Source organism: Leptosomus discolor, chromosome 12 (assembly GCF_034619465.1).
Source record: "Leptosomus discolor isolate bLepDis1 chromosome 12, bLepDis1.hap2, whole genome shotgun sequence".
NCBI lineage: Eukaryota > Metazoa > Chordata > Aves > Leptosomiformes > Leptosomidae > Leptosomus > Leptosomus discolor.
Window position 1 is genome coordinate 2,659,058 of NC_141402.1, and position 70,425 is coordinate 2,729,482.

The following is a 70,425-nucleotide window of genomic DNA, read 5'->3' on the forward strand; positions in this document are numbered from 1 at the left end:
TTTCCATGGCTAAATAATGACTGAAATGGCCATTCATTCTACAACACCCACAGGATGGTGAGAAGAAAATACTGAGACTGCGGACTATCGTATTGTTCATAACCGGCACGGCAATATTAGGGGAGTTATCCCACCTTGGAAATATTTTTCCTCTGCCCAGGCCACTGGCTATGTAATTATTATATTTCCTATTATGCAAAATGACCCGAATTTCTTTAGACTATTCCCTGAAAAACAGCCATTAGTAAAACACTTCCTAGACTGAAACTATAAATTTAAAGTCCAAAACCCCCTAAATTTATAAAATAATCAGTTCAATATAGGCAATATTATTTTAACAGTCTGGAGATTCTGCTGGTGTTATCTTAAAAAAAAATCATAATTCAGCCTTTCCCCAAACATAAATTTAAAGGAAGCTTAAAGTACGTCATGTCTGCCGTACGCTACCGTGGGGAAGACCACTAGGTTTTGGAGTCAGCCTTGTGTTCACCTGCTGTGAACGGCCTCCGGTTGGTCACAGGCTCTAAGCCTACGTTACAAACTCGAGCTGGCTCAGAGGTGGAAGGAGAAACGATGCCTGATCAGTGCAGCGGTGTTGGCCAAGCCTCCTCACACGGAACAATTCTCCCTTGCAAAATTGCACTTTTGCCAACAGAGCGTGTTTCAGCTGAGGAAGGCTGCAAGAAACTCCTCCAAAAGATGGTTCAGGTTTAAGCTATGGCTACAAAATCAGTATTTTGCTGGTATGGTGTAACGGCGCAGGCCTAAATATTCCCCGTTTAGGTCTGTCCCAAATTCCCTATTCGGCAAGTAGTAAAGGAAATAGGAAATCAGGCATCAGGAAGGCAGTGAAGAAATCTCTGAGTCCAAAGGGGAATCTCCCAAAGCAGCGATCCTTCCAGTCAACAGCGATGTTGGGGATCTTCCCGCCCTGCCACAGCACCCACAGCCCTCTCAGGCTGCGGAATAACCCAGCTGCAGGGGAGCGGGGGGAGAAATTGTGCAATAAGCTCAATCGGCGCTGAAATGAGGAAGGAAATAATGTGTTAAATGATTTAATTTTCTAAGTTCGCTTTGTTCCTTACAGATAGACCTAGAATCGGAGCTGATTACAGTGCCTTGTTTTGATTAACGGAGAGAGATCTAAGACGGAGACGTTTCTCTCAGTTTCAAAGAGTTTCCACATCTTGTATTTCATTTTCATAGTGGGGTCAGGAATTCAAAGGACAGTTATCTTTCATTCTTTATAGCTAAAAAATTATTCTCCACGATGCTAGTTTAATGCTAGTCAACTCCGCTGACCTTACATTTCCTATACTTCAGTGGAATTACTCCAGATTTACACCACTGAAAGTAGGTACACTTTATCTGATGCTAAATGAATTTACAAGTAGTCTGTACGCGCTTGTTCCACTTCTTGGGGAGTTAGATGGAATTTATAGGTGATCAACTATTTTAGTTGTGTTTCAGCTCTACTTATTCCCTCAGTCAGGTTTGCCGTGTAATGCAGCCAGAATTTGGAAGTTAATGGGCCAAGTGCAGTCTCAGATGCACCCTGGGATGCTCTTGAGATCTGGTGCCCCCCCAGACCATCACGCCTTCTGCCAGTGCCTGACAAATCTGAGCACCTCTGTGCTGCCGCAGGAGATTAAAGCAACATTTCTTTTGTACTACCCAGTAATCTTTATGCTTGGCGGTAAAGTTAATGTACGGGATTGTCATTCAACTCATTTCACACCGGCTGCCAAAGAGCCTTCGGAGCACAATGAGGTTCTGTTGCTACCAGCTTAGAGCAGATCTGAGTCAGCAATCTAGGGGTAAAAGCGTCGCACACCCCTCCGTTCCTCGGTTTCAGAGGATGTGCAGCGCAGACAGCGATCGCTGGAGAGCCAACGCAATCACCACCGCTTCTAAATGCATCATTAAGAAGAATCTAGGATTCCTGATGCTCGGCCCTGTCATAACTACTAGAAAGCACCTCCACCCCTCGAAGTCTCTAATTCTCAGAAACTGCAACTCTCTTGAGGCTTGTTGAAAGGGGAAATGGGGGAGAAATGTGTATTAGACAGCTCTGTTCTTTCGAGAGTGTGTTCCTTTTAATAAGGGATGAAGACAGGCTCACAGAGCCTGTTAGTTGTTCCACATACACATTCACTGGGAAGGAGAATTAGTTTCTGGCCAGCACACAGCCGCTGGGTAATACAAAGGAAAGACTCCTTTAATCTTCTGCAGCAGTATAGCAGTGTCCAGGCTTGTCAGAAGCTGCAGAAGGAGTGACGGCCTTGCTGCTGACAGCCTTCTAATTGGGTAGTAGGAAGCAGCACTAAAGGATGTGTTTGTGCCAGCAAGTGAGGTTTGACATCAAGAGAGATCTGTTGAGGGGGAGTACAGTGGTACCACAGTGCTGGATGCTGTCCGAGCCTAGCAGGGCTTGGGTTTCACTGCCAGCAGAGCTTGATAATGCTGAGGTTACCTTAGCTAGTGGAAAGCTACAGCAGAGAAGACATTGTTTGACTGGAACCAGAAGCAATCGTAACGAATGGCCTGGATGCTCTGCCAAAAAGAGGTGTCTGTGTCCTGGCAGTGGGACTTGAGCTCACAAATTGCCTAGAAGAATGGAGACACAAGAGCTGCAAGCACTGGAAGGTATACACCCACCATGGGTTTGTCCACTGGTCATCCAGTTCTCTCGCTCCGTACCACATAACCACCAGCACTCCCAGTGCTACCTCCTGCATTGCTGGGGTCCAGTAGCCTAGAACCACCAGGACCTCCTGTGTCATAGAGTCATAGAATCATTAAGGTTGGAAAAGACCTCTAAGATCATCAAGTCCAACCGTCAACCCAACACCACCATGCCCACCATGCCCGTGTCGGACCCTGCTTCTCCAAAGACACTACGAAGCAGCGGCAGAGCTGGCAGAAACTTCACACTCCAAAACGCAAGCAACTTCCTAATACTGCCTTCACTTAAATATTAACAGGAGATGTTGTATAATTCCACCCTGAGACCTTGATGGAAGTCGTCTGGGTGAACAAGTCAGTCGTGGCCAGTTGACACGTATGTGACACAAGTTACTGCACCTACGTGTACCTGTGCTTAGTTAACTCCAGAACTAAGTCAATGGGGAATTGAAACCACAGTTTAATCTGAAAACACTCAGGCCCTGAGGTTGTGGAATTAAATGCCTGCTCTAAATATAAATAAAGGCTGAAGAACTCACTGCCTAAAATATCTGGAGAGAGAGCTGTAGCACAGGCAGGAGGAGAGAGGCACCCGGCCTCGCGTGGAGGCTCTGGCTGGAGCAGAAAATGGAGGCGAGCATACCCAGACTTCTTCAGGCTTTGCTGCTGTTCCTGCTGACCAGGAAGAGAAGCTGCAGCTTCGTGATGATAGTTTGAGCAGGTGACATCGGAGTCTGGAAGTCCCGAAAAGGGCTAAGAGACTAGAAGGGAGAGCTCCAGGGAAGGGTGCACGCCAGGCCAAGATGTCTATTGTTCTTCTGGGTATATTTCCAAAGTGAGAGCGGCCCCGGCTGTGCTCCCAGTGGCACCAAGTCCGTACAGAGCTTCTGTCAGTAACAGCGGAGAAAGAAAAATCAGCAACGGATGGTGGTGACCAGATGGGGTGGGAAAGTACTGAATGCTCTTCCAGTGAGCCTCTCAGCGTCCCAGCTCTCCTCCTTCGGCATGCACCTGACTTCTCCACGTCCTGCCAGAGCAAGGCGATGGCACTGCTGGTAGCTGTGGAGGTGCTCCAGAGATAAGCCGGGTGCCTCAGAGCCAGAGATGGTGCAGAGAGCAAGGAGGCAGGACAACGGGCAGCTGCCAGCAGCAGATTCCCCCACGAGGCACACGCTGCAACCCAATGAAGGTGAAAGGATTGCACCAGGATAACCACAGCCTCATGGACGAGGTCACAAAGGGCTGTAAAGGCTAAATATTTTAAAAGGTGTCAGGACTGACGAATACTCCAACAAACAGAAGAGTTTGATAGGGCCACCATGAAGAGGAGATGTGGTGACAGCGTGGAACGACACCAGTTGTGCTGCAACCAACGCTGTGTCTCATTTACATGATGCTTCCCCGCAGACTTGTGCGCTTGGAGAGGAAGCCAGACAATCCATAGCCGCAGCATTTGGCGGTAGCTAATAATTTGGTCAATGGTGGCGTGCAGCACGTTTCACTAACCTCTGTGGTAACTGGAAATTTACCCATCCAATTTTCTCCTCTACCCCAGACACAAAGATCACTCCAATTATTTTTCAGACAGAAATAAGGCTGATGTTTACCTTTATCTCCCTGGTAACCCTCTTCTCATGACTACATTATGCGACGTAATTGTAAAGCCACCTCAGCTCACTGGGGTTGTTATTAAATGCACTCTGCTGCTTTTTTTCCCCAAGGTCAACGTTAGTAATTAGGTGGCTGGTATGCCTGTGTCAGAGCCTTGTTATGTAGAATAAAAAGAGACAATTTAAAGGATGCATCAGATGTTCCCAAGTGAGGAAACGTCTGCGGAGCATTAGAAGATCTGCTGAAGGTGGGCCAGTGAAGTAGGGTGAATTAGGGCATGGGAAGTGGTCCAGCACGCTGATCTATGGTTGAAGCTTGGACAGACTCGCAGTGTGAAGGACATCAGATGAATTTCTATAGGGAATGTGAGAAAGGGAGCGATGAGATTCGAAGCTGAGCTGCAGCTTCTGAAATGCAGAAGCGAATGTGGCTCCTCTACGCTGCCGTTTTAGCTTGAGCTGGTGTAACCACACTGAATTGAGCTGTCTGGGGTTTTTCCTGGCCTTTTTTTCCCAAAGGTCCGTGGTATGTGCACACGACAGGCCATGTGTTATCTGGGGTATGCACGTGCATTGGGATGGGACAGCCACTCAGCAGGAGGCCTCGCTGTTCCCATGGCCAGTCAACAGCACATCCAGCAACGCCAGACAAACGTGGCGATGTGGCTGGTTGAAGTCCAGAGGCTGGAAAAGCAGGACACGGCCAGGAAAAGAGAAACGGAGGCACAAAGTCTTGCCTAAGTGAGTTCTCTGCTTGGTGGCAAAGTGGGAAGCAGAACTCATCTCTCCTATCCACTGCCTGCTTGCTGCCCGTTAGATGACCCTGTCTTTGGTGGCACCAGGATGGTCGCTGTGAAGTAGGTGATGCCAGACTTCCTCATCAGAGCTACCTCCTGTGACATTTCATTTGGGAAGCTTGCTTTACCGTGGTGTCAAAGCCCCAGAAGCAGAAATAACAACATCACGTAGGGGACAAGAGGACTGATGTATTCCTGGAATGATGTTAGGCTTTCTGGTAATACTGCCAGCTCGTGCCGAGCTGCTTCTACAGCTACCTGGTGACTCTCTCAGATGACAGCACGAAACAGTGGGTTGGCTCGAGCCAGTGGTGGTCTTGAAAAGCTACTTTTGTTTGGGAAACAGCTCGGAAGGCAGCAAAAGACGAAACTACATGACATGCAAGTCTGTATGGGTCTCTGTGTGTTTCCAAATACATGGGCACACACACAAATGTGTCATCACATACCCATTACATATGCACACATGTACAGATGTGGTTATATAAATACAGAAACATATAAATATATATATACATGTGTGGGGATGTATATGTAAACAGGGGAGCCTGAGCAACAGTTTCTGGTTGGTCTATGACTCCCTCTGAAATGTTCCCTGAGGGAATTGCTTTCCCAATCACCGGTTATTTCCTAAACTAAAAGTATTGGTGGGTCCAACTCAAAGCCCATTTCAGTTCAGATGTGTCTCTCCTCTGACGTGTATGGGTTGGGATGAGACACTCAATACCAGAATAAAAACTATCCTCAGCTCCCTACTGGGGTCATTCCCGTGCATAAGCATAGGAGAGAGTATTTACCGTGGAAAAAAGTGAAATTACATGAAAGGACTATACTGTAGAGCAGTAGCCTTATGAAAACCATGACAGGGTAATTGGATCTGGCTTGTGTGCAAGGCAGTGAGGGCTCGATGGGAGCAAGAGAAATCAATAAAAGAAGAAAGAGGAAATGGGGAGGGGGAAGCTTTCACATTTTTGCAGTGAAATATCCCTTCACCTGACTGCCTGTAACTTCTCATCATCCATGGTGTGCCCTGCTGTCAAAGATTTCTCTCAACTATGAACGCAGAGTTGGGTTGTTTGGGGTTTTTTCATCTTTGTTGCTTGTTGAAGAAAATAAGGCAAAACAAAACAAAACTTTGTAACTCCTCAAACTTCTTTAGGCACCAAACTTCTTCTCTAATGCCTGGATCACACGATCCCAGGGCAAGCGTCACCCTGGGTGTGGTTTTTATGGTTCTGGTTTGTTTTCTTCCAGTTCAAAGGCAAGGTTAACCTCCAAAAAGAGAAGTGCGTCCTTGGTCAGGAGTCTCTAAGTCCTCTGAATCACACTGTACCAAAAGCCTGCAAAGCACGTTCAAGTTAGTGCATGTGGTCATCCCTCAAGGAAAACTCCTTATCCCATCTGTCCTCAGGGAGGTGAGAAAATGTGCTAGCGAGGAGAGTGACATGGCATCTTCGATATGAAAAAAAACCAAAGCCAAACCAGCACTTGCAGAGGCTGCACAGACCAGACCAGAAATTGCTGGTTAAAAACGTGATTTCCAGATCCATTAAAAAGTAATAAATACATATTCTTTTTCTTGGAATTATGTGGTGCCTTTCATGCCTTTAATATAACATCCTGGCGATACGAGTAACTATTGATGCGGCACTGATTCGCCAGTGGCAGAGTCAAATGTCCTCAGCAGTAGCTGGTTTATATTCCTCCTCAAGTATTCTGCGTTCTTTGACAGAGACCAAGGTCCCAACTCGTTCTGCAGTGTCAAAGCTGCATTCAAAACCACCCAAACCAACTCCAACCTTCCCCTTCTTTAGAGTGCCGTCCGAAGGGCTGGTGAGCCCAAGCTCTGGCCCAGCATGCGGTGGGAAGGGGGAAGATTCTTCCGTTTTGCAAAGAGGCAAACTGAGGCACGGAGCGGCGCAGTGATTACGCTAACACCAAACAGCGAGTCAGCGGCAGAACACGGCCCTCATTACAGAAATCCTCATTCCTCTTTGCCACCTCTCGTGTTCATCATTCACCTTCCGTCATGGTCTTGACGTTTCTATCCCACAGAAAGCGTTAACAGAAAATCTAGGGCACCGTCGCTGAGATTTAATTCTTGTATCTATGCGGAGACTTCAATCTTCATAAACTGCATTTTAGGCAACCAGCATTTCTGACTATTAAGGGCAGCAAAGTTAATCTTACTGCACCCAGACTTCTCTAAATGAGGGTGACCTGAAATAGTTCAATAGTGTCCACAAGCTCTGGGGGAATAAAGCTAGGATATACTAAAGAAATAAAGGTAGGAGCAACGAGACTGAATGGGGATGATGATGATGCTGATCCTGCTGATCCTGTGGCCTTCCAAAAGCAGGCTGAAAACACTCACCGAGTCCAAGAGAGGATGGTTCTTTGGAAACAGCCACGTTAAGCTGTTTCTTTAGACGACACCACCCATAGAAACAATGTAGTTTTACACCAAATGTTCTTATTGAGAAATACCTAGAAAAGTCCAGCCGACTTATTCATGGCAGGTTATCACAAGGCTGAATGCTAAACGCGGTTACTAACAGCGGATTTGATCTCAGCCATGCTCCAAGAATTAGTCTATAGTGTGATCTTTATTAATAAAAGTTAATTGAAACCAAAACTCATCCCTCAGGATTTCCCATCAATGAACACATAAAAAAAGCTGCACTAAAAAGCCCTGGAAAATACAGCTCCACAGAGAAAGGCACAATGGAAAGAAAAGCTCTCGCTAAAAATAGTGCTAGTCTTTTTGTCCCTGCGCAGGAAATGTCGGCACCACCAACTCCAGCGCTGAATAATGCTTTGTCTTTGGGAACGTTGTTCAGCGGGAGGCAAAAGTAAATCAACAGCCAATTCTGCTGAGGGAAATGAACATTTGCAGATGGGAAAATTGAGGCAAAGAGGATGAAGGGACTTGCCCAAAATGAAGAAAAGAAGTCCCTCTTGGTTACTGGTCATCTGTTCTGGTGGGGCACAAGAGGCCTCAGCTGGAAATGCCAAGTTTCACGGCCCAGAGGGAGAGTTTATTATATGTAAACCCAACAAAGGAAAATTGAATTGTCCCAGAAAGGTCTGTGTCTTTGTTTCTCGAAGATGTCAGAAGATGGTTAGGACGCTGAGGACCTTTTTCGGGGCTTTTCATTGCGAATTCAGTGGGAACTGGCACTAAATGCCAGCACAGAAATGTGAAGAAAAGGTGCTTCCAGAAATGCCATTGGGGCAACCCCCCAGCAGCTTGGTAGACACCCACCAGGCCAGGACACTGCTGCTTGGCAGCTTCTGCTGACCTTCTGCCACACTAGCTCCTGCAAAGCTGTGCTTTGGTTTGGTTTGAAACCCAACCTGACGCACCGGGTTGCCTGGTGGCTTTGCTGGGCGATTTGTTCAAGATGTCCTGACAATTTTAAGCCTCACGCCGCATTTTCTGATTACTCTTTGTCTCAGCAGATCGCATTTGAGCACTGTCCCATCAAGCACGGTGGAGCAACACACTTAGTATGTTGCGTACCAGCAAATTAACTGGGGTTTTTTTTTCACTTTTCTTAGCTCACGACTTTGCCTAGCATCTCTCCTTCGTAGGACAGAGAGAAAACAAGAACTAATCTTGCGGGTTTCATTACAATCATTTTAGATGAGGAGCCAGGGGGTGTCTGCAGGACCATGGAGTGATCCCAGCATCATCACAAGTGCTGTGCTTAAAGCTCTGACTTTTTTCTAGGACAGTTTGTTCTGGATCTGACTGAAACGGATGACAATAAAACTCGTACAAATTGTCCTCCTCAGCTTCTTTATCGCACGCTGTTCCACTGGTTTTATGCAGAAAAGCTTTCTGCAGGTTAAGGGATTGATCGTGCAAAGCAGAGAGCGTTCGTGGTCTGTCCAGCAACGCATGTACTCAACTATGAGCATGAGAAATATTTCGTTAGCTTCGGGGAGGTTATCTGCTAGACCTGAGGTAGTCTGGCCGAAGCAAGGAATACAGGCGTTGCAAAAGGTTAAGATTTGCGTTTTCCAGTCATCACTGTGTGTTATAAGTCTTCATTTTTACGTTGTTTTTCTAAGGAACCAAATCATTCCTTACGTGCCAATATTGATGTTTTGGTCCCTCACCAAAACGTTTGAACCAGCTGATCTCTTTTAGGTAGACAAAGATCATCAAGATATTAATTTCCTGTGATTTTTGGAAAAATAAATAGAAGGGAGGCAGCATGCCAGTATGGCTGCAGTGTATGCACACCTGTGCCACCTGAAACCAGAACATTTACCTGGCATTGTGGAAACGGTCACATCACTCCTTCAGGAGCTGTTCAGAGTATGAATGCTCCAATTGTCAGGGAAATTTTGACACTTATACTTTATTTAATATCGAGACATGGGGCCAGGAGAAACCCAGCTCATTTTTTAACATGTTTGAAGTCCTTATGCATGTTTTTGATCCACCTTCAAATTCAATTCCTGATTATTTTAAACCAACATAATAAAGTTCCTAGCAGATTTTTTTTTTTTTTTGGGGGGGGGGGGGGGGGTTTGTCTTGCAGTAGTTTAATTATTCAGCCTTCTGGAGAGGTTTACATCTTACTTTTCTGATCACAGTGTAAATACCTCGGAAATTAAATAGTCGTCATATAATTCAGTCCTGACTGCAAAAACCTAAAAGAAGAGTCTTTTCCTTTAACAGCAATAAGAGTGACTGTCACGCTGTAATAGCTTAAAATACATCGGAGATCATGTTTTTAAAGAATAAGAAAGATGTGTTCTAATGACCAGAGATGGCTTTAAAGTATTGCGAGAGCTCGGTTCAAAGCCCCTTGAAATGAATAACAGTCCTTCTGCTGACATTACTAATCTTTGAATCGGGCTCATTAATGTACTGCAGATATTATATCCCTAGCTGCCAAAAAGCTGAAAAAATTAGAATGTCGTCATAAAAATAGACATCAAATACATTTCTCTTCTGGGAATTAATACAGCAGTGAAGCACTTCGACGGCTATTCACTAGTGCTTTCTTACAGATATTTTCTTACTGTTTTTAAAGGAATTAACAGGGCAAGCAGTTAATCTCATCCAGAACTTTGCCTCCAGCAACGGCCAGTATCCAATGCCACAGAGACTGGGAAATGCTGGAATTGCTGTGATAGTTTTCGCTCTGGCACTGTAAATCAGTCCTTTCCGGGATGTGCTGTGCTGGTGGAGAGGAGGAAGGGTGGGAGGGGAAAGAGGGAGATTCAGGCAAGACTTTCCCATCTTTAGCTTCTCTGTGATTAATTACAGATCGATACTTCGTGCTCTCCGGCTTTTATAGCTCATTAACATCAAACGGTGTCAAGATATAAATTCGGTATATTGCTTGCCAGGAGCGAGGCGATGGCTAGAAGCAGACTCGTCAGTGTTCACCAGGGGATATAAACGAGACACAATTTAGTTGACCAGTTTGAATCCTTGGTAGAAAAATGACACCCAGGTTCTTCACCCGCGGATCTCAAAGCACCGTATGAAAAATATGTGCGGGCATGTGCCTATATATATGTAAGAGAAGGAGAGGGAGAGGAGGGAGACGCCGACTGTCGCTTTGGTCCTGTGTGGAGCTGCGAAGAAGCCAGCAACACGCAACCAGGCACTTATTTTTTCCCAGCCCTCGGGATCATTTTCAGGATGAGCCCCTCCCTGCCCGCGGGAAAGCGTCGCTAAATGCCCTCGTAAGGTGAAACCCCCCCGCCAGCTCCCAGCCCCGGCTCTGGGCAGCCCCAGCTCTGTCCCTTTAAGGAACCCAGCGAGTCGTGATGCTGCTGTTTGCGCCGCTAAATCCCCAGGAGTCCGGCTCAGAAACGGGCAGCTGTCTCTTTAAGTGTGATTTCCTTCTATTGTATTTGAATCGTGATCAGGAAAAAGGAAATGAAACCAGAGCCCCGGGGCTGAGCCCCGCGGTAATAATAACAATCCCCACCGCGCCGCGATGCTGATCTCCCCCGCCGCAGCGCATCCACCCGGCTCCGGAGCATGTTCGGAGCTGCCCGGGCACAAAGCCTGAGCGGAGCCCGGCGAGCCGCGGGCTGAGGCGGCGGTGGCGGCCGAGGCAGCCGCTTCCCGCCCTCCGGAGCCGCAGCCGGAGCCGGAGCCGCAGCCGGAGCCGGAGCCGCAGCCGCGGCGGCGGGAGCTGCCCCGCAGGAGGAGCGCGGCGGGGATGGGAGGTCAGAGCCGGCGGGCGGCCCCGCGCAGCCGGAGCCCCGGCGGGAGAGCGGCGGCGGCCCCAGCCCCTATTTCTCTCTCTCTCTCTCTCTCTCTTTGGTGTTGCAGGAGGAAATCCTGTGACTGTCATTGGGGGGCGGAGGGGGAACTCGGCTGGTGACAAGGCTTCGAGAGCAGACAGCCTCGGCGGGGGCAGCGGGGGCAGAGCCCACCACCGGCACGCTACAAAGGAACCATCCCTGCCAATGTCATCGGCCATCGAGAGGAAAAGCCTCGATCCTTCCGAGTAAGTGGCTGTTTTTTCTTGCACCCCCCCCTACCCCACACCTCGCCACCTCTCTCTCCCCGTCAGCCTTTTGGTGGCCGCTCATCACCCCCCCCCCCCCCCGGAGCCACTTGACCGCCGGCATTGTGTGCCCCGCAGCCCCCTTCCCTGCGGCGGGGATTGGGGGGGGGGGGGGGTCCTCGGCAGCAGCCCCCGCCGCTCCTTCCCCCTCCCCGCCCCGCCCGGCCAAGCCTCACCGGGGACAGCGGGCACCGAGCACCGGCAGCCCCAGCCCCGAGGGGGCCGCTAGCGGTGGGGGGTTGGTTGATGAGGGCTCCCCAAGTTGTGGGACGGAGCAGCCTCCCGGCGCGGAGAGGAGACAACCCCCCCCCCCGCCGCCGCCCTCCCCGGGCAGGGCATTTTCCAGACACTCATCCCACCCCGGGGTGCTGGGAAGGGCTCAAGGAGAGGGAGAGCATTAGAGTTTCCAAATCTGAAGGTGTTTTTCATGGGAAGGGACTCTCTCTGCCCCATCTTTGATCTGCTTCTGGGGAAAGGTCAGAGCTGTTATCTGGGGGTGCCCAACTTCCACATTTTCGTCATGCAACTTTCAAGAGCTTCTATAAACTGCTTGGGTGGGGGCAGGGTGTCCTGCAAAGGGCACGTAGAAAGGCTTGGTCAATGGGATGTAGAAGGTGAGAGAAGTTCCCTCCGTGGGTTTCCCACTCAGGGAAGGGACCTGCTGTCGTGTCCTGATCCCGGCTGTGCTCCGCAGCCCTCCCGGCCCTCCGGCACACACGGGCAGCCACCGGCGAGAGGCGCGGTAACTCAGCGTAAAGCCAGAGTCATCTCAGCCCTGTACATGCTAATAACTGCAGATACGCTGGTCCAGAATCGTGATAAGAGAGAAGAAAAAAAAATTATAAAATCTCCATTTTCAGATAATGCTTAACACATTGCTCTCAGTAAACTTGAGTCATTAGGGACTTGTTTCCTGTGAGACACTAAAAATGCCATTGCTTGAAGCCTGGAGTGAACACATGGGAACTGTTTCTTTTGTGGATGAAATCAATGCATTCCACGTTGCATCTGATGTTTTATATGTTACATTTTTTCTTGTTTTACACCGTTTTTTGAGAAATGTCAATCCAAGCTCCTGGGTGTACGATGTTCAGGTTTCAAAGTTTTAGTAATTTTTATTTATTTACCCACCTCGTGTTCTAGTGACTTAAGCGCTGGCTTAGAAATCTATAGACATCAAAAAGCTAATGCATAAACCAGCAGTTTTGTTCTGCGTAAACATCCGCCAGGCTTTTCCGGAATTTAGGGCTTTCAGAGAAACCTGGCTTGTGATTCCCGAACACCCGTATCGTGAAATATTTTGGGGTACATCTGAAGTTTCAAATAATGGATAATAAAGGATAATAATATGCATTTCCTTCAACTAGAAGGCTCTCAGAACTTGTCAGAGTGGAGTCCACACGTCAGGAAAGGGAGTATGGGGTCCAAAAGAATAAACCTGGAAAAACTAAGGCCTAATGTTCCCCATGATTTGAACAAAAACTCACGGGATGGAGAGCTGGTAGGAGAGGGATGTTATGACGCAACTCGCAGGGCACAGCAGTTTCAGCTCAGAAGAGTGAAAACCAGAACAGAATGTGTCAGATAATATCTTGGGGCTCAGCTTCCTTACGGATAAACTGCAAGGGCAGTTTCTCAGCGCAGTTCTTGGCCAGCGGTCGTTTCTTCCTGCTGAAGAAAGTAATTTTTGCCCAGAAAACCGCTGACCCAGTAAATAAGCAGGAGTAATATAATTTTTTTCCTGTTGCCTGCTGGAAACTGGGAGCAGCCCGATCCTTCGCTGTCAGTGCAGGTCTCCTCTGCCCCCACCAGCCTAAGGGAGGACAGACCAGCGCCAGAAACAAAGCGCTGGGGGCCTCTGGGTTAGAGCGAGAACCCAGAAGCGTATGAAACCCCGGGGGGCTGCGCTCTAACAGGTGTGGAGCACCTCGGTCACCATCCTGCGAAGCAGAAAAGCGCGAGCCTGCGCCTTCCGAGCCGCCAGCCACGAGTTTAAAATGAAGCAAGTGCTTAAAGGATCGATCCAATAGGTTTTTTTATTAACTTCCCTGGGGTTTGGGTGAGGCCCTCAGGCGCAGCACCAGGTCACCGCCAGCCTCGCAGAGCTGAGCTCAGACACCTTTCTTTTGATTTTTTTTGCTCTTTTTTTTTTTTTTTTTTTTTTTTTTTTGGCAGAACTTGTAAAATTACACAAAAAAGGCAAAGAAGAGAATTCCTTAAGAAAGTAGCTTTGAAAAAAAATTCTTGTTTTATCCCCAGGTATTACTAGAACCAGCCTAGATTTCAGAGCTTTTTAGAAAGGGAAAAAATAAGGTGCATGAACAGCCAGTGCTAATATCACAAAAAAGATTTGTGCCTCTTTTCACGCAGGGATGTGTAAATCCCAAATCAATAATTGTTTGAGCTATGTTAGCATAAACCCGTCCCAGGGATTCATGTCCTTAGCTGAAGGAAGAAAAGAAGGCTTGCTGCTAATGTGCGGTAAAAATCCTGGCTCTATTAAAAACAGCAGCAAAACTTAAAGCAGTTGGGCAACAGTCTCATCTGTTGTATTTATTCATTTCATGCTGTTCAGAGAAATGACATCCCCGGACTTAGGCTTCAAATTTACATTTCCCAACGGAAAGTGGACCGCATGTAAAATCCCCAAGGTGCCTTTTCTAGTCCTGTAGCCCTCGGTGAGACAGAAATTCCCTTTGCTTCCAGCGGCACCGCAGCCAAACCTTGCAAGCTCACATTTACAATATGGGCTTATGTATTTTGGGGGTTCGTGCACAGATGCTTTATGGTACTGCTGGGGTTCTTTGGTAAGTTACAGGTGAACCCAGAGGTTTTCTGTGTTGATTGGGTCACTTACGGTTGTTTACAGACCAATCTTTAAAATCTTGTGGGGGAAAAAGAGCATTTTTGTATGGAAATGAAAGCATTGCTACGTGTTGTGGACAAACCAGAATGATTTGAAAATGGGAAGAATATAGTAAGAACTTTGTGGTTGTTGGCATTCGTCAGCCTGCAGAGACATAACCAGCACGTCTGTGAAACGGGGAATCCAGGTGGCTTTTCGATCGTGCTTTTGAGAAAGCGCAATCTTTAATTATGGAAGACTCATGTTATGGGAAATGTATTTCTTTTGTAAGAAGGGCATAGACTGAGACACATGACTGAGCAATTCATGTTCTGTCCAGCAGAAGGAAAATTATGTATCTACACAGACACCAATGTCCTAGTAAAGCAGTAGATGCCGTTGCCGTAATGGATACACACGGGTGATACAGAGATTGCCACGTTTACACGTTGTTCTTTGAAGGAAAATTTAAAAAAAAAATTAGTTAGTAAATCTTTGGATGCTCTTACATTTTGACTCCTTACATTTTAAGCTGTTCTTTTTTTTTTTAAAGCCAAAGAAGAGTGAAGTCCTGCTCCCTCTCCCATCAGAAGGGGATAAATCATTTACTCCGCTGGGAGAAAAAACGAGGGTGTGCTCCCTGTTCTAACTTGACCGATCTTGTATTTCGTTTTTCCTTCTCCTTCTTCTCGTGTGGATGCTTTCAGAGTTCTTTTTCCTTCTCCAATGATTCTTTCACTCCCTCAGGGAGCCGGTGGATGAAGTCCTCCAAATCCCCCCTTCGCTGCTGACATGCGGCGGTTGCCAGCAGAACATCGGGGACCGCTATTTCCTGAAAGCCATCGATCAGTACTGGCACGAAGACTGCCTCAGCTGCGACCTGTGCGGCTGCAGGCTCGGAGAAGTGGGGAGGCGGCTGTATTACAAACTGGGCAGAAAGCTCTGCAGAAGGGACTATCTCAGGTACACCACCCACTCGTTCCACCCTCGCTCCCCTTCTTTCTATCGTTTCAGCTTTGCTTACTCGTTTAATTAGCACAGCTAGTGAGCAAAGAGCCATTAATTCTTGACTGCTCTTAAGTGTAAAGCCCGACAGCAGCCACAGTTGTACCACTGCACCCTTTGCAAGCTCACGTTTACAATATGGACTCATGTTTTTGGGGTTCGTGCGCAGATGCTTTATGGTACTGCTGGGGTTCCTCGGTAAGTTCTAGATAAATCCAGAGGTTTTCTGTGTTGATTAGGTCACTTTGAGTTGTTTATAGGTTAAATCTTTAAAATCTGGTTGGGAAAAAAGCACATTTTCGATTGAAAATGAAAGCATTGCTACATGGGCAAGAAAAGAATTATTTGAAAATGTGAAGGATACAGTAAGAACTCGTAGGACGTTGGGGTTGTTGGCGTCTGCGCAGATAGAGCCTGATAGCTCCAGGTAAACCACGCAGTGTCAGCGTGGGATTCTGGCAAGTAGAAATTGGGAAAAGGTGATGAATTTCAGCAAGCTTCCCCTGAACTGGCGACGAACCTGTTCCCCCCACGGGTTTTAAGAAGTTGTGTGCTTCTCCAAGCATTGCCTTGGGGCTGCAAGGTGTGTAAAACCAGGTGCCAAGATCGGCGACTGATGGAAGATCATTTAGTTCTCTCATTTAAGAACACGGTATCCAAGGTAACTGAATTCCGTTCATTTTCCTGATGCAGTAATATCAGCTCTGTAAGAGATGGGTGACTCCACCAGCCAGCAGGGCTGCTGGACCTGCTTGGGGGCTGAAGTCACTGCCTTTGATACACGGATTGATCCCTGTCTTTTTCTGCATCGCTGGTAAAGTTGTCTGGGACACTTGAAGCAGAAGGACGTGGTGGGCTGTGTGTTCCTTGCAAAGTGACAGCCAGTACAGGGAAGTTTGATTGCACTCATTTGGATCCAGTGGATTTTTAGCATTCTTAAGCCTGGTCCTGAACAGACAAGAATTTGCACATTTTGCTGAATCGGATCCTCCAAATACAGGTTATTTTCAGTAACATCTCTCTGCCTGTCTGTTTTGCCAAAATGTGTAAGTAGAAGGATTAAACTGAGATTAAGGTATTTCACAAAAATTGATAACAAAGGATCGTTACGGTCTTGATTACAATTGAAGTGTATTGCTCTTTGCCGTGCTGGTTGTGTGCGGTTCCTTCTAATGGAGCCCTAATGTGTCAGGAGGTCTGTGGAAGAGAATAATGGTACTTGACTTTTTTTCAGCTACCTCACTGAAGGCTAATGACCTGCCAATAAAAACTAAACCAAAATCTCAGTGGAGTTCCTAATTACGGTGTCCCTGAGCTTTACTGATGGGAATTTTGCTACGCAGAAACTAAGAACTGCGTTCTGCTAACGGGACCACTTGTGAATACTCCCCATACGCGACAGTCCAGCAGCGATCCAGTGTTAATTACACTTTCCAAATACTTTCCATCGTAAAATGGTGGCAACAGAAAGTATGGCGATACAATGAACATATTTTCTTGCCGTGGAAGTCAACGTTTTGGTTTGTTCAATAATGCAACATCTAATATCTTCCCTTATTAATGAAAAATTTTGCAACCTTTGTGTGACCTTAGTGTTACTTTCGTTGGGCAGAAGTAAACACTGACATCTCCTGGCAGACGGAAGAAATGATGTCTTTTCCCCTTAAAGATCTCTTAATTTAGCGGGCATCCTTTTTCCCGTTCAGAAGGTGATATGAAGCAGGCACAGCCCATGTAAGAGAAGGGTGGGAGGTGGAAAAACTCCTAGTATGGAAACTTAGAAGTCAAACTCAATCGGTGTATACTTTGAACAAGTAATACGTAACATTGCTCCCCCCTTTTAAGAAAAAAAAGTATTCCTGCTTATTTATTAATGATTTGACTTGCAAGCTCTGTAGCCACCAGACTGCTCTGAAGGTTGACGCTCACATGTAGCTGAGCATGTCGCACTGCTCCAGCTGAACGGTAGTGCATGCTGCGAGGGGGATACAGATCTAGCGCATTCATCAGAGGCTCCTTTTAATAGACAATACCACCATGAGCTCAGCGGGGCTTCTCAATGTGGCTTAAAGACTGCTCCACATCATAACATTGTTTGGGCGAGCACAGGGATCTAGAAGGTCTCCGCATGTATCTTGAAGCGCAGCAGGAGTGACTTTGTGGGTGTAGAAATGTTTGGGTTTGAAAGAATCTCCGATGTGGAGGCAGCGACAAGAGAGGGGAGTCTTAGACCACGGCTTGTGCCACCTCCTTTCTGTAAACTACAATAGCAACAGCTGAAGACGGGCAGAATTGATCCACGGAAAGGTAATTTCTCTCGATCACAGGAGTGGGAGTGTTAGCGTGGGACAACTTTATGCCATGATCCGGGGAGCCTTTACTCCTCCTGAAGCTGCTCAGCAATTTGAGATAAGGTCATTGATCAGAGAAGTCAGTTATATTGAAAATAGGTGAGGACCTTGCACTTTGTACTTCAATTTCTGGTATTGCAAAGTTTGGAGTTCTGCTCGGCAGCTTTCCGTGTGACCTCTAACTCGGCAATACTATGACCAACGGATCAAGGCAGCGGTGGTGTGTTCTTGCTTTGATTTGTTTTTTCCCCATCTCCCCAGCAAAGGAACTCTGCTTACTTCTCTACTGATGTTTTTTTAGGCTCTTTGGCCAAGACGGCCTCTGCGCCTCCTGCGACAAGCGAATCCGGGCTTACGAGATGACCATGCGGGTGAAGGACAAAGTGTATCACCTTGAATGCTTCAAATGCGCTGCCTGCCAGAAACATTTCTGTGTTGGGGACAGATACCTCCTCATCAACTCGGACATAGTATGTGAACAGGACATCTACGAGTGGACTAAGATAAATGGAATGATCTAGCAAAGACACGCCTCCATAGTCTATAACAGACATCTCTCGGGCGACACCGATGCATAGCTGCAGTGAGGAGATCATCACTTGAGCTGTGGGCTTTGTCTAAAATGGGGGGAAAATACCACGGAGTCGGCCCTTTGCAGGCAGTGCTACGTAGAATCTAAACTACACTTAGGTGAAGAAGGGAGACCGAAGCAATAGTAGATAGACTGACTTCTGTTATAGAGGCGTATGGACCATAACTGACATCAGCCACGTAGGCGAGAGTCGGGGAACGAACACAACGCGATGACGAACTCTCATAACTGGAAAAAGAGTAGGGACTTCTGTAAAGAGATGTGATGGCTTTGTCACCTGCAGACTAGGATTGTGCAATTGAATTTTCTTTTCGTCTTGTTTTAGTTACTGAGTTTAGACGACAGCTCCTAATGTAGACAGGAGGAAGGATGCGGGGAGAAAAGGGCCATCGCTTACATGGTCATTCTGTACGGCCTTACACTCCGTGTAGGAGAGAAAGCGGGAAGAGGGTGGGAGTTATTTTTGCATGGATTTTTTTTTTTCCTTTGAGAATGAACAGTGCATCCTCTAGTCCCAAACTCTTCTTTAAAAAAATCCTGCTGAATAGTTGTTTTCAGGCACTGCTGTTTCAAGATGAGATGTTCCACAGATCATTTCTATACAAATATAAATCTAAAGAGTTGTTCAACTATTTTATTAACTTAGATTATATCGATAAAATATTTGTTGTGTGTAGTAAGACTCTGCAGCTTTAATAAAAATAACAGAAGGTTTGAGTGTCGTTATTTCTCTTTTTTTGGAGCTGGACTGGATTTTTTGTTGCTAGTATTTATTTACTTTTCGTAGCAGGGTTTCTACACTTTGTCTACGGCTGAATCCTGCTGGCCCCACTTCAGGTTGCGTTTCAAAGCAATAATGTGCGAACACTGCGGTCTCAGTAAGCCGTGCCGAGTTCTTCGTGCTAAGGAGAAATTAGTGTTGTAGGAGAAATCAGAGGGAGGTGTGTGACACTGAGGCTCTCTGGTGTTTATGAGGATGTTTTGAGGCTGGTGGTCCACAGAAAAATACATTTGGGTGCTACTTCACAACAAAGACAGAGGCTATCTGATCTCACAGGAGACCATGTAAGATTAGGGTCTCCTAGAAAGGTAGCTCGTCCTGATTTTGTCCTGGATTACTGAATCCAGTATAATATCACTGCAGCCAATCAAACCTTGCTAGTATTTAGAAAGAATTAAGTTCAGAGCCTTTCCTGCAAAGACTGTTGTCACTTGCTTCTTAAGCAAAAGGAAGTTTCTGAGCATTATGGTAATACTAAGAACACGAGAAGCCCGCCTGGCCAGACAAAAGGGGACATTTGGTTTCTTGCTCCCACAGAGACAAGTAGCGGGTGTTCAGGCAAGCAGGGGGTGGCCGCTGCACGGGGCCTTTCCAGCTCGCAGGAAGGTCCAACGAGCTTTGTGTGAACTTGCCTCCAGAGCCCTCTGCCTAACACCGACCCACAGACCCACTCTCTGTGAGTTTGCCCGGTCCCTTTTCTTGACTCTTTGGCTTCCGCAAAGTCCCAAAGCAACGATTTTCGCAGTTTGTCAGTTTGTACAGTGTTTATTTCAAAACCTGGTGACCGGTTGACCACCATACGGCGAGAGAGAATGAATGGTCATTTCCTATCGCCCTTTTTTTCCCCACTATCCTATTCCTGCCAACTTGTTTTTTCTGAGATGAATAGTCTAAGTTCCTTCAGCATGAAAGCTGTTTCACGCCTCTTATAATCTGTTTCTCATCTCTGTATGTTTTCTGGTTCTACATTATCCTTTTTTAAGAGAGTCACTAGAACTGCAAGTTGTGTTCAAATACACTAAAAAAATAATGCTTATAACACAGCTGAACAAGTCTGACAGTCCACTCAGAAGATGTTTGGCATGTCCATCCACCCCATCAGTACTAACACGTAAGGCATAGCACCTAAGCATACGGATCTCTATCCCTCTGATTATTTTCAATACACTTGTCACCTAAGGGGTCTCTCATCCAAGTGGCAGTACGGACCAACGACATCGTTTTGCATTTTACAGTGGATATTCTGAGAGCTCTTTTTTCTTTTCTTGCTTTTGTTGTCACCACTAGCGTTGGGGACAAAACCTTTAGATCTTATTACCAGTGAAATTGGAAACTATACGTAATGAGATCGTGCTTGAAAAGTACAGTTTGAGGGCGCTTGATTCAGGTCTCCTCAAGTGTTATGCTGACCTCTGGAGGCCACAGGCAGCTGGTTATAATGATAATTCTTAGCCTAAAATGTATCCCTGCCAGCACAGGCAAGAGAGCTATGTACCCAAGGGAAATACAGCTATCGACTCTCTTCGCCCTCAGGGGCTCCTTGCAAATATTTGGTCCAGCTGGAAACGAAGTCTCAGGATCCCTGTTGGTTTACGCAGCTCGGTGGATGCAACCAGGATGCTAACCCAGGGTGGAGGCCCGCAGTCGTTCTTCAGGTTGGTGTGCGGGAGCATGTACGGCGAGCTCTGCATCAGCAGACAAGGTAGTGCCAACAGCTTCATGGCAGCTGCCTTTAAAGCTTTCGAGGTCATCATGGCCCGCCACGCCGCTGTGACGTCCCTCTCAGAGCGGCTCTCCTTTCGCTCCTTCTCCTTTCCCCCAAAAAATATACCACAACAGCACTCTTGTACGAGCAGGGCAGAGAAATGCTTACGGCTTCATGAGTATCTACTGGTTCATAGTAAGAAAAGTTTGCAGATGATGGCAACCAGCTGTAAAGCTGGGTTTTCTGTAGTCATACGCTAATGACGGAGATGAACAGGTACCAAGGGGAGTGTTGTACACTGGGGAGACTGGGACTCCGCTCCATCCCGTGGCGCTGCCAGCTGAAGGGTCTCTGGACGAAGACTACGTGTTTCAGCTCATAGGTAGCCATCTGCGGGTGGTCCTGACCGTGCGAGGGGCAGTGGGAGATAAAATGAGCCGCCCTTTGACAAAGAAAGCCGTGATTTTGACTTTGCAGTCATTGCTGTGAAGAGGTTTGGAGCCGCATCCTGATCTCCTGCAGCATGACGGTGTAACTGACCCTAAACCACCTGCAGTCCCAGTTACACCAGGCTAAGGATAGCATCGACGTGATCAGAATCAATCAGGGTATCGTTACCAGTAAGAGTTATCACACACGTTCCCTAAACCCTTTCCAGTGTAATTTTTAAGCTTTTTCAGGCATCCTGCAGAGCTGATTTCTATGATTCCACCTCACAGAGAGGTTTGACTGAAAATTTAGTGTAAGGGGCCTCATTAACATCTGGGCTGAGGTTAGGTAAGAGTGCCGATAGTTCAGGGAGGCTTTGTGGTTTTGCACTAATGACAGCAAGTTGCCTGTTTTGTTCTCACCTTAGAAAGTATTTCCTGTGTGACTTTTGGCAATGTAGTTAAATATTCTGCTTCTCAGTTGCCTGCCTGTAAAATGGAGAGATTATCACTTATTCTGTAAAATATAATTTAAAATTTCCTAACGGAAATACACTCATTATTTTGCGTAAAGTATCATTTACACAGGAAAACACTTCAAAATCGAAATGAACATACTTGTAGAGGAATGATGCTCCGGGGTCCACAGTGGATATTCTTGTTTTGTTATACGACCACCTTGTCTATGTAACTTCAGAAAGGGCTTAAGCTGAACTGGAAAATGACAGCTTGTGCCAGAAGAAGAGCCTCCACCGGAGCAGTAGTATCGCTCCACCCATGTAATTATACCAGTCTGTTGGTGGACCTTTCCCCGCCAGATTCCTAACTCTCGCTCTCTGGAGCCAGGAGGAGGGAGAACAGGTTTCTTTTGGAATCAGTGTAACCAACACTTCACCTTTGTCCTCATCTCAAGTATGTAAGGACTCTCTCCTGAAATCACAAGAAAACAAAATATTCCAAAAACAATGGTGAAAATAAAAGCCAAGATGATTTAAAGGCGGAGGCAAAAAGCGCAATAATCTGAATATGACTTCATCAGCTGATATTCAAATGCATCGTCCTTTATATGTTTTCAATATCAGCAGTATTTTAAAAGGCATATCATCCTTCAAGATTTCCATTCTTTGTCCCCATTATTCAATGTCATGGTAGGAAGATGAGAGCATTACCATCGATATCACTTTTTAATTCCATGCCCTTGAATAAGGGCAATAAGAACCCCACATAATAGAGTTTTCAGCGGAGAGAGTAAATGGGAATCGGTTGTTAATTCAATACGGGATACAGAAGCTGTCTCTCCCATCTCTTTTTCTCAAGGTAATACTGTGCCTCCAATTGTCATTATACCCAAGAATCAAATTATTTGAATTCTGGACACATCAGCACAAAACTGAAGACTCCCTGCCAATTTCGTAGCCTGCTTGGAAGAGAACATCAGAGAGCATCACTCATTTATACGACTGCCAGCCTGAGACTGTAAATTCAGAAAACAAGAAGGCCTCAGGTGCTGCACTTTAACACGTCTTTCTGCTCCCGAATCACCCCCCCCTTACCAGCCCCATCACGCACAAGGTAACATTTTATCTCTGAAAGGCAAAGCTCCCAGGCATCTGCCAGGGCGAGCATAAACTCCGTATGGCCTGAATGTGAATTGAAAATGAGGCTATTAAGTATATTAATTGATAACGGTCCCTTGTGACTTTGAAGGAGATTCATGACACTCGGAAAAATAATCTATAAAGATTGTTGTTGCTCTAAAAAGACACTGCAGCATCAGCTTATTTCACTTGCAGCAGGTTCATCTCCTTTATAGAACATACTGCACTGCAGGCAAAGGGAATTTTAATGGGCACCGGAAGAAAAGATCTATTCCTTTGTCCCACGACAAAAAAAGAAACTATAAAAAGACAGAGAACAGAGAGATTGAGATATGATATCAGCAAACATTTAAGGAACTATAATTAAATTAAGATTCAGAGGGCTGTCAATGAGATGAAGATTAAACTGGCGGAAAGTTGAACCTTGTTTGAAGCAACTTGTTCCCTCCTGCTACAGGTTGTTTTGTAGCAGGCTGATGAGAAGGCACATCTCTGAAAGGTTCCTAATAAACCGGCGGATCTCTGATGATTAATTAATAAACATATTTTGCAGGAATATAACGCTTTTCAAGTGCCCTGCAAGCATTAACACGTTAATGAGTTACTCTTCCCTGTTTTCCCACAAGCCCTGCCTCATAGGTGGGGAAACTGAGGTACGGATGAGCACAATCTGCTTAAAAACCACCCAGTAACTCAGCCAAACCTCTACGAGAGCAGAAGTTAGATCTCTTGGCTTGAGTGTGACCATTCAACCCCGGGCGATTTGGCAACCACTGACGATGCATGGCCTGACCTGTCCGACAGTGGGGATCTCAGATACGCTCTGAGCGTCACAGAGCAGTCGCAAGTAGTACTTCATAGAGATACTTTCTATGAATTACGCCTGACAGTGACAGACATCCCTCCCTGCATGACACACAATCTGGCACAGAAAGCTCAGCCGTGTTTGCGGAATGGGGAGTTACCAGCCCGTGGGGACACTGGGGCATGGGTGGTAAAACCCCACGAACTTCTGCTACAATAAACGCGTTTAATGATATCTATGGCTTATTCTTAAAAACAAAGAATGACCCAGGGTTTCACTCTCTGCAGCCATAGCCGAGCAATGCTTGAAGCACCCTTAAGCCCCCTGATCTGTGTTCTTCGCCAACAGCAAAGGGAAGATAAAAACGCTCCTATTAAAGTGTTTCTCTATCAAAAATTTAGTTTTCAAATATTTAATTTTTGAGGGGGATGAAAACCAGATCATGCATGAAAATCCCATTTAAGATTTTCAGGGAAGAGACTTCTCATTTTTTAATGAAACAGTTTAATACACTTTCTGCTGAAAGCTTCCTGATGATCTCTGCTCTCTCCCTGGTATGTTCTGGTTACATTTCTAGATCAGCATAACACAGTGAAGCCTGTAACCGAGGGTGAATGGACTGCAAGAAATTTGGTTTCTGTGGAGGTGCTGGAATGGAGGGACAATGATGGATGCTGTAACAGGAGGGACTGGAGGGGTGGAAAGTAGCCATTGCTCTGCGGTGTTAAGAAAGGAGTAACTTTTTAAAGCCACGATCCACGAGAACGAACTCCTTTTGTAGTCCAGTAGCTCTGTCCCAGCTACCTTTCACTCGCTTCCCCAGATGTTTCCCCTTCAGGGCTGTATCTTCTTGGGTTGGTTGGTAAAAGCTCACACGAAGAAGGCTACGGAAGAAGCCTGAAAAGCAAGGCAGGCTTTTGTTTTCTTGCTTCGGTTAATCATCGCCGCCTTCTGCCTAAGCAAAAACATTTCTTTTGCGTGAAAGCTACCGCAAATGTTTGCCAGGCTACTCAAGGCGAGAAGAGATCGGGAAGCAGCGGTGCAACAGACCAGCAAACCAGTGCCTGAGATACCAGCAAGGAGGCCAAAGCCCCCAGATATAACAGCTGAGAGTTTAGAGGAGTGTATTCATAACCGGCCGATGATCCTTATGTTAGTGAAACCCTGTACGGTGACCCCCGCTCTCGGTGTGCTGCTTCACAACATGAGGTGCCGGTGAGAGGATGTATTTTCCCTTTCTATGGCAGCAGATTTGGATGCTTGTTAGTACAGGGAGTAGCTTCCCAGCCATGACAGCTGAACCCTTGACTACAGCCTCCAGCCTTCTGACTTTTTTAGACCCCTGATTCTGCGCTGGGATTAGGGGTTTGGTTTTCTCCTCTCCTCAGACACGTGTCTTGTATCTCATATCAGATACTTTACCAATGTATTTCACAACAGCTGTGAACTGGTTTTGAGATACAGATTATTTACTTATTACATTTATTTTAAAGAGACAACCACAGTAAACCTGAAATTCTTCTTCCATAAGACACATAGCCTTCAGTCTGACAGTATCTTCAAGCATCTTGACAGCTACCCAAAACAGAGCTTAGCTATCATGTTGATATGTCATTAAAAAGATCTACAACCCGCAATCATCAACCTAAGGACGCTTTGCAACACCAGGAAATTCTTGGTCGGCTTGTGAGACAACGCTCCATCATGTGGTTCTGGGTTTTTTTGCAGTCGGCAGGTGCGAGCGAGCACTGAACGAGCTGTGGTGCAGTCGCCCTGGAATTCTTGGAGCTGGACCAGCAGTGACTTTGACCCAACGTGCATGAGAAGCGTGTTGTTCGGCTGATAAGGAAACTGAGAACGTGCATCAGCAAATACAGTTTGTTTATCCTGTAATAACTGTTTTTGAGTAGTACAAGCAAAAAAGAGGCTGGGTCTGCACTAGACAGATAAGAGCTCTGACCAAAAGGACGACCAAAGGTTGCACCAAGCTTCCTGGAAACTTCAAAAGAGAAGCCTTCGGTGGGAATGGATGACTAAGGGAATTGCAAAGGGCTTCTGGAGTCTTTTATCTTTGTGCTACCTCTTCAAATCCTCTCAACACTTCACTCATGTATTGTTGCCATCGTCTGATGAATGTACGCTGGGTTCAGCCTTGTTCCCACTGCACAGGGGTTTGTAGCTAAACAAACCCACCGCGACGGCCACGGCGAACTGATCACCTCGTTAACAATCTCAGCTAATAACCTAAAGAAAGAGTGTGTGGAGCTGAGAAGTGCCCTGCTACCTGGTTCATACAGGTGGGGATTTTCAAGTCAGGAAAGACTCGATAGCAGCAGAACTTTCTCTAGGGGTGCTTTATTACTCTCCATGTTCCTCGGGTAAAGAAAGACTTTCTGAACTCCCACACAAAGCAACGAGGGCCCCAGCACTTTCCATGAGACCATGAAATATTCCTCCAATCCTTGCTTTCAGCAGGGTCTTCCGCACATCCCTCAGGCCGTGAATCGTGTCGTTGCATCTTGAATCACACACAGTGAAAAAGCCGTAAGCACATGAAATTATAAATATTCCTGAGGCTTTATTACTGCCTTTTTGGACCAAGTTGTTTGAAATTAGCAATCTGGGACTCCTGTGAACTTTGTCAGTATTAATCCAGCACGCACAACTGTGGGGGTACAAAACCCGAAAGCGGGTATTAGCATTGCTGGCCTGTGATGAAGGCACCTACTGATAACCCACTGCACTGAGCCTCTCTTCTACGCTATCTGCTTAATTTAATGTGTTAGCTCTCGGAGGCAACAAGCATGCCTTTCCGTGCTATTCACACTCTGTAAAGTAAGTGAATTTTATTTTTGATACTTTCTCCGGTTGATGTTTACATTTGTAGCGGGATCTTACATTTGATTTATGTGAAAGAGGATGATGTGAAAGGAGAACCAACTCTGAGCTAAGCAACCCCGGGAAAGAATAAAACTTGGTTATGCCAGTTTGTGTCAATGCAGAATCTTTCCTCTGAAGGAGAAAGCCCAGTCTATCAAAACTACTCTCTAACTGGGATTCCAAACTCTGCAAACACACGGAAATATTTTAGACCCATTTCAGAGCTAAGAATCTCAGACAAAAAGATTTGCTAATAAAAAAAAGATAAGCCTGAAGTCGCAGAGCACCTTGACTCAGAGCTGTGCTGGGCAAGATAGGGGAGGACCGGAGGTGGCTTTTTGACAACCTCAGGCGATCGACGTAGACAAAAGCATCCGCATTGGGCCGTGTGACAATTCCAGGCAGACCGGGCACCGTTACATGGCCACAGTGCTCCTTCCCCGGCTCATCTCCACATCAGGACCTGCGGGGGTCCGATGCACGAGGACAGGAGGCTCCAGTCCAGCTTGCGACCTTCCGTGCTAAGGGCCCTGCCTGGATCACTGCACGTGGTGAACCTTGCAGGGTCCGGAAGGATGAAAGCTGGGAGTCGACTCCAGCTACGGTTGTTTCGAGTCTTTCACTGTAACCACTAGATAAAGTCCGTTGGTTGAATTCTTGGTGATTCCTTTGACTTCATTTTACCTTGAAGCTGTCAAGGCTAATTTACCATCGTGTGAGAGAGATTCAGGAGGGGCGTTGCTGTTGGCTGTCCCTACGAGGCAGTAATGAGGAAGGGATGTTTGTTAAACCGCTGCTTCATTCCGTCAGAAGGCAGCCTGAAGCCGTACTCTGACAGATATCCCATTTGTTGCTAAAATGTCTGACAAGCTCCCACGTAATAATTAGTTTATTCACGTGCACATGTCACTGAAGTTCTGGCTCTGATCCCTTTAGCTACCTGCCTGTCATCTTTCAAATCTCAGCTGAGATTCACTCCTGTGAAGCCTGAAAAAGCGATTTGGTTATCAGTTCATGTGTAAATCGCCCACCTTTCAAACCGAACTACCTCTATGTTTACGTGAGTCACTGGAGTCGCTGCACGACCACACAGCTTCAAATTTTCTTACCTTATGCCTCCCGTGCTCTTTATTACAGCCACTCACTGTGTTCTGGTTAATTTTGGATGATCAGATTTCCACGCGAAGGTCATTGCCTGGATGTTCCTGTGAAGCCCTGACCTTATGGCTTCTTTGCTACGGAAAAGAACAAACCCAATAATAACAGCGTCCACAAATTTTCTGGACCTCAGCTTCTGTCTTACCACCAATTCCCCAAGCTGTCTGCTCTCCTCAAAGTCCTAGTTTTGACCATTTATTGTTGTCCATTTAGAGCACTAGGAAGCTGCTCTTGGGGCATGTCGACCATCCCTTTGACCAAAATCTTAGCGCATTAGGTGAATTTCAAGAGATGCTTAGCACCCGGTGGTAAAGATCCTTAGTGTGTTGTTTCATTAGATTTTCAGTGAGTAAAACTAAATGAAGGATGCTAAAAGCCCCATCATCTTTCCAAGATTGAACATGGGACGCATGAAATTCTCAGCCCGAGGAACACCTCTGACAGGTTCAGCTATTTGGGCTCTACGACGGGTGATAACGGAAGGGCAGGAGGTAAGAACGAGTGTGGAACTGCTGCGGTTCAGACGATCAGCAGCACTTTACAAAACTGTGGTAACTTCACTCCCTGCGAATAAGTGCCCGCCTCAAGCACATGCTCACACCAGTTGCCGTCACCGGTATCTGCCAAACCCACAGTCTCCTGGCAAAGTACTTTTCCTAATTTCTCATCTTTCCATGCACTGTGGCAGATCTTGAGAAATCATTCAGTTATTTTTCTGTAGCTTGGCACATACTTGCCATGATGATTCTCCCTTCTTTAATCCCCCGATTTCCTCAGTGGTGTGCAGATTTGGAGGCATTTATGCAACTCGGCCATTTTGTGCAGGTATAGTTAAAAATTGAAGAGCAGTTATGAACTTTTGAATGGTGATGTTACAAATTGCCCCTTTTTTGAACGGAAGATGATCACTGTGATATGTGATTATCAAATCTGCTAATTTCATAAATTGTTGTGAGTTTTCGGCTTCCTCAGCAAAATCATGAACACACCTTTCTAATTCTTTTTGTATTTTCTTCTGTTACAATTTCTACTTTGTCCTCAAATCTTATTTGGCTTCCTTTTCACGCACTGAATTATTTTATTTCAGAAATTCCAGAAGTGTTTTAATTGTTCAGTGTAATACATTGTCTTGGTTTGAAAAGACAGGTGTCTGTGGAGGAAGGCAGGAGCCTCCCTTGAAATGGAAAGTGCAACCCCCTTCCCTCCAAATTATTATAATTTTGAAATTAACGGGCCTTCAGGCAAAGATATGGGGAATAGGAATAGCAGTTCTTTACTAACATATATATATATATAACACAAGGCAGGGAAAAACAAACAACCCCCTGGTTTACACTGACAGAGTCAGGAATACAACCTGACACCCTGTTAGGGTGGCAGTAGCAGTCCGATAAGATGCTGGCTGCAGTCCTCCTGAAGCGATGGGTGTAGTGCTGTTGAAGCAGCGATCAGGTAAAAGAGTCTGGTCTTCCTCCGAAGGTCCAGTGGTCGGCAGGTAGCTCTTGTCCTCTGGAACTCCAGTGGGGGGGAAAGCTCCTCTGGGAATCCAGTGGAAGAAAGGCTGCTAGGGTGTTCAAAATCTCCGTTTTTATTTGGCATGGACTGCTTGGCTCCTTCCCCCACCTCCCCGGGCGGAGCCTCTCACACTGGGATGGGGAGTCGTGAGGCAGTTCCTTGATGGGCCATGAACAGGAGATAGCCCAGGAGCGAGTTCTCGATGGGTCAGGCGATAAGGCATTGTTGTGCCCAGTAACAGGAGATAGTCCAGAGGGGGGAGGCAGGGAGCACCGCCCCACCTGGTCTCAACAGCTCCTCAAGATGGTAATAGAATATTTTTTTCCTTTTGGCACATTTTACACTGTAACCCAGGACATACATGCTTTATGTTGCGCACGAAGGATAACATATACAGGAAGAATCTAAGATATGAATGCCTCTTATTTCCTCTGCTCTTGGTTTTCTGATTTTTTTCTGTCTATATGATGGTTTATTAGTGCTCTGACATGGAAGTTATCTCATGTCCATTTACACGGAATTACATCAAATCAAATGGAGCACAACAGGAGCAGAGGAAGATGGTTTCAGCCACTGAAAGAACACAAAAGAGTTCAAGTAGGTTTCCAAAATTAAAGTAGAAACTCTCACAAAGGAAAATAAGTTCCCTCAGCCAAGATTAGAAAATTAAACAGTAGATTCTCATTATTTGCAAAAAAAAAAGATAAGAATTGACAACTGACAAGCAACGCAAGCCTTAGCAGTATGCAAGTGCTAGAAGCAATACCACCCAGGCTTTGGATCTTGGCAAAACCTGACAGAAATAAAGAATTATGCAGGTTCTCTTAGCTCCACATTGTTAAGTTTTCATGGATCACAAAACCAAGAAGAAACACAAATACAAGCAATAGCATTTCAGTAACATTTTAAATACACTTTTGCTATTGTATTTTCTTCTCTACAGGGAACTTCACAATTACACAAATTATAAAGGACAGAAATCCCCCCAACAGCTAGCAAAAGTGCAGTCATATAACCACTAGCTTGTTCTTTCTCAGTTCTTATTTGAGAGATGTTGCTAGGACAATGAGCTGTTTCAATAACATACTACTAGTATCTGAAAAAGAAGTGAGAAAAAAGGATTACTAGTGTGAAATCATGCAGGAGAAACAATTCCTTCTCTCAAACAAGAATATTTAACTCACAAAAAGTGAGGGACATAAAAAGAGTACTTTCTTCTTTTTTCTGCAGCTGCCACATATGTGATTTTTTCCACATAAAATGTGATCTATTTAATATTTTTCTACCTCGGACGGTGCTTGTGAAGCTTAACTCACCATTTGAAAAATGCTTTGGGATTCCTAGTTTTACAGGATTATAGCATCAGGAATAAATTATTTTTGCAACTATATTGTCTAGTAGTTACTTTTGCTGAGCAAACAGATTTTGCTTGTTGAGCTTGACATGTTTCACCTGCAACATCTTGGGTTTGACACGCTGTCACTCAGCTTGAGATTTCGACGGCCTGGCTGATGGCCAGAAGCTGGCGGGTCTGTGGTCTGTGGCTCAGGAGAGGATGTGGCTGGGTTTGGGTTCCAGAGGTTTCAGCAGCGACTCCGCTTGGCGATGCAGCTGTGTCCGAGACGCTGGGCTCCTTCACACTGACCTGGGAGCTTGGTAGCACAACAGCTCAGGTTTACAAAAATTTCCGGATTCCTATTGCAAAGCCAGGACTCAGAATCCTCCCTGAAGGTCTTAAAGGAAATCGATTCTAGGGACAGTGTTCTGGAAAAGACATTTTTCTGACAGGAATTAAAACCGAATGAAAATACGCTTTCTCTGAAAACGTTGCTTTTCAATAAAATGTGGAAGAAATGTAAAAAAAAAAAGCTGTTATTTCCATATGCCCTTAGGATGCAACACATTTTTTTGTTTTAATGATATTCATCTCAGGAAGTTTATTTTCCTGCCTATGCGTACCATTACCTTTTTAATTTCAGGCTAATGGATTCTAATCATCCGTTAGAATCAGCCTATAGAGGCCCATTAGGTAAGCAGGTTTGTACTTGTCTCGTCAGTGCCATTCTAACATTAATTCTTATCCTTTTGGTAAGCAAAACTACAAAGCGATTGCAAGCCCTCTGAGGTTGGAAGTGGTCAGTCCCATCTTCCAGGGATGTCCATGGTCTTGTTGCAAATCTGCAGCGGTAAGAAAAACTTCTCTACACCAAGTGAGATCAGTAGAGACGTCCTTTATTAACGATGCGCACCGGGGACATGGGATCCTTCCCAAAGATGTCCACTTGCACGTTGCAATCAACAAATATTTATATATTAAATTCATACATATTCAGTCTATACCATGCATATTCATTATCAGGCTGTCGATGATCGGTTCTTCTCTTCTCGCTTCTGATGCAAATGAGCGCGCAGCCTCTGTCGTGGTCTTCTGTTGTTCCCTTGTGAGCAGGGGGTATAATTTGGGTAAGCGGCCTGTGAGTCGGAGGTCTTGACCACTCCTCCAATGGACCGTGTATGGTCAAGGAACATGTCCTTGGCTCGTAGGCTCTTGGCTGGTACCTACTTTGGTCACGATTCAAAGATCATACACAATGGGTACCATAATAAAACCTGTCTAGCAGACATTTTGGACAATAACACACTATCCTTGTTTCTAACCACTAATAGATTATTGGTTGATGAACACCTTAGGTCTGGGACTTTTCAGAGGTATGCTAGCAGCATTGGCAATACAAATTTTATTATACATTTGATCATTTATGCCATTTGAGACTTGTCTTCCCAAAACAATCATTAGTCTCTCCTACTAATAATTCGAAGTCTTGATATTCAAATCAAGATGGGAAAAGTAAGGGGATTTCCAGGCAGTATCACCAGTGTATAGCAAGTTTCAAGTTTTTCTAGTTTTTAAACTATAACCACCTGGTGAGGTTTCTACGGTTACGAGTCACACACACTTCCAACATCCTAAATCTGGTGATTTCTGCAACAGTCCGATCCTACCAGTATATACCCACATGAGGATTCGGTAGCCCAAGTACTCCAGCCCAACACAAATCACTCTACTGTTGCAGGAAAGCAAATTAAGAAGCTTGAACTCTTCATATTCTTTAAACGCAGAGCATGGCTTTGTGGGCACATCTAAGTCCCAGACTGCCTGAAAAGTTGACAAGATGGGCTCGAGCCAGTTGCCTAACCACAGGCGTGAGATGCCACCTGGGATGCTTTCGGGCAACGGGGACACCCGCCCAGGGCTCGCAGGTAGCCACCCGCCATCGAGGCCTGTGTTGTACTGGAGCAGAGGCTGAAGGCCCGGCGGCCTGAGCTCCCCAAGGCGTGGGGCTCCTCAAGGCGCGGGGCCTTCACCTCACGGCCTCCGCCCCACACAAGCGTCCCTATGGGGCACGTTCGGCACTGGCGGTTGGAGATGGCCGCCTGCCCCGGCCCCGCCGCCGTTCGGGGGAGTTGTCCGGCGGCAGCGTGCGGAACGCGGCCTACCCAAAGCCCGGGCCCCCTCCCCGCGCTGAGCGCTGAGGCGGGGCGCGACAGCGCGGTGAGGGGCCGCCGCCCTCGGGAGGAGGCAGGCGGGCCGCGGCCGGCAGGGGGCGCTGCGGGACGCTCCCCACCCGCCGCGCCGGCGGCTGACAACGGGCCGGCGCGAGGGGCGGGCGCGTCCCCGGCAGCGGGCGGCGGAGCCGCGGGACGTCTCGCAAGATGGCGGCGCCCCTGGACATGGAGCCGTCAGCCCTCAGCCTGGAGCTGCTGCCGACCGACCCGCTGCTGCTCATTCTCAGCTTTCTCGACTATCGGGATTTGATAAGGTACGGGCACGGTCCGGGGCTCCGCCGGATCCGCCTGAGCCGCGCTGCCGCGGCGGGGGAGGAGAGGGCCGGGCCCGGCCGCGGCGGGGGGTGGGGGAGGCGCGGGAGGCAGCGCCGGGCAGCGAGGAGGGGCGGGGGAGCGGGATCCCCCCCCTCAGCTCCCGCCGGCGGCGGCGGGGCTGAGGGGGCAGGCGGGAGGCCCCGGCGTGCGCCTGCCGGGTGAGCCGGGGCCGGGTGCTGGGGTCAGCGGGGCGGGGTGGCGGGGGAAGGCGGCGGGAGGTGGGGGAAGGCGGCGGGAGGAGGCAGGCGGCCCCGCCGGGAGCTGCCGGCAGCTCGGGGCTGCACAACTTTGCGGTGCGTGGGTGGCCGGTGCCAGCGGACGGGCTCGGGGGAGCGGGCGGGGGGTGTTGCGGGCACGGCGGGCGCAGCGCTCCCGGAGCGCTCGCCACGGTGGAGCGAAAGGGGTTTGGCTGCTTCTGGAGGAGCTGCTGGGTGGGGGACGGACCCTGGGGCACCGTTCCCTTCTAGAAACAGCGACGTTTTTTGCGGTTTTTTGCCCCCTTTGTTTTGTTTTTTTTTTTTTTTAAGCAAAAGGAAACGCTCCCTGTTTTTCTCTCCCCCGTTATATGTTGGTTTTGTTTGTAGCTCCATTGCGATTTAGAGAGGAACCAAAACCTAAATTTGTGACATCAGTAATTCTCTGAAACTGTTGTGTATCTGTGGGCGAACAAAGGGTGGTCTTGTTGCCAGTAGATACATTCATCTCTTTGAACGAGGTGTTGTTTAAGGAAAACCAAACAAAATTAAATAGGACGGCTTTTCAGGCAGAAAACCGTGAATGAAAGTTGCAGGCTCCTCTTGGACACTTTCCTAGATGGCTGAAGAGTTGTGAGTCATACAGTGAAGATGAGAGTATGTTTTTAGCTAAAACCTCACCAATGAAGTACAAGCACAGTCAGTGATTGAAATCACAGTATTTAATCAAAGAGGGAGGAATAAGTGTGAATAAAATAGAATATTATCAAAATGGGTTTTGTTTGGGTTTTTTCCCCCCCCATAAATATTAGTCAAGAAAACTAAATACATCAGGGAGAATTCTGTTAAGCTAACAGCAAAAAAAGAGACAAAGCGTAAGCAAAAATTGTAACAATGGCTACAAGTCCAGTCTGGATGATGTGGTAGTAGTTGCTAATGGTGTAGTAAAGGCACTACCAGTTTTTGTTACGTATTTAACAAAATGAGATGGATTTTGCTGTGGAAGGGCACTTAAATACTGTGTAGGTTTCTTATTTATAAGTTCAATAATGGTAGTTTCGCATAACTTGTTTATAGTACTGAAAGCCTTAATTGAGGACATCTCTAGGTTGCTTAAAATTGTTTTCATGACGTATATATATACTCTGACCATCACAAACATTACAGTTTGCCTGGTATTCCACAGGTTGGCTAGTCTGGTGGTGGCCCTTAAATGATGGAAAAGCGAACAGGTGACCAAATATTTATGTAATTAATGAGAATGGCTTTAATTGCATCTTTATCATGTTTGAAGCCATAGTTCCTGTGATGCCACACTGACTGCTTTCCTACCAGAAATTACAGGCTTGATTGATAAACACCAATATAATAGATTTCTGCAAGGGCTTTGACTTTGGGCTATTTCTCTGTCGTTGTCCCCCCACCCCAAAAAAAAAAAAAAAAAGAAAAAACCCTCCATGTTGTGAATGAAGTTCTTACGTGGCCAAATGTCAAGGTTTGGAGTGAATGTGTTTATGTCTTTGTGTCTTTGAGGAGGGGAAGGGTAATGGCAGGGTATACAGGAGAATCACTTTACTTTGTTGAGGTTGGTTTTGAAATACTAATACAATTGTAGTGTAAACAGCTTATAATAGATACTGGGGGGGTGGAGAAAGATTGGATTGAACAGGTAAATATGAATAATCCTGTAGTGTCGGTGCAAGAGGTTTTCACCAGCCCTGGACTTTGGCTGATTTTACTTGCCAAAGACGAGACTGAAAGGCATCTTTATTTCAGTATGTAATTATGTCCATTTACACTGTTGGTTTTTCTTGCTTATCAATTTCTGAACTACACTGAAAAAACCCAGAAAGGCAGTAACTGGAAGCTGAAGTTTGGTAACCTCATTTGGGGTATTTAGATGTTAATCACAGCCATTAAAAGACCCACATTAGCTGTTAGAAGAAGCTACCAGAGGAAGTGATGTTGCCACATCTAAATTGGTGGTATCTTTTGGGGGAATTTCTTTAAAGCATAACTGATAATTCAGCTCAAACACAGAAGAAAAAAAGCTTTGTTGGCTGCTGTTCAGGTTAGATTGAACAAGGCAATAGTTTCTTTTAAATTCTATAAACCTTTGAATAACACAGTCATTCCCTGTTATTACTGCTCTGCACTTTGCTGATGCTTTGCTGCACATTCTTATTCATATAAGTACACTGAAATGTCTTGCTGTCGATACCAGTTGTGCACTCCAGAAGGGCTTTATAGGGGTAAAAGTAAATATGGGAACAGAGTGTATTTGACGGCACCTCCTTCCCTGCTTTTAAAGAGCAGGTTAGCAGGCATCGGGAGTGTAGGTTAGCTTTTGCTATCTCCTTGCATCAAGCCAGGAACAACTTAAATGACCTCTGAGGACAGTTTTAGACCTGTATCCTGTATGAAGGGGTTTTAATACTGCAGTAGTGCTGCATGGTGCAGGATATGAGTCTTTTCACGTCCTGAAGTAGTGCTGTTACCTGTAATGCAATGGCAGGAGCTTAGATATGGTCTTTATTAGAGTGAGGTTGCGGTGTTTATTCCCAGGTCTGTCATCCTTTGTATTTTTCCTGTGTCTGTTTTTGTTTCTGGTCATGAAGTTTGTTATCTAAACAACTTGAAGTGGAAAGTAACTTTGTAATACTCAGACTGTACAGTTTCAGTAGCTGACTGTTTGAGTAGTATGGAAACAGTGGAAAAGGTGGAGACTGACAATCCAGATGAGTGATTTAAATCATAATAACTAGCCTGTGCTACTGGAATGCTTACTGCTGGTGGAGTGACGCTGAAATCTTTCAGGCAGTGTTTACAGACGATGCTTACGATGACATAGGTGTACAGGATGACCTGCTTTACAAAGTTACTTAATTGCTGACAGTTCTTGAAGTGTGTAGAAAAGTAGTTCATGGCTTACTCAGCTGTAATGAAGACTTTTAACCATGGTGAGCACAGCTGTGAAAAGGACAGCTAACTGACTTTCAAACTCTGCGTTTATTTCATGGGAATGCAATGTGTAATATACTCGTCAGTATTTATCCCTGTTTATTTTGCTACTCTTACAATCAAATCTAATGTGTTTTTTCTTTATAGTTGCTGCTATTTAAGTCGAAGATTAAATCAGCTATCAAGCCATGATCCATTGTGGAAAAGACACTGCAAGAATTACTGGCTTATTTCAGAGTAAGTGTTTTATGAAATATGAAAATAAGGCTTATGTTAGTGTGCTGTCTGTTTATGCCCACGTTAGTTCTAGTGACTCTAAGATTGAATTGGTTTTCACTGACTTCAGACTGGTGAAAGGTATCAAAAATGTTAATTTCTGAAAAAAGCTTCATAAATGTCCAAGTGTTAAAACATTCAATGGATGGGTAGAGAAGAGGTGCCATGCTAATGCCTAGGCTGAAGGAGAAGCTGCAGCTTGACCTTGTCAGACACCACGTATCCTATGGAGGAAAGTAATATTCTGGGTGCTGTAATTATGAGGGGTACAACTGGGTGGTTGTGTCAAGGGTAGCCATGGCTGGGAGTCGCAGCATAGTTGAGGTTGGAAGTGACCTTTTGAGATCCTCTAGTCCCAACTCCCCTGTTCGTGCAGGGCCACCTAGAGCAGGTTGTCCAGGACTGTGTCCAGTGTCCCATCAGTGGGCACTGCTGAGAAGAGGCTGGCTCCACCTTTACTCCTTCCCATCAGGTAATGGTACGCACTGATAAGATCCCCCTGAGCCTTCTCCAGGCAGAAGAGTTCCAGCTCTCTCAGCCTTTCCACATGTGAAAGATGCTCAAGTCCCATAATCACCTTTGAGGGCCCTGCACTGGACTTGTTCCAGTATCTTTCTTGTGATGGGTCACAGTACCCCAGATGTGGCCTCACTAGTGCTGACTAGAGAGGAAGGATCACCTGCCTTGACCTGCTGGCAACACTTTTGCTATTGCAGCCTAGGATCCCATTGGCCTTTTTCTACGAGGGTGCATTGCTGGATCGTGGTCAGCTTGGTGTCTGCCAAGACCCCTGAGTTCTTTTCAGCTGGTCGGCCCCCAGCGGGTACTGGTGTCTGGGGTTATTCTTCTCCAGGTGCAGGACTTTGTGTTTCCCCTTGTTGAACAGAAGATTCTTCTCTGCCTGTTGAGGTCTCTCTGGCTGCACAACCGTCGGCTGTATCAACTGCCCCTCGCAGTGTTGTCGAATCTGCAAGCTTGCTGAGCGTGTACCGTCCCATCATCCAGGGCATTAGTGAAGATATGAAATAGTATTGGCCCCAGACCACAAGTGACTTGCCTCCAGCTAATCACCCTTTGGGCTTGGTCATTCAGGCAATTTTTGGTCCACCTCATTATCTGCTTATCAAACCCGTACGTTGTGAGCTTCTCTGTGATGGTGTTAACAGAGAAACAGTGTTGAAGTCTTCACTAAATTTGAGCTAAACGACATCCACTGCTCTCCCCTTGTCCATCAAGCGAGTGGCCTCGTTGTAGAAGGCTGTCAGGTTCGTCAAGCATTATTTCCACTTCCTAAATCTGTGCTGGCTGCTCCTGATCACCTTGTTCTCTTCTGTGTGTTTGGAAATGCTTTCCAGGAGGATTTTCTCCATCATTTTCCCAGGGAAGACACATTGGGCTGTGTAAAAAGTTTTACATATGTGGTTCTTGAGGTGCTGTGTCTTTTTAGAAAGCTCACCTCCTGTTGTGCTTGCTTGCAGGAGGTCTGTTAAGTAGAAGCTAACTATAAAGGTATCAATCCACGTCTTCGCTGAAAAAAGCATGTATTTCTCAAGAGCTGAGCAAGCTCGTGGAGTTGGCTGAAGTGAATTAGCAACCAGTTTTGTTGCTGCGTATCTCCCGTTTTCTAGACAATATCTTTCTTTTTTAGATTGTAAATTGTGAGGAATATCAACTACTTAGATCAGTTCGGTGTATTTTTCCATTATTCAGGTTATGCAGGTGCTGCTTGTATTAGCCCAAGTAGGCAGAACAGCTAGTCATAAGGTGTTAATACATATGCATAAGTGGGTGGAGAAGGTAATTTAGGAAACCATTTCCAAACTTGTAGTTTGTAATCTATATTATGTCATACAAACTGTATTAAAAACTTAACAGCAAGCAAAGCTGAATGCACAAAGATAAACATACTGTGCGCATCCTAATTATATGCAGCTTCTAAAGACAGAACGACTTGTAAAATTCTGCCTTGAGATTCTCTGCATAAAAATCCTAATTCTTACTAGAATGATATTCTTACAAGAATGCAAACCAGAAAGGAGGATCTGGGGCGGGGCAGGGAAGAAGGAGAGGAAATGGGAAGTTGAGACTGAGTACCTGGTGCTTTAGAAGAGGAACTTGGTGTGCGGCTGGGGGGAGCTGAGGCTGTTAAAGGGCTGTGCAAAGGAGAACTGGCACTGGGGTTGGTCTCTGAGATGCTGGCTTCTCCATAGCCAGGAAAAACCAGAGTAATGAAGGCTGTAAGTAATTTATACAGATAATATTTGGAGGGTGAGATTATGCTGAAGCTTCTGTCACCTGCTGTGACGTAATTCACTTTGTTTTTTTTTTTTCTTTTACCTCTTTGGTTTGACATTAGTTTATCTAACTTCCCAAATTACACTTAATCTACTTAATCTACTTTTTTTTTTTCCCCCCTCCTCAACTTTTCTTCGAGAAGTAAGGTGGTTCTTCTGCTTTTTAGAGCTAGAGAGATCTTAAAGGTGATGTGAAGACTTCTCAAATGGTTACATTTTCGTTTAGGTATATGAAGCTGTACTAAATCTTTGAGATTCAGCATGCTGATTGGAGTTTGAGGAGTTGGAATATATCCTAACACAAAGATGCAAGGGTTGCTACAATTTGGAGGCAAGGATCCTTTGTCAGATGTTAGTCAGCACTTTTTGGGCAGCCTCTCTTCCCATAGCCTGCTGGGGTGCCTGTGAGGAGAACTCAGTATGCAGTGAAGCCGTAAGAAGCTGACTTTGCAGATCCGTGCACAGAGTTCTCATTTAACTCTGGTTTGCTCCTTAATCCTTCTCATTGGGTAGACAAAGGAGTTGGTGACTAACGCAGTAGATCGGAAAATGTGATTTTTATTTTTTTCTTAAGGCCTTCTCTGTGTGTGTGTGAAATGTGATGTGAATTAGCTGTTCACCAGTTCGCAGATTTAATAATAGTGCGCTGTTTAAAGGAATACTGTTTCTGAATTTTCCCCTGATGCTAAGTACCCCGAATGTTTTCTACTTCTTCTCCAGGTTGCTGTTGAATAGATGCTGGAATTAATTGAGTTTGTGCAGCTTCACGTGGCTCAAAACACTTCTGGATTAATATTACGCATACTGTTTCTGCCAAATAACGAATATTAACTTCTTGGGTTGAGAAGTCAAGCTTTTTAGGCTGGTATTTAAACTTAGTTTCTTACTTTCCACTTAGAGAGGAAAAAAGTCAACGAAATCAGAGCTGGAAAGCCATCTTCATCAGTACCTACTCTGACCTAGGAAGATACATCCGATACTATGCTACACTGAAAAAAGCCTGGGATGACCTGGAGAAATACTTAGGGCAGCGGTGTCCTCGGATGATCGGCTCGTTGAAAGGTACGGCGTGGTCCCTGCGTGCTCTAGCAGGCTGGCTGACGCCACCGTGGCTGTTTCATGCTGCTTTCGTCCTAGGGGTGTGCCTCAGCACCGGAGTCCTGAAAGTCAGGTCGATGTGCTTTCCCTTCCCCTCCTGCAAATAACTAACTCGGACCACACGTGTGGTCCTTGCCCAAGCTACTAGTGATCCGTAGCTTCTCTGAAGATTTCTTTTCAGAGAAGAAATCAAGATTATTTTTGTCCTAGTGACCAGTCTATTGTGTTTGTCTCTGGATAATCAGGAAATGAATACACTTTTACTGCTTTCATCTTTGGTTACTGACTGATTTTTTTGTTGTTGTTTATTATTATTTTTTAGTTTAAATAATAATTTTAATTTAAAAATAATATTTAATAATAGCTTCAAGGACCTGGGACCTGCTGGTGTGATTTTATTTGTGACATTTTCTTAAGGCCTAGCGAAACCCCCCAAGATTCTGTTTTCAAATTAAGTTTGTGGTTTAATACTTGAAGTACTTGTGGTGTTCTGGTTCATAAATCTTACCCTGCAAGACATAGAGCAGGTTTGGGCTTTTCTCATATAGGGACAAAACAGCTTTTACATTTTCACCTGTACTTCAGTCTCCTGTATGAAACTGACTGTGAGACCAAGGTGTTTGATTTAACATGGTCTGTGAAATTAAGGGAAATCGATAGACAATGGTCCTTTCCTATGTAAATCTTGCCTGTTTCTGGGCTTGCTGGATAGTGCCAGATTCTTAAGTTTTGCTGAGTATTTGTGAATAACAGACCATGGTTAGAACTTCATACTTGCTTACTTTCATTAAAAATTTGTTTTGTTTTGTTACTTCTGAGTGTTAGTGAAGGAATGCCTTTTTAGGGAAAGGACAAAAGGGTTATAGGTAGCCTGGTCCCCTGTGTAACGCAGGCTGCAGTACTAGATGTAGATATCCACACCTTGATTTCTGTGACTTCCGTGCTACTCTATGGAAAACACAGACTTTGCTGAGGTACACAGAACCACTGAATTGTCAGTCAAATATTTTGTTAATAACATGGAAAGTATCTGTGTTGAGGGTGTCGAACAAATTTTACCGCAGTTTTTCTTTCCAAATCCACCCAAGGAATTTGATGCAATGAAGCTTTTCTTTGTCTACAGAAAGACCAAAAAAAAATTTAAATTATCAAATTATCACTTCTATAGCGATGGCAGGTTTTAGCAGGAGCTCTTCCATAATTTACACCTCTTTAATACCATTTATCCAGGATCTTGTTTCAATGAATTGTTTAGTTATGCTGTATAAATGAAACGGATAATGAATACAAAAAAGGGTTTAAAAAAGAAATGGCCCAAAAAACCTTGATCAGAACAGACCATGCGGGCTGCCCAGTTGGTCTTTGCTAGAAGTGAGGGTGTGGAAACGCCCTGAAGTGTGTGTGGAAATGTGAGAGTAGTTATTCCCCACCCCCTTCTGTTGATGACACGAAAATCCCCGTTACAACCCATTTATTGCCTCAAATTCCAGGTTGATGGTGGCTGCAGCCAACATTTCTTTGTTACTGTTAGACTGGAAACTAAAATAAGCAACCCTTAGAATGATGAAACAGTAGAATCAGTATTGCCTAAAAGTTTTAACTGGGACTTGGTCAGCTGGTGACAGTATTGTGGGGAAGAGGTTCATTTCGCGTTATAAATACTTTCTGCTTAAGTCAGGCCTCTTGAGATTTTGTTGGATGGAGATTGGTGCTGTATTAAGTAGTCAGTTCATCAGCTTCCTTTCAAATTTGTGTAGTATTCATTCTGTGCCACCTAGCATACAATAAAGTCACCAAATATTGACTTGAGTCCATGCTCGTTTGATCATGGCACTTATAAATTCCATACTTTATATTTCAGATACTTGGGTTTTAGTGATTCTGGCCACTAGCGTGAATTTAATCAGTGGAAGATTCTTGAGACTGTGCTAGTAGGCAGCTGTGTCCCAAAGCTGAACTAAATTTATCTTGCTTTTGTATGTCTGTTAGGTCACTTTCTCTGAATTACCAGTAGCTCTCACTATCTTTTTCTGATAACATAAAAAAAATAAATCTGTAATGCTAAGGTTGCTGAGGCTTTTTAGAATCCTCTTTGTCAGCTGAAAACATGCTGTTATGTCTAGAATGTGGCTGGGTTTTGCCTTATTTCTAGCTATGCAGCTCCAATGAAATGATGTGAAATAAAATTTTAAAGGAGAGGTCTTAACAGAAACTTGAATTTTCACCTTTGTCAGGAACAGCATACTGGGCACTTGGGGGAGAGTGGTGAAGCAGCGTTAAATTCGAGCAGCAGTTCTTGAGTCCCTCTCCAAAACTGCCGGGTAATGCTCTGTTTCTTTCTGTACACAGAGAGCGTGCGGGAGGAAGATCTGGATGCTGTGGAAGCACAAATAGGTTGCAAACTCCCTGATGACTATCGATGTTCATTTCGCATTCATAACGGACAGAAGCTGGTTGTTCCTGGGTAAGGAGCGAAAACTACGTACCAAGTTATTAATTGCTTTTTATTTCTTGGATAGTTTATTTGTTAAAAGGATAAAATATCTCCTGAACAGGATAAATGAAGCATTTAAAAGTATTGTAACTGAGTGACTGCTTGAAGTGACACTTCTGGAACTGGTTATCTTCTAGTCTCAGAAGTGATTGAAAACACGGGGTGGATTTCTAATTGCTCAAATTTCTCTTACACTTCAGTCCTTTTTCCTAGTGAGAACACCTTTTTTTTGTAATAACTAAAATGTCCAACTGTTAGACTTTTAATCACACCACTGCAAGTTGCTCCCCTGAAGTTTTGCTTTGTATTACGTAAGTAAATTAGCCTCTTGCACTCTTCAGTCCTCATTATTTAATAACTTTTTTATTTAAAATAGTTAGGGAGTAACTTTCAAACCAAGTAGTCATTTTAAGTACAATCAAAATGTCAGATCTGCAAATGAAGCTCTCTCAGTAGAAGATTTTACAATTTTATTGTTTCAGCAATTAAAAACTCCTTTTACACTAAGGTTAGAAGGCAAATGACCACAGTTTGCTATCTTCCAGCTATCGAACAAGTTAGCACGTCAGCATTTGCTGAAGTGCCACAAACATTAGCAAAAGGTGGAAAGCCACAGCAGATCATTGCAGTGTCTGTAGGGGGCAACGCCTTCATGTTGCTCTACCAAAACCTTGCTAGTAAAGAAGGTGCAGCAGCTTTCTCCAATTCTAGTGTTGTATGTGCAGAAGGGATATGGGAAACAGTTCTGCACAACCGTAAGGATGGCTTCTAGTTCCGTTTCTTTTCCAGGAGAGACTTTTTTTTAGAGAGGAGGTAGGTGCCCCAGTTCTGTAGACTTCCACTGGAGCTCTGCAGCTTGTGTGCTTCCTGCTCTTCCTGCTGCTTTTTCACTTCCACAAAGCCTCTGCCGTGATGATGTGCCTGTGGAAGGGCCGCGGGGGCAGACGTAAGCCTTTGGGCACGCCTTTCAGCTTCAGCGACTGCCAGCGGGCTGTGGGCCACTGCTGCTGTGCCTTCAAAGCCAAGGCCTGAGCCTTACCCGCAGGTTGATGAACCTCGTTGGTGGAGCACTGACTGGGGGACTGGTTAGGTCCGACATGTGGGACCCTGGAGCCAGAAAGGCTGCCACGCTGCGAGTGGAAGGTGTGGTCCTGCTGCTGGGGCCGGGTGTGCTTTCTTCTGGGAGATGAGTACTGGAAGGATGAGGTGCAGGCAGTGGAAGTCTGTGCAGCAAGTTGTTGGCGTGTTAGATGGAAGTGGAGGCGATTTGGGACTAGTTGTCACTGTCAGATGCTTCAGGTTTCTGCGTTTGGCTGGTAGCATCGCTTTTTAAACTGTAGAACGTGCTAATTCCAGGCCAGACTACCTAAGGAAAAAGAAGGATGGAACCTGTTGCCCAAGATGGGAGCAGCTTATATCATGCTGACGTGTGGCAGCTTGTGCCTGAGTCACTGCTTTCATAACGCCAGTAAAAGCTGAGCATCTGCAAGAGTTTACATCTGAGAACAGCGAAAGGCAAATTAGAAGGGAGTATGGGTGGGGAGGTGCACGTTACAGGTTTGTGTGCTCCTCTTACTGCCAAGCACGCTGCTGTAGTGTGTGCCCTTGTAGTTGGTTAATTTGATCATTACCCCTTTTTTATCATTCTTTCCTTGTCTGCCCCCTTATTACATTGAGTGTAGGTTGCTTGGTTTTTTTTTTTCATTTTCACCCTATCTCTCATCGAGCCCAACATTCCTGTCAACGTTAACTTCAGCTTCCGATGCTCACCTCCGTTCCTAAGCTGTTACATGTTTCAGATTCATACTGCTTTTTTCCAAATGTATGTATTCCTGTGTATAGAGAGGCTTCTTTTACTGTCTTCAGTGTCACTTCCTTATTGTCAAAACCAAATAAACAATCCCATCCTTTGCTGTGATGCTTACAAAAAGTGAGAGGAAAAAAAATTAGACAGTGGATAGTCTTGCCACATCATGCTGATTAAGTGTCTCCTCCTTTCCTTGTATGTCTGTTTACTTGTGTCTGTATGCCTTGGTTTTTATACTGAGATTATAATCTCTCTGACTCGATGGTTGTTTTGCTTGTTTACTTCTCAGCCTTTTCTCCAAAGCATAGAGCGAGCACCTTGCTCACTGTAGATTCAATCAATGACTGTTCCTATAGTGGCTTGGTGTGAAAAATCATGGATGTTTGATAGTATTGAAATGAACTTGCACAAAACTTAAGATACAGGGCACTGGTTATTATTTTATTATGCTGCTATAGGAAGCTGCGTCAGCTGCGGCCAGTTTCTTTGAAGGAGTTGCAGACATGATGGGAATCACCAACACAGTTTAAAATGGTGCTTTGGGACGCAGAAAACGTACAAGGAAGTGTTTATCTTGGAGCCATCCAGCCTCCCTTTGTGAAGGTTGGACTAATAACATAGTTCAGCACGTGGATATTAGACTAGGACTTCATCTAAGTCTAATATGCATCTAGAGCATCGATAGAATCAATGCCTAGAAAAGATTTAAAGCTACTTTTGCCTTGTGAGTGGTATCTTCTGTTGATCTTTCCTTTTTTCTTGTTGCCTGTGAAGTTTGATGGGAAGCATGGCACTGTCGAACCACTACCGCTCTGAAGACTTGTTGGATATCGACACAGCGGCGGGAGGTTTTCAGCAGAGGCTAGGTCTGAAGCAGTGCCTTCCTCTTACTTTCTGCATTCATACTGGCCTGAGTCAATACATGGCCCTGGAGAGCGTGGAGGGACGAAATAAATACGAGATCTTCTACCAATGTCCGGTAAGGAAGATGTGTTTATACTTGTGAATGTACTTTTCTAATGATTGATGGGGCCTCTTCGCGTGTTATCAGGTACCTGAAATATTTTACCCAGCAGAAAGGGAATATTAAGAGATCTTATTCATTTGTTACTTGCCCCTGAGTTGCCATCTGGTTTTCATCAAAGCCCGAATGTGGAATGGTTAGTAAGTGAAAGAAGTGTCATGAAGTTGTTAATGCTATAGCAATTTCTATACGTTCATGATGGTGGACAAGATTCGTCCTTACTGGAAGGTATTAATTTAATTTGTTCCAACTATGGCAGGTATATACTCTTCTTGTCCCTGTTTCTGTAAGGAAGAAAAGCTTCTCCATTATGGAAGGTCAGCATCTGTATATATCTCCTCCCCCAGATATGTTAAATGTAAATTTACTGCAATAAATGATACCCCCTGGTTCATAAGCAAAACTTACTCTCCAGTGAAAGAACAAATTGCTCTTGAACAGCTCCTTTGTGGAATGTAATTATTTGGGTATTTTCCATAATTCTTATAGCTGTAGTATTTTGGGATAGGCATATTGTTGGTAGTGAAGCTTAAGGATATTAAACCTAAGAAGACTTTAGCCCTCTCCTTACCCATGCCCTGATGACACACACCCCCCCTCCCCCCAAAAGGAGAGCAGGGTGAGTAAAGGGTGTTTCTTGTGAAAAAGATGGGGATCTTCATCCTGCTGTGGAGTTCCTGGCAGTTTGTTTTCAAAGCATACAGCAATGAGATTTCTAGGGAATGCCTTGGTAATGGATCACTGGGAGGATGTTAAGATCCCCCTTTGTATGCTACCAAATATCTAAACCTTCTGGATAATGCTTGAGAACTTGGAAGGTTTCCCACACACTTATATTTTGGTTCCTCTGTGGACAGCCCTGTTTGTTTCAGGGGAGAATATGGCAGTACAGGAGCTCAGATTGTTTACCCTGGAGAAGAGAAGGCTCAGGGGAATCTTCTCGATGTATATAAATATCTGATAGCAGGACATGAAGAAGCCAGAGCTGGGCTCTTCTCAGGGATGCCTGCCCAGTGACAGAAGAGGTGCAAGTTGAAACACAGTAAACTTGATCTGGATGTCCACAGAAGTGTTTTTAGTGTGAGTGTGGGTGAAGACTGGAGCAGGTTACCCAGAGAGGTTGTGTAGTCTCTGTCCTTGTGGAGAGTCAAAACCCAACGGGACATGATCCTGGGCCACGTGCTCTAGCTAACCCTGCCTCAGGCAGAGGGATTAGACTGATCCTCTCCAGAGGTCTCTTCCAACCTCAGCTGTTCTCTACTTCTGTTCCAAGGCAGTATTTCTGGGGGCCTTGTTTCTTGAACAACGCATTAAATCTGATTTTATATGCATGAGCCTTAATGGAATGTTCAAGCTGTATATTCAGTGATCATGTGAGCCCTCATGGGGACAGGCAAGTGTGTTTTTTATGTTTGCCTATCTGACTGGGAGTATAACGATGCATTAAGCAGCCAAATTTTAGGTTTAGCAAAGACAGGGAAAGTGTTCCCTACGTTATATTTCAGGTGTTGAATTTTAACCTTGGAAGTCTAATGCTTCTTCTGATACATCCATAAACTTCTTTCCCTTTTAGGACCAAATGGCTCGCAATCCATCTGCTATTGATATGTTCATTACAGGTAACGCTTCAGATAAAAAGTCGTGCAAAATGTTTTGACTGTGCTATTTAGAAACTGCCTGTCAGAATGACGTGGACAAAGCAAGCATTCTGAATTTTCTGTGCTACTTGTAGGACTAACCTACTTTAAAATGTCAGCGGGTACCTGACAGGTTTTCTCTATTAAAGCTTGTCCTTCTGTGTGTCTTGTATACAAATCGTTTGGTGTCCTAACCTGTCTGACAAGATGAGCAAAACCTTTAAGTTAAGTTTAGCCATGATGGAGGTGATGTAAGCAGTTATTAAATACAACGCCCAAGTGGACAGAAAGATTTTTTTTTTTTTTTCCTTTTTCTTCCCTCTGGGTAGTTTTTGCAGCTGTATTAATAGTGGAAAATATTCGGCGTCCATTAGTGAAATCTAGTTAATTATAACCATAGCTGCAGAAGAAAACCTTTTGGATTTTTTATTTGCCTGATTGCTTTGTTCAAAGGATCGAGGAGGGAAGGGGAAAACTGCGTAGGTGGTGTTTGGTTGTGTAGTAATCTGTGGTGATCATCTCTCTGACAGGTACATTGACTGGAATAGTGTTTTGATTATTTCATTTTGTTAATCCACTGGCATCTGGTAATTGTAGCTGTCTCTAAATTCCTTTCACCCAGTGGGAAAGCAGATGTGTAAGAACTGGTACTAAAATTAATATTAAAATTTAACCGTGCACATTTTTTAGGATATACTTATTAATGGGAAACTACATTAGGCAATGCTCTACCATTGCTGGTTTGGGTTGAAGACAGTCAAACTCTTAGCCACGCTAATTTTAGGAAACCTTTCTAGGTACCGATTGGTTGTATGAGCCGATTTCGATGTGAAGTAGTCAACCTGTCATCCCTTTTACAAAGGTCTTATTGCAGAACGCACTGTGCGCTTTAGAACCCTTGTAGGAATGACAGTGCAAAAGCTCAAGAGTTCGGTTACTTGCTTCTCTCCACCTGAGGATCATGTCCTATCTTAAAGCTACTCTATGGTGAATTGGTATTGCTGCTCAAGGTTGCCGCGTTTATGGAGTGGAGGCAGTGGTGAGGTGAACGGACATCATCTTTAAATGTATTCCCCTTGGCTGAAAGGGTTAAACTTGGCTTGTCACAGGGTAAAGGGGAAGTTTCACACACAGCGTTTATCTTGTCATTTTGAAGGTGGCAAGGTAAATTGGCCCACTTCTCCATTCGGAGTTACTTTGTACAAGGCTTGCATTTTGAGGATTAGTGGTAGAAAGGAGGATAATAAACTTGGAGTTCCTTAGACTGCCAGAAGATCAAAGGACAGTATACATAGCTCTTGCTCGAAGGAAGAAGTGGGGAGTACACTTAATCTAACAGGACTGGTAGTACTTGATAACACGCCAGTGAAGGTGGGGATAATGACTTCTTAGTCATTTCATCTTAAATCCAGTTTTGTATCGGTAATATTGACAAATAGTTGAAGAACTCTGTACTTTTCTATTTAATATTACAATGCTTGGAAGATTTAAGGCTGAGAAATGATGTTATGGAGAGCCAGTATCTCTTGTATGAAACTCTCTTCTTTGAGATTTAAATGTGACAGCTTGACTGTCTGCTTAGAAATCAAGCAGTTCGTAATTAATGGCTGTAGGCGTATGAAAAGCTGTTCTCAGACAATGGCTGTATATGAAAATCCTGGGTTCTTTGGATTGACTTGCAGCCTTAGACTTCTGGATTGGTAGCAGGAGCACGGAGTACGTCGATGACTTATCCCTGTTTTTAAGGAGAGGGAGATTCTGCAACTTGCCTGCATGTTTCCTAGAAGCTCTATTCATACATAAACCTGTGTATCGAAACCAAGCCCCTAAATCCACCAGCAGGCTTGCCTGCCTCTTGTAGGCAGGGTAGCTGGAAAGAGCCATACAAGTAGTGTGGGCCGCTATACTTGTCGTCTTTCCCAGTCACAGCAGAATGTGAGCAGGAAACCAGATGATGAGACACACCAGCATTTGAAGACCATGATTATAATGTGAAATATTTAGCTAAGAGATTCTTTGTTTGCTGTGTCATTTCTGGAGTGTGCACCCTTAACTCTTGTTCTCAGTTGGTTTCTCCAAGTGATCTTTGTTGGTAGAATGGGCTGGAATATTGACTGACTCATCTAAGTAACTCTGAGAGTTTGTTATAAAAATATTCAAAGCTTTAAACTGTTTCCTTGAAGTATTTATTGTAATGTGCGTGGTGGTGAATTTGCCTGTCCTTATGAATGCTTTTCTTCTTTGGCATCTAGGTACATCTTACTTGGAATGGTTTACATCCTATGTAAACAAAGTCGTAACTGGTGGTTATCCTATCATCAGAGACCAGATCTTCAGGTATTGTGACTGGGATTTTACAAACAGAATGCTTCAAGAAAGTTTTTCACCAGAAGCTTTGGAGTTTGTAACTTTGCATTAACGGGATCAGAATTTTGTGTTACAACTGACCCTGTTTAGCCAACAGCCTAATATTTATTCTGCTTGCCATGAGTGCGCTGCTGCTGCTGCAGGACTCTTCAGGGTTATTAAAAAAGCAATTGTTTTGGCAAACTGGTGTCTAAAAGACCACTGTTGAACGTGTAAATAAACGGGACCTTTCTGGTGTTTGAATCTTCATGCACTTTTTCTTTCTTCTAAGCAAGAACCTTAAGTCTGTCAAACTGAGATGCTGTAGAACCAAGTTCCTGATCTGTAAATTAATTTGCTGGAGTCGCTAGGTTTTGGGTTTTAAATAGCATAACGACACATCGTTATTAAAACAAGTGTGTCTTCATTGACTTCAGATCAAATTACTCACCCAGCTTAATACGAGCATTAACGGAGGTACAAAGAGGCGCATAGTTTAGCTGGCGGGGAAGTGTTCATCATGAAGACACTGTGTACGTCCTTTATTTAACTGCCAAATGACAAGAATTGCTTTTAACTTAGCACCACGGTGCTCTTGTTAGTCATTAGCTAATCACTTTGTGTGTAGCTTTCTGTATTGAATGTACAGAGCTATTTGTAGAGCTAATGTTGTCCTTTCTGTAGGTACGTTCATGATAAAGAATGTGTTGCTACCACAGGAGATATTACTGTTTCTGTGTCCACATCTTTTCTACCTGAACTCAGTTCTGTACATCCACCGCATTATTTCTTCACTTATAGAATCAGGTAAAAATAACAACTGAATTGACTCTTGCATCACAGGAAACACCTATGTAATGTTCAAAGGATTGGTTGTTGCAATTTATGCAGAGCATTCATAAACGTGCTAAAATGCATAGGATGTGCTCAACATGCTGTACTTTTTAATAAAAAAAATAATCCTAAATCGTTGCCTGGTCAGGTGCGCAAAGTACTGGTCCAGCTGGTAGTTGGTGAAGTACAATGATGGGCGGGGGAAGGAAGTTACAAGTAGCTCTTGTGATTTAGAAAGGGGTAAATAACAACAGATAGTGAAGCAGAGGCATGGAGATGGAGCCCGACAACTGATCCAGTATACTTCACCTTCGGGGGAGGGGGGTTGCCCAGTCTGCTTGGAGAGCGATCCCGAGGATACGAAAGCATTTCTTAAAACGTACGAAATGAGTTAGATAAGCATTAAGTATGTTGTTTGGCTTCTAGAATTGAAATGTCCAAAGATGCTCTTCCTGAGAAGGCTTGTCAGCTGGACAGTCGATACTGGAGAATAACAAATGCCAAAGGTGATGTAGAAGAAGTTCAGGGTCCTGGAGTAGTTGGTAAGTAAACGATTGCTTTTACAAACCCAACAGAGAGGGTGGGTTTGTATTTGATGTACACGTTATGGAAGTTACATTATTAATTACGTATTGGAGGGTATTAATACCTTCCAATAACATTATGATGTTATTATTACGTTACTAATATTACATTATTAGCTGTTCCTCATGGCGACAGAGGGTAGTAGTTGTGTGGCTTGTATCAAAATCACTGTGTTGCTTGAAAGAAAGAGATATGTATCCATCAGTTTTGTGTTTAAAGTTGTTTCACAAGTGGTGTGCTGATAGTTGACTACTCTTCAGACAGGATTTTTTTTTTTTTTACCCTCAGTAGTTGGTGAGAATCATCTGCCTGAATATGTTGTGGAGTGCAAGTGCTTTAGCAAACTGATGAGTTGAAGTTCTGCTTCAGTCCTTACTGTTGTGCTCTCATATTTTACCAACAGGGGAGTTTCCAATTATCAGTCCAGGGAGAGTCTATGAATATACCAGCTGTACCACGTTTTCCACCACATCTGGATATATGGAGGGGTATTACACCTTCCATTGCCTCTACTACAAGGACAAATTCTTTAATGTCACAATTCCCAGGTTTCATATGGTGTGTCCAACATTCAAGGTGTCTACAGCACGAATGGTAAGCGGAGATGCAGCTGTGCTTATCCTAGATGATTTTTTTTCTCTGACCTCCTGTTTCCAGAGAACATTTGGATTAGTTTTAATAGGAGAGTGTTTAAACTTCAAAGTCGTGTCATTTGATTCTGTTCTTGAAAATCACTTTTTTGAGACCCATTTCTCAGGAAAAAGACGACATCTAAAAGCGTCTCTCAGTCTATGTGAGTTGTTTATTGATAAGAAAACACTTCTGGTGCAGAAGTTGCAGCACTGAGCAGTGTTCATATTGATGACTCCATGCAAAACACGCACCAGTGAAGACTTAAGTCTAGCAACTGCACTAATCTTCGTAGGCGGCTCGTACGTCGGTAGAGCCGTGGCTCCTCAGTGCTTTGCCATGTAATGCCACCCCTTTCATCGAAGACCCTCAGCCCGTACATGGCTACGGGTCTTCCTGCTCATAGCCTCACCCCTCCCTGGTATCAAGGTCAAAAGGGGCCCTGTGGGCTCTTGTCAGAGGTAGGATGTGACCGTTCTGTTGTCCTGTGTCTGAACACGACTGCCCCTCAGGACGCCCAGAAATACCTCCGTGTGGGTCTGTGTCTGGTGAGGGCTTATTTCAGAGCTCTTAATTTGTGCCTAGAAACATGGCATTGCGGTAGCTGTTGGGATTTCACAGTTCTTTTAAATATTCCACCTTGGTATGACCACACTTGTCAGTTTTAGCCATAATAGTGCAACTGCTTTCTTCAGCAAGAAAAGTTGCAGTTAATGACAGTTTAAAAATGCTGGAGGTCTGTCTGATGTTCGTTAGTTGTTCATTAGTTCTCACTGAACACGTATTCTATAAAGTCACTGAATGACTCTGCAAATCATTAAGATATTTAGCTCGCTGTTAATGATAATGTAGTTTTAGTTTGGAGATTGCAGGTGAACTGTACAATTTCTCCCTTTGCTTTGGCACTTTCAGAGAAGAACTCTGTATTTATTTTATCACTAGCACAGCCCTTATTTAGTGACTAATTCAGATAGAACTTGGAAGTTCTTGTGCAAGCACAGGCTTTCCCCAAGGGTAGACATCTGCTTGGAGACTTTGTCACGTTTTTCCAGGAATTCCCAGTGACTAATTCAGAACTTGAAAGTTCTTGTGCAGGCACAGTCATTCCCTGGGGGTAGACAATCTGCTTGGACACTTTGTCATGTTTTTCCAGGGATTCGAGACGCTCAGTACCAGTAGCTCTGATGGCAGGTGCCAGCAGATGTCGTTCTTCTAACAGAAAATGGCATCTCTTACCTCTTGCTCATGTTTATGGGAGTTGGCTTTTCTCTTTCACTCTGCCCCTGATTTTAAAAGGTAGTAACGACCCTTTGGTTTTAAACTACTTTTATTAAAAGGCAAGCAGCCAGGAAAATTGGTACAGCCGAGATACTGGATTGTGGCTTTGTGTAGCTGTATGTATGAAATAGTGAAGGCTAGTGGATATTTGCTGAGTTACAGGGCAGGCAGTTTGGCAGAATTATCTCGATCGCAAATTAAACTTTGTAACTGTGAGGAGCTGGTTTTAGGACGTGCAGGGTGCGGTGTCTGTCTGACTGGCACAACAATACAGACTTGAGACGTTTGTGTTCTTGTTAGTGCTTTCTTATTGCTGGCTGGGATAGAAGATTTTAATTAAATGTGAGTGTGTTTTGTATTAGGAAACAAATCATAATGAATATGCAGTGGATGAAGAAGAGGATTCCACAGACACTGATGAATATGAAGATCGACGTAGAGTGTTGGACATTCCTGCGCCGTCTGGACGCTGCCCACGTCATACCTGATGGGATTTTTTTCAAAACAAAACAAACTGTTTTCAGAAGCTGAACTCTTCGGGGCTAGTGCATAAGAATATTTCTGACTGTTGTAAATGAACTTTCTGTTGCACATCAGGGCAACTAGCATGAATGTTGGTGCCAGTTCTAATATTCATCAGAGTATAACTTTTTTTTTTTTTTCTCCCCTGGTTTGGAAGTGGGGGGGGGGGCTTGGGGGCAGGGGGAGGGATGGAGAGGAAGAGAAAGGTGTTTGGGCTTTGTTCACTTTTTTCTGAAGTGCGAAACAGCTTGATAGTCCGAGGTAATCATCCATTACATTTTTAAACTATTGCCTATTTATGATCATATTGCAAATACGGTGTGGGGATTTGGTTTTATACAAGCATTTAAAATTAGCAATAGACAAGATGGCAAAAAAGGTGTATGCTGTTGTCCTTTCTCGTGAGTTTCAACTCTGGATAACTCCTGCTAAGAATGAAACTTGCAGTTTGGTCTGTATATCCCATTTGGGTGAGATCAGGTGCTCTTACGCTCTTTTTTTTATTAACATAGAAGTACCAGAAAATTCTGGTCGTCAAATGCGTAAATTAGAATGAAGCTGGCCTTATTTTTGGACAATCTGTTCGTTCAGCTTAATTTTACGCCAAGTGACTTTGATTGGATCATGCCTTTGGGAATGTAGTGTACAGGGGAGTCTGCCACTCGGTAACCAAGAACTTTCTCAATGACTACAAAAGATGAGTTTGTAAATATGGTTTGAGTTTTTTCTTTATATGATGTTTGCTGTTCAGACTTTGTCATAGGTGACAAATTTATGTTAAAGTACCATGTTTCCCTAAATCCTCTCTGGATTTTTGTAACTATGCCTGAATAAAAAAAAAGGAGAAAAAAAAAAAGGGGGGGGGGTGTGGAGCCTGACAGAACACCAGATGACTAGAAACTTTATATTTAAAGTTCCTGTTTGCTTTATCACTTTTATTTTGTTTCCATTGTCATTAATAAACAACTTAACTGCCTCCTTTGCTCTGAAGTGCTACGTGGGACTCTTCTTGCCAAGACTTGAGCCATGTGATTGGCATCTCTGTAGTAGGTTCCTGGTTTTGATACCCAAAATTTTCCTCCTATGAGGAAAACCGGTATATTGTGGTTCCAACTGAATGTTTGCATTATTGGCTAGTAACTGCCCGTGCAGAAAGCCTGGGGTTTTTTACAAGCCTTAGTATTAGATTCTCTGTGTGCTCGTCTTTCTCTAGTGCCGTGCAGCATCTGGATCTACAAGGCTGAAAACCAAATACTGAGCATGATCCCTACAACAGTTGTTCAGGTGAAACATCTAAAGAAGCGAAGAAACATTAGTGTGGTCCCTCACAGAGGTCTGAACAGCCGTGTGAATGGCTGGAGGGGTGTAAAAACGTTTCCATTTAGAGAATTCCTCAGTATTAACTGCGAGGAGAAAAGACGGTGTTTGTGGCATAATGCTTTTTCTGTACAGAAATTCCATCATCTGTTAAAAGCATCAGTGAAAAAGGGGTTTAGTGGAACTAGAACTTACTCCAGTGCTGTCTGTCTGTTGTGTGTTTTTAGGGACAAATAACTCTCCTGGGCAGAGGCTTGCTTGGTACGTTACCAGGATCTGTGTGTTCTGGTTAACTGGTGTCAGCTGGAGGTCATAAGGCTCTACAGAAGGACTCCCAGCTCTTGGCAATTTTACTCTTCTCAGGGAGTGGTTCTGCCGCGGGTCGTTAAAGAGGAACTATAACGGGTGCTTGCTGTAGAAGAAGCCAAGACACAGGACGATGCTATTCCGTCAGCTTCTGAGCACCGTGACGCGAGGGTTCGAGGCCTCTGATCCAAGCACAGCCGGTGGTCACAGGACTCCTGCGAACTGTCTGTGTACGAAGTGAGGAGGTGGGCAGGGAGGGGGAGCGGCACGTTGTCGTTACTGTACCGGACGTGTGTCTGTAACGGGACAGAGGTTATTCCGTTGCTTCAGGCAGCTGTTTTGGCTCGGGGCACATTGCCTAAAGTTACCCGATGCAGCGTTACTGCGAGCACTGTAACTCTTCATTATGTGCCTTTGAAGTAGCCAGTGGTTCTCCGCACCCCACCCAAAACTGAAGCTCGTGCCAGATGGGTATGAAAAGGGAATTCGCCATCGAAGGAAACAAGGAGTCGGTTCTGTTCGCCGACACTGCGGGGCTGTAGAAATCGCTGCGAAAGCGGGAGAGAATTGACTGTCACCATCCCACTTCAGAAGGCAGCACTTCACCAGTGCTCTGACTGGTTCAGCGAGCGGGTATACTGGTCACTGCCAACAGAGTGCACCCGACTGCTGAACGCTGCCTGTGGGTGTTATCATCTGTGCAACAGGCATGCACAGGTTACGTACGTGGGTCCTTCCCTTTGGCCACCACCCTTCAGGTTCAGCATGAGGTTCTGTCAGATGCGGACTCGGATCCTGACTGCTCGGTACTGACACTCGGTCAGGATTTCTCCTGTCAAGGTAAAATAAGCCTTGTTGAACCTCTATGAATTCAGCACATGGTTAAAAACCCAGCACATCCAACGCAAATGTGTAACTAATCTAGTCTGTCCTTTGCACACGGAAAAGGCCTACGCTGACAGTCTCTTTATAATTGCGCTGTAGGATTCCTTCAGCATTTTTTGTGGGCTTTCGCTGGCTGGCTGGTTTACTGGAGAGAAATGTTGGCCACCATTTCCTTGCTGTGACTGCATCATGCAAGAGAAAAACAAGTAGTGTGCCAGCCAGCAGGGAAAAAAAACCCACTGGAAGCTGCTGGGCAAGTTATTCCAGTGCTGGAATTTTTTTTTTTTTCCTGTCATTGTGTAAAGTAATTTCTCATCATCTGTACAAAGAATGTAATGGAGAAAATTCAGGCCAAGTTGGAAATACCATTTATCTGTGAAGAATACAGATAGGTGTGTCCTCTGTAGGAGGTACTGTCCTCTGTTCCTCCTACAGATTTTGGGAAGGGAAAACAAGTAAATGTTCACTGATGGGTGAAGTTAAGTTCCTTGTTCCCTTTTCTAAGTGAATTAATAAATTAAGGATTTTTTTTAATATCAAGCCTTAATTGAGTGGATTCTCATTTAATACATTGCATACAAGAACACACAAGCATCTTACATCCATTTGTCTTTATTTATGGCTTAAACAGAGGTAAAACCTTAAAGACATTTAGAAGATGGTATGCCGAGCTGACTGATAATCATCTTAACTACTGTAACATGCCAAAAGAACCTAATTTAAGTTCTCAGTGGTTTAGGGTTTATTTTAGGTTTAATGAATTAATTGGTAGTTGTGGTGTGGTAATAAAAGTAAATCCAGAATACCAATTTAAATACGACTGGTAGTTACAGGTATTTCATATTGTACTCAAGTTGGGTCTCTTTTTTTTTTTTTTTTTTTTTTCTAAATAGCATCAATCTAAATGCCTTCATAGAAGAAAACCCCTGGTTTTGGTGTGCTCAGCTACATTTCTGTTGCTCTCCTTCAGTGTTTTTCTAGGTTGTAAATGTTAGGCTCCACATTTGGCTGCCTCTGGGGGAAGCTGCCACTTTCCGTTTCTCCTTGTTTCCCTTTGCGTGTTCTAAAGCTCTGCGTTATTTTCCTTAGTCCTATCTGTTAACTCACCATTTCTTTAACCACCAGTGGGGGTGTGTGACAGGCACGGCCGCATCCTGTTCTAGGAAATCGCGTTGGAGGGTGATGAGCGTTTGACTGCAGCCCAGCTGATCCTTTTTTCTTATTCCATTGCTCTGTCTGCCCAAGAAATGGGAGACACTGGTCATGGTGGCTCTGGGGCCTCTCCCCAACCACTTTTTGAAACCCAGTTTCCGTGTCCCAAAGGGAAGCACGGTGGGCACAAAGTGCAGGTTTAGCTGCTGAGATGAAAACTGAGCGTAGGAACAGCTACACCTAATGAAGGGAGAGGGGAATCGCTCGTCCATCAGACAAGCCCCATGAAAAATCAACAGAGCTGGTGCTACGCAGCGTTATACACATCCATATGTCCCGTGCAGGTGTGTATATACACATAGGAGAGATGGCGAGGTGCTGGCACAGGCTGCCCACAGCAGCTGTGGATGCCCCATCCCTGGCAGTGTTCAAGGCCAGGCTGGATGGGGCTGGGAGCAACCAGGTCGAGTGGAAGGTGTTTGAACTAGATGATCTTTAAAGTCCCTTCCAACCCAAACCATTCTGTGAGATGCATTCGTCAAAGTTTTCACAGCCTGTATAAGCATTCCCAGTTCAAAAGCGACAGGGAGCTACTGGAGAGAGTCCAGCAGAAGGCTACAAGGGTGAGGAGGGGACTGGAGCATCACTTTTATGAGGAAAGGCTGAGAGACATCTTTAGCCTGGAGAAGAGAAGACTGAGAGACCTTACCAACACTTCTTAGTATCTAAGGGGCGGGTGTCAAGAGGATGGCGCCAGGCTCTTTCCAGTGATGCCCGGCACCAGAACAAGGCACAAACTGGACACAGGAAGGTCCATCAGACCATAAGGAAAAACTTCTTTACTCTGAGGGTGGCAAAGCCCTGGCACAGGCTGCTCGGGGAGGTTGTGGAGCCTCCTTCCCTGGAGATACTCAAAACCCGCCTGGACGCCGTCCTGTGCGACCTGCTCGGGGCGAACCTGCTTTAGCAGAGGGTTGGACTGGGGGATCTCCAGAGGTGCCCTCCGACCCCCACCAATCTGTGACTCTGGTAGCGCACACAACGACCGCTCCCCCGCCGTCTTGCTCCCGGGGGCGGGCGCCTTCGAGCTCCCCCGGCCCGGCCCGGCTCGGCCCGGCCCAACGCCGCTGCTCCGCCCCCGCCCAGCCGATAGAGGCAGCGCCGCCGCCGCAGCCCCCACCCCGACCAGTCGGTGCGGGGACAGTCGGCAGCGGCAGCTCGGGGCGGGTAAGGGGCGAGCGGGCTCCCTCAGCGCTGCGGCGGAGCCGCCGGGCCGGGCCGGGCCGGGCCGGGCGGAGCGGGGGGGGGGGGCAACGGAGGGAACCCGGCGCCCCCCGCCTCATCGGGGCGCAGGCGGAGCGAGGGGGCAGCCCCTCGTCTCGCCGGGAGCCCAGCTCTGCCCGCTGAGGCGAAACGGGGCTCCGGTGGGGGGGTGTTGGCGGGAGCGAGGGCAGAAGCGCTGGTCCTCAGGGGTGCGGCTGGGGTGGGCGCGGGGGGGAGATGGAAGGGGGGGGGGAGGTTTTGAGGGGCAATCTGTATTTATACTGTATTAACCAGAGGAAGGGGTGGTGATGTGGCTCGGTTTTGGATCGGTTTTGTACGTTCCCGGGTCTGAGTCACGGCGGCGGCACCGCAGTGCGCTAAGCGGGGCGGGCCGGGGCGCGGGTCCGGCCGCGGCGGGGGGGAGCGGGGACAGTGGCGGGAAAACGCCCCGGAGCGCCGGCCGGCTGGCAGCGGAGGGGGGCACCTCCCGCCCCGCGGCGGGCTGCAGCGAACTTGGCAAAAAAACCCCAAACAGAAAAAAAAGGCAGCTGGGAGGGAGCCAGGCTGCAGCTGCCGGGGGGTTGGTGGTGCAGGAGAGCTGGGCAAGGGGAAACCTGCAGCCGCTGCAGTGCCCTGGTCCCCGCAGGACTGGGATGGTACCCCCTAGTTACCCTCTTCTTGGCTCTTTTTGCTCTGTGGTTATGGTGAAAGTAGCAGCCTGGTCTTGTGTGCCCTGTCCCAAGTGGGACTGCGGAGAAATTTCTTCTGTTTCACAACTGAGGTGCTAAGGCTTTTTTTTTTTTTTGCTGTTGCAATTACTGTTTCTTGTTACTGAGGCTGCTTGAGTTAAAACAGCGGTTTAGAAAATTCGTTTTAGGAAATGTTTTTGGCTTTGTTTCTCTTAAGCCACGTTGTGAATTGCTGTCTGTATATTTTCAAATTTTTTTTTTTTAAGCTAAAATTTTACTGTTGTCTCCTCTCTCTGTCGTCCTGGAGTGTGGAAAGAAAAGCACTCATTTTCAGCAAAATAAATTGTTTGAATGACTGCTGTCAAAGCTGTTACGTTGGCTGTGACAATTTTTATTAACCTGCCTTGTATTTGTTCTGCTCATGACTTGGCTTTGCTGAAAGGCAAAACTGTTTTCCTCTGCTGACACCATTGGGTGGCTGAGGGCTCCTGGAAGATGGAGAGGTTCCCAGTAAGATTCTTGTTGCTGTCCAGAATGGCTCTTGCTTTAACCACCAGACTAACGGTGCTCCTGCAGATTCACGTCACTGTGGGACGAGCCTCTGGTCTTGGAAGGCTTCTTGCAAAGTTGTTTACCTCAGAAAATCATCTTGTCCTGCACATTATGGTTTTGTTTTTCTTAGTTTTGCTACCTAACAGTAAGTCATACAGACAGGGGAAAAAAAAACCCACAGTGGGTTTTTTGTTGAAGTGTTTGGGTTTTTTTCCAGTGGAAAAATTAACTAGACTGAAGGTTGAGAAGGATTTCAGTATTGGTTTCCTATGAAACCATGTTTTCAAGTCCATAGTCAGTCTTCTGGGAGGAAAAAAACATCCCAACATGATTGTGGTCTGCGATGGTAGACTCTTAGCCGCATATGGAAGTAGCTTCAAGCGGTATTAAGAGGGTCGAGAGCAGCAATGTGACTGTTTCACTGCTGTCTTATCGTAAGTGAAACTTGTTATCTGAATGCCTTTAATTCTTTAGGACTTGCAGTCCCACTTGGGCTTTGAGACAAACATGAAATCATGCCCTCCTAGCACAAGTGTGGTCCCTCTCTCCCTCTTTCCCCCCTGTATCTGCTTGGTACCGAGGCTGAACAGCCTACTCTGCAATAGCAGAGATTTTTTTAGCAGTAGATATTGTTGTTTGTGGTTCAGACTCTTGAGTGCAGAAGTCTGTAACTGCTGCTTTGGAGTTGCCTATGTTGAAAAAAAATCCTGGCCTTCCTGTCCCACCGCTACCTATGGATCACAGCGGGGGACTCGAGCCATCACGGCAGTCACTCGGTGGGTTATTGCATGTGGCAGTCCCTCAGTGAGAGGGAGACATTTGGGAAGAGGAGAGGCAAAAACCCCCTTGGTGCAGCCAAATCTTTTGCAACCCCATGAGAGAGAAGAAAGGAGCACAGTCTGGCTCCAGAGTTATTGGGGAATTGCTGTGGAAGAAAAAGCATTCGAGACCTAAATGGCCTCTCTTCTTGTGAGGCGCTTTGTAACAGTAAGAACTAGGGAGACCTGTTGAATGGTGTAATCAGAGGGGAGAAAGGAGACCCATCTACAGCCTGTTGAGGCTCAAATCTCAGTTCTCAGAAGAAAAATCGTGTTCTCAGAAGAAAAGTCCTCTCTCGGAAAGTGCAAAGTTACTTTTCTCTCTTTCCCTGGTTTTCCTGGCCCACGCTGTCAGTTCCGTACGGAATTGAGTCTTGATGCCTCAGTCCCTCACCATGTATGTTGCTGGTTTCATGTAGCTTTTAAATAGGATAAATATGTAACCTCTGTTTATGCCTTCAAATTAGGGAGGAAGCATGAGCAAGATGAACTGCATCCTGCTAACCGCCTGCATTGTTCTGGTCGCTTTTTGTAGTTCTGGTGAGTATAAGGGAGGTACTTTCCTGATGTAACGTTATGACGTGGGCTGAGGACATCACGGAAAAAATGTCAGAGAAGGAAAAATAACGAGGAAGGCCTGGATTATTTAATACCACCTTGGGGAATGATAGTAACCATCCAAGTAGGGCTTAGTTTCTGTTGCTGCTTGTCTGTGGTCAGGAGAGAGAATCGGGTGCAGAGTATGACACTGCTTAATACGACAACAGGCTGTTGGGTTTTGCTGCTAGAAGGTTGGATTCCTGTGGTGTAAATTGGAAACTAGGTGTATAGCATGAGAGAGGAATGAGATGAAATAAAAAAGGGGTAGATTAAATAAAGTGTCTCTTGTCTGTCCTTTTGGAAAAGGCAGTCTTTAAGAGTAGATGAAGGCAGCAACAATTAATGTGTTGTTCTGCAGGCACATAAAGGTGGGTGTTTTTAAAAACGACCTCAGTACATGCTTCAAAACGTTCCTTTCAAAACTGCCGGTCTCCATTGGTACACTTGACAAAAGCTTGTAAATTGTTGCTTAACTCTTGAGTTTAATAACCAGGTGTTAAGTTCTGTGACAGTTAGATGCAGATAGTGATTCTTCTTTTTTTCCTTTTTAATGCTGCTGCTGCTTCAGTAATTAATTATTCAGTAAAGAGGAACCCTTGTCTTCTCAGGTTATACCCTAAGGTGTTACCACTGCGAGAACAGCCCTGCCTTGTGCAAGACCAATAGTACTTGCTTACCGACTGAAGATACTTGCTTGCAGATGAAATTTGGTACGTATACGGTCCTACAGACCTCAAATAAACATGGTTATCTCAGTTTTCATTGCCTGTACACTTCTAATCTGGCCTTAGCATGCATTTCTTAGCCTCACTCAAAAGAAGGCTGCGAATGCTTTTGAAGGTCATGCTTATATCCAGGCAACTGATAAAGATAATGGTGATTTAGACAGATAATTTATGCTGGTACAAGCATATACACAGATATCTGTATATCCAGATCTAAAAAAAAGCCAACAAATAACCCACACACAAAACCCCAACAAAAACCCCACCACCCAAGGGAGCTGGAAAAGACAGGAGACAGCATTGACTTTAAAATACAAAACCTTTGTCCTGGATTTGTTACACTTTAAAAACAGATAAACCCACAAAATAGACCTGCAGATGAAGTCTCAGTCGTTTGTGAATTGACACCATCAAAATAAATTCTCTTTTCCTGGGGGTGAAGTGACCTGCATCTCAGGAAGATGGTCAGGGATATTCAGGGCACAGAGTTACTGTTCTAGTTGTTAAATACCATTTAAGTAACTTTTACTGCCAGTGACAGGAGTTGCATTGGAAAAACAGAAGTACCAAGTCAGCTGAAGGAATCTGCTCTCCCAGCTGGTTCCCTCTGCTCTAGAAGGATGGTTGGGCTGGCTTTGGACAGCGGGAACCAGGGTGGGGTGGGACTGCTCTGTTCCCCGGGATGGTCCCTGCTGAAGCTCATGACTTGGCATGGAGGAAGGAAGCTTCTAACGCTGCTGGACCAGGGTGCTGCTCTGCGCTGCCTGCATCCTAAGGAATTCTTTCTTCTGCTATTTCCCTCGAGCCTAAACCTCCATGAGCACAAGCTCTAGGCTTCCTACCATGCCGCCTACGGCAGTTGTCCAGTGTCAGAGTCAGGAGTCGAGTACTTGAGGTGTCAAGCTAGGGAAGATGGAAGACAAGGAGTTTGATCTCTGGTGTCGAGGGGAATGAGCAAGAAAAGGGGAGGACTCCTGCTTTTCAGGCTCTGTCTTCTGCATGTTGCTTCTGGAAGTGAAGCCGGTCAGATCCGCTGGGACGTGTCTTCAGCACAAAACCTGGCTTGAGTTACGGGACTTGCCCTGAGCTTTGTGGAGGGAGGACGGCTGCGCTGTAGGGCAGTGCAAGAGCAACGCAAGCTGAGCTAGATGGTGATGTGCTGTCCTCTCTGTCAGGAGCCCCAGAGTAGGTATCACTCAGGCTCCGTCCTCTTATCTCCCGGTGGGTCGTTTGGACTGAATTGGGAGCACTGGTTAGCTTAAGCTAGAAGTCTTTCTTAACCTACGGCTAAGAGCTACAGGAGAGTGCTGCAGAGGCAGGACCACGGCTTGCTATCACTGCTCACACAACTACAGTCCTAGTGAAGACAAATTTGGAAACTTCCAAACACTTGAAAAGAAACCAAAAAAGCAAGTGCATGGCAGTGTGGGCAGTGATTCTCTCTCTGTACAAAAAATGGAATTGCTTTCAATAGTCTCTTAATCGATTTAACTTTTTTTTTTTTTTTTTTTTTTGTGTAGGTAAATTGAGAACTTCTGCCTGCTGGAAGGCATCCCAGTGCCGTATGAATGATATTGCCGAGTTCTTCCAGTTGGATAATTTTGATTTCTTTTGCTGCCAACACGACTTGTGCAATGGGGGTGCAATTACTGGGGTTAACAAAGCAGCCTTCAGTATTGCCTCTGTAATGACCATGTTATGGATGCTTCTGTAATAATCCTGATTTCTATGCCGTACTTTCAAGCTGAAATTATACACAGTCATTAACTCTTTTCTGAATTGTACTTCTCGCATTTTCAGTTCTTAACCGTGGGCAGATATAGGATCTTTTAATTTCAAATGCTGTTTCCTAAGGTTCCATCTGTAAAATCACTGTCTCCATTCATGAGAGGGAGATGTGTATTGTTAATAGTTAGAGAGAATTTGGGTATTTTGGCCTCCCCTGTTTATGGGGAAAATAACTTGTTATGAAGTAGTGTTGTCTTGTGGAGCACCTGGGCAAACTTCAGTGGGTGATGTGAAAGGGGAGGAATACTAGAGGTTTTATGCTGGAAAGCTAGCATTTCTTACCGTCCCATAAATCATAATCATTTTTGGTTGGGATTTCTGTGTGGTTTTTGGGGTTTTTGGATGCTCCCTTGTCGTACACCAAGCAGTGCATTTGGCCTCAACACAAGAAGTGTTGGATCATAAGTATAAACTTGCTGCCTTCGTGATGAGCCTGGAAATATTTAGTTTCAAGTGATGTAGACTCTCTGTAACGTTTTTTTTCTTTTTACAAGCTAATGATACAACCTTGTAAGCACCCTTATTTTGGGAGAAAGCATTGATATTTCTTAAACCAAAGCCAAAATAATCCTATAAGTGAGAAACACTTTTCCCTCTTTTTATATTTCTGTGAGCATGCAGACAACACGTGCTATCTCTTTTTTTTCCCTTTATACTTTACCCATGCCTAGGATTTTAACGAAGCATGTGCTTTGCACCGAGTATTTATTGGTATACTGGAAATTGTTTATAAAATGCTAAGGACCTGAAATAGCACATCTAGTTCATTTTCCCACATAGTTAGCTTTTGGTTTTTGTTGAAAACAGTGACATGTAAACTTAATCCTTCCAGCTTCCCCTTAAGAGTATTAAATGTCACCTTGCAGAACTTTGTTTTGACTTGTATGCAACTCTATAAATTCAAAATACACCTGTAATTATATAGCATGACTAAAACCCGCTCGGTTTGTACGTGTAAGAGGTCTGGAGCTGAAGTACTCTGTGCACTGCTCTGCCTCAGCGGTGGAGACTTCTCCGGTACTTAGGGACCCTCTCAGTCAGGTGCAATGTCAAATTCTCCTTTGTCTCCTCTGGAGCTCTTGGCGTGTCCCTGCAAGAGTCGTGGTCCGTTGCCGATGGCATATTCTCTTCTGAGGACCCTCGCTTGTGCTACGCAGGGTGCCAGTGACACCAGTTCACCCAGTCAGAACAAGGATGTTACTCCAAATCCATGATGTATTCTGCAATGTATCTTTTGGTTAAGCTTACCTGAGCTATGGAAGCATCCTGGGATGTCTCTGATCACTCAAAATATGGAAGTCATCCTGTCTTTGATTAATAAAAATGTCAAAAAAGAAAATGTGGCGAGTGTGGTTATTTATCAGCGCGGTACTTACTGCTGGGTGTGCCTGTAGTCCTTTCTGTGTGAGATGCTCCCACACTTCCCACCCAGAGACTCCCAACAAGTTGCAAGTAGACTTTGCTCACTTCTTCTCTGGAGATGGGCGCTACGTGTAGTCGGTTAGTTGTGGCGCAGTGGTTACTTGCTTTAGGGAGCTGTTTGATAGGACAAGGGGTAACGGCTTAAACTAAAAGAGGGCAGATTGAGGCTAGATAGAAGGAAGAAATGTTTTACGATGAGAGTGGTGAAATGCTGGCACAGGCTGCCAGAGAGGTGGTAGATGCCCCATCCCTGGAAACACTCGAGGTCAGGTTGGACGGGGCTCTGAGCAACCTGACCTGGTTGAAGATGTCCCTGCTCACTGCAGGGGGGCTGGGCTAGGTGGCCTCTAACGGTCCCTCCCAACCCAAACCGGTCTGTGGCTGAAAATGAGAAGAGCTGGTGATCTTTCTCTAGGTGAACTAACAGTGATGTGGCACTGCAGGGAGGCAGTAGAACATGGGGTCCCTCAGTCTCTTCTACTTGAGAATTGTCTCAGAGATACAAATGTGCCATGATTTGGGGGGGCGGGGGGGGGGAAGAAGGGGTTCTCCCTGCGTGAACGGCTGAAGCATGGCATGTAACGTCCTTGATGCCATTGCCCTCCCAGCAATCCTGCCTGCAGTTTTCTGCTATCACATGGTTTTGTTCTGTGTGCTGATGAGATTTCTTTGTGGAAGTATCGGTGGTTTCTTCTCTTCCCTCCTCTCACCCCGCCCCCCTGCCCATTAGTTCTTAGCTTTAGCTGACTTCTGATGTCTGTTTCAGGAGGGAAAATGGTTACTTAGGACACTCCCCAAGTTGTAAATAATCTCAGTGTATTGAAACTGTTGGCTTCAAGTGTGTGGCCAACTGAATAGAAAGCATTTTAGTTGATAATTTGTGAAGCCAGACAACTGGGAAACAGTCTTTTCCTCCTTTCTCTCAGGCTAATTGTATTTTGAACCTTTTGATGTGCATTCTCAATCCAACAGGTCCTAGAAATGGTGATTCGATGTTGTGCTAGAAAGAAGAAAACAGTCCTTGATTTCCCACTGTCTTGTCCTTCCGTCTTTCTATTTCCCATCCGGTTAATGAAAGCAGACACTTGAAGCACAGTAATTTCGGCACGGTGACTTTTTCCACCGGTACACCAGCGTTTGTCAAGCTCTTGCTCATTTTAGATGAAAAAGTGCTATTAAAGCACTGACTCAATATACACTTGGGGGAAGGTCTGTAGCAGAGGAGGTATCTTGTGTTAGACAAGCTGATGATTCCTTATGCTTAATCCATCTTGTTTGCAGCATTTTTTCTCTACTATATTGTCAATGTCCCTCTTTTGCCGGTTGGCACTTTTAAACCTGTTTAATGCTATGATTGCCATATGGTCTGCATATGTAAAGTTGTGGGGTTTTTTTTTAATAAGCACAAAAAGAAGCTCTGTGTTTTGTCTGTCTGATAATAGTTTGAACAATCATTTTTAATATTTGTTTTTTGACAGCCTTAAGCACTTTCTTGTCTAATCTATCATATTTCTCCTTCCTTTTTCTTTTAGAAGCAGCTCCAGCAACGAGTCCTTGTGTTTTGCCCTCTGGAAGGCCACCTCTTTTGTAAAAATCAACAGGAACATTGCTTAATTCTTGTGGTGGCAAAGTAAAAGAATTTGCTATGATAGCAAACAACTTTAAAAAAAATTACTAGGTTTCAAGTGGAAGGCCTCCTTTTTGTCCCTCTCCTGGGAAAAGCAGATTACTTGCATAGGCTGATTCTCATCTCATGCCATTTACAAGCTAAATGGTGATGCAAGGTTTCATGTTTTGATATATATTTGCATCTTCTGAGCCTGCGTGGTCTGCCCAGTGCCACCCAGGATACCACTTGCCTTCTTCACTGCAAGGGCACGTTGCTGCCTCTTGTTCAGCTTGGTGTCCACCAGGACCCTCAAGTCCTCTTCTGCAAACCTGCTTTCCGACTGGTCAGCCCCCAGCATGTACTGGTGCCTGGGGTTATTCCCAGTGCTTGGGGTGGGTGTCACAAAATGGGGCTTGAACCCCAGGGACTAAATTTAGGCCATCCTCACCGGGACGTGCAGGTGCCAGATATTTCGTGTGGCTCAGCTGCATCCTGTAAAATACAGGATAACGTGAAATATATTCAGGGTGAACTGCTGTGTTCCTGTGCAAATGTGCCTGTTCCCCCCTGCTGTGAGTGCTGGGTAAATTGCCACTATTGTCTGGGGGTTTTGATTTGTTTTGTTTTTGTTTTTGTTTGTTTGTTTAATTATCTAAATGGTTTGGTCTGTTCTGAATTAGTGGCATGACTAAAACCTCATCCTTAGCTGTTCACCTTTCAGCGTGCTTCTTTTGCCAATACACATCGTTTATATACTCATGGCCAGCTAACCATCAAAGACATTTTGTCCCTCCATCTACTTCTCAATATTCATTACTCTCATAACCATTAGTCCCTTTTTTTTGGGCACAAGTTTCCAAAAGAGTTATTTTTCCCTTTAGGCATGTGAAGGAGGAGCCAGCAAACGGAAGCTGCAGTGGCAGCAAGCAGTGTGTGCAGAAATTCGTTCTTGTGATCTGCCTTTGCCATTAATTCCTCCTTCAATCCCACCTCCTCCTACTTTTTGTCTTCTGCATGGGGGTGGTTAGCTGTCCTTTGACTTGAACGTGGGCATGGAGAGCACGGAAGCCCCATGGGGAGGTGGGGCTGATACACCTGCTTGGTAGGGATTTGGCTTTATCCTGCCTGAAGTCCTTCCCTAGTTTTACCATCGCTCATCAAAGCTAAGGTGGGATGTCTCCGTGCTATTTCAGGGTGCAGGAAATTGTGAAAAGAAGCAGATGCATGGGAAAAACCAGATAGGCAGAACAAGCAATTTCCTCCCACTGCTTGTTGGAGTGAGAGGAATGAGGAGGCTACCAGCAAGGAGCTTTTATTTTGTGAAGAGGAGGAGGAATTGCTGAGGTAATAAAGAAGTCCCAATGGAGAACTGCACATTAAGTAACTCGCTATTGCGCTGACGGGGGTATCTGGATACTGCTGTTATATAAATATTAAACGCATTTAGTAACAGCTGGAAGAGGGTTTAATGTGTCTGAATCTCTGTGTGTCTCCGGGGGGCTTGGATCTCGCTGGTGAACAGTCAGTCCCAGGGCTGGCATCGTGACGGGGAAGTTAGGCTGCAAGATAGGCCTGAACATCCGCGCCAGTGTTACCTGTGAGACACCCATACGTGTTGGGCAGGAACTATTCCACGGCGCTTTCTGACTCGATAAGACGATGTTAATACTGCACTACCAGGGTGGAGATAACAGCGTTCTGCATTTTTGAGAGGGAGAAGAGAGCAGCTAAATTGGCTGTGGGATCCCTGAAAGAAGTAGGTTGTCATTTCCACTCCCACCTTTCCAAGAATAATTTATACATTGGAGTAAAATAAAGACCTGCAGATGATATTATCTTTATGGGTTTATATGCTGCATTGATCATTACAGCATGACAACTTACAGCATAGGAAAAGCTGTTCTGGAGCCTAGAAAAGTGAAAGCTTAAAAATGCTTTTGGTTTCTTTCACTTAAGTGGAATGAGTAAAAAAAAATATGTTTGGAGCAAAGTTTCAGAAAAGAAAGTTTTCTGAAATGAGAAATTGATTCTGAGGCATCAGTGAGGATGATGGTACAGGTGGAAACATGAAGCAACACGGACTTAAATACAGAGCATTCCCCCAGGCAATGCTAAATGTGCCCATCCCTGGGTACAGGAGCTGAAAATTCCGTAATTCTTGTCTCCTGCACAGAGTACGGGGCAGGCTCTACTCAGAGACCAATCTTTCTTTACACGTAAGCCTTCTATAGTGACATCTTTTTGCACAGACCTTCTGCTGCTCTTGGCTTTACCCCAAAGCCCCAGGCGTTTATTTAGCTGTGAATGAGGACGGCCCCGGTATAACACTGGCAGAGTTTCAGTATTGCAGGTCCAATGCAGAAAAATCTCTGCTCAGAAACGAAGGAGAAGGAAAAATTACCCGAATGTGGATGGACTTATGTTTTGGACTACTCTGTCTGAACCCTCCCTCTGGCATATGAAAATCTCTACAGGTGATCCGATGTTGGTTCTGTTTAAGTGGTTAGGTGGGTGGCATTGACTTAGATGCTCCCAGGATTCAGATCTCAGCACCATTCTCAGTCTGGCTGAGTTATTCATGGCATGCTACTGCTGTTCGGGAATAATAACTTCACCGTTCTTCACTGCACAGGGTTGGTTTGATGCTTGATACAATTTAAAAAAGCCTCTTATACCACTTTGGTGGCTGAGGATGAGAGTGAAGCACATTCGTTCGCATTTTCTCCTTTCTGACTGGTGTTCAGAGATGCTGCTTTGGGGCAGGTTTGGAGGAAGACTATGAGAGCTATGGAGATACCGCAGGATGGGGCTAAAATCATGCAGGCTGCAGGTTGAGTAGATGGAGGTGGTGGTCAGATGCACTCTGGTATTTGTTGAGACTGCTGCAAACCTAAATTGACTGAAGCAAGAAATAATGCAAACATGACTGTCTGCCTTGTGCTCTGCTGGGTGCATGAGGAGGGCTAATTGGTGAGAGCAGTAACGAGAATACTGGCTTAAAAGTTGCTATTGCTTTTTAAGGATCCAAGTTTCCTTTGGGTTTCATTAAAATGCACAATATTTTTGAATCACTAGCTAGCCCGGCAGTGTCTTGAGGCTGCAACACTCTGCCTTTTTTCTCCATTTGTATGATTCCCAAAGAAACCTTTATTCTCATGAGTGCTCTGCGCCGCGTACATGCCCGCAGTGCTGTAGTTCGTTTCATGCTCAGACTCCTGTTTCCAGAGATGCTAATGTGATTCAGAGAACTTCAGGCACCCAGCAGCAGCAGCTGTCATATTACTAAATGGTCAAGGCACGGATGAGAACATGCACAACGCAGTGTAATCATTTGACTTGCATCCGAAACAAATGAAGATAGTCTGCAGCGTTGCACCAGGAAAAGATTAAAGTGATTAAAATGAGAACCACATCTTGAAATCTAATCACTTTTAAAGTCTGATGAGTTTCTTCCTTCCTGTTCCCAGTCATTTTAATGTTGTTGTCTCCTGTAAATTAAGGCTTATTCTCTATTCCAGGTACTATAGGATGAACTGATGCTTGTCTGGGAAATGCTGGGGCTGTAGCTGGGACACACCAGAAATCAGACAGTGCCACACACTGCTAGAAAGCTGCAGTTTGCAGGCAGAAAAAAATGACTATCTAAACTATTACAGAAGGCAAAATACAAAAGGTGCTGCTGTCAGGCACAATGTACAGCTTGCTTTTGTACTTACGAATATGTTCTACCCCATAGAAAGCTGGAGGTGGTTTTCTTTTTTCTGTTTAGAAAAAGGACTTTCAATCCATCCCTCTCCCTGAAAGCAAGACCAATATAACTATTGTTATGAAAATTCCCTTCCCTAACTATATGGCAACCAGTCTTCATAGTGTGAAAGTGTTTAAACTTTGTTAATATGTATACTAATATATGTATTAGTTTGCATTATACACGGTAATGTAATGAGGTAGTGGAATTTTACTGGAGACTGTGGCATTGTTCATATGTAAGTATAACAAACTAAAGGACAGCCCGGCCCTGGAAAGAAGGACTTTGCTTCTCAAAAGTTTAGAGCTGACCATGAAGGATAAAAGATACCCGTGAACAACCGAGATAATGCCAGCATCGTGTTGTACCCGGACGTTTGAAGGGTG

The 70,425-nt window shown here is 45.1% G+C and overlaps 3 protein-coding genes across 3 annotated transcripts; all 3 read left to right on the forward strand.

Annotated features, from left to right (window-relative positions):
- Positions 1–11,504: 11,504 nt before the first annotated feature.
- On the forward strand, positions 11,505–19,147 carry LMO2 (LIM domain only 2). Its single transcript, XM_086472118.1, has 3 exons — positions 11,505–11,580; positions 15,233–15,448; positions 18,143–19,147. Exons 1-3 carry the CDS (start codon positions 11,540–11,542, stop codon positions 18,360–18,362), a joined length of 477 nt encoding a protein of 158 aa, XP_086328244.1. The 5' UTR covers positions 11,505–11,539; the 3' UTR covers positions 18,363–19,147.
- A 13,858-nt stretch (positions 19,148–33,005) lies between these two features.
- Positions 33,006–53,320, forward strand: FBXO3 (F-box protein 3). The gene is made up of 11 exons (XM_086471954.1): positions 33,006–33,124; positions 36,488–36,577; positions 39,809–39,972; positions 42,358–42,472; positions 45,084–45,288; positions 46,907–46,952; positions 49,223–49,307; positions 50,001–50,123; positions 50,577–50,692; positions 51,139–51,329; positions 53,006–53,320. Exons 1-11 carry the CDS (start codon positions 33,018–33,020, stop codon positions 53,129–53,131), a joined length of 1,368 nt encoding a protein of 455 aa, XP_086328080.1. The 5' UTR covers positions 33,006–33,017; the 3' UTR covers positions 53,132–53,320.
- Positions 53,321–60,623: 7,303 nt separating this feature from the next.
- LOC104340095 (CD59 molecule (CD59 blood group)) lies at positions 60,624–63,186 on the forward strand. Its single transcript, XM_009955374.1, has 3 exons — positions 60,624–60,687; positions 61,356–61,457; positions 62,993–63,186. The coding sequence occupies exons 1-3, from the start codon at positions 60,624–60,626 to the stop codon at positions 63,184–63,186; spliced, it is 360 nt and encodes a 119-aa protein (XP_009953676.1).
- The last annotated feature ends 7,239 nt before the right edge of the window (positions 63,187–70,425 follow it).

Bases quoted from the DNA above. Each gene is read 5' to 3' on its own strand.
- LMO2 (XM_086472118.1), top strand. From the start codon at position 11,540: ATGTCATCGGCCATCGAGAGGAAAAGCCTCGATCCTTCCGA. The intron at 11,581-15,232 runs GTAAGTGGCTGT...TCACTCCCTCAG, and splicing joins AAAAGCCTCGATCCTTCCGA to GGAGCCGGTGGATGAAGTCC. The intron at 15,449-18,142 runs GTACACCACCCA...ATGTTTTTTTAG, and splicing joins TGCAGAAGGGACTATCTCAG to GCTCTTTGGCCAAGACGGCC.
- FBXO3 (XM_086471954.1), top strand. From the start codon at position 33,018: ATGGCGGCGCCCCTGGACATGGAGCCGTCAGCCCTCAGCCTGGAGCTG. The intron at 36,578-39,808 runs GTAAGTGTTTTA...CTTTCCACTTAG, and splicing joins AATTACTGGCTTATTTCAGA to AGAGGAAAAAAGTCAACGAA. The intron at 49,308-50,000 runs GTATTGTGACTG...TCCTTTCTGTAG, and splicing joins ATCAGAGACCAGATCTTCAG to GTACGTTCATGATAAAGAAT.
- LOC104340095 (XM_009955374.1), top strand. From the start codon at position 60,624: ATGAGCAAGATGAACTGCATCCTGCTAACCGCCTGCATTGTTCTGGTC. The intron at 60,688-61,355 runs GTGAGTATAAGG...TTGTCTTCTCAG, and splicing joins GGTCGCTTTTTGTAGTTCTG to GTTATACCCTAAGGTGTTAC. The intron at 61,458-62,992 runs GTACGTATACGG...TTTTTTGTGTAG, and splicing joins TTGCTTGCAGATGAAATTTG to GTAAATTGAGAACTTCTGCC.